Source organism: Benincasa hispida, chromosome 10 (genome assembly GCF_009727055.1).
Source record: "Benincasa hispida cultivar B227 chromosome 10, ASM972705v1, whole genome shotgun sequence".
In the NCBI taxonomy this organism is placed as follows: domain Eukaryota; kingdom Viridiplantae; phylum Streptophyta; class Magnoliopsida; order Cucurbitales; family Cucurbitaceae; genus Benincasa; species Benincasa hispida.
The window spans coordinates 53,359,670-53,431,758 of record NC_052358.1 but is presented as its reverse complement, the minus strand read 5'-3'; the positions used below and the strand labels follow the sequence as shown (position 1 = coordinate 53,431,758).

General features: G+C 33.0%; 5 protein-coding genes across 8 annotated transcripts; 4 read left to right on the top strand and 1 right to left on the bottom strand.

Moving 5' to 3' along the window:
• The first annotated feature begins 7,683 nt into the window (after positions 1 to 7,683).
• On the top strand, positions 7,684 to 9,188 carry LOC120088668 (mitogen-activated protein kinase kinase kinase 18-like). 2 transcript variants are annotated; one of them, XM_039046084.1, is made up of 2 exons: positions 7,684 to 8,285; positions 8,379 to 9,188. In XM_039046084.1, exons 1-2 carry the CDS (start codon positions 7,910 to 7,912, stop codon positions 8,936 to 8,938), a joined length of 936 nt encoding a protein of 311 aa, XP_038902012.1. In that variant the 5' UTR covers positions 7,684 to 7,909; the 3' UTR covers positions 8,939 to 9,188. The 2 variants fall into 2 exon arrangements, with proteins under 2 accessions (XP_038902012.1, XP_038902011.1); XM_039046083.1 differs by having other exon boundaries at positions 7,685 to 9,188.
• Positions 9,189 to 14,334: 5,146 nt separating this feature from the next.
• Positions 14,335 to 29,429, top strand: LOC120089354 (DNA polymerase alpha catalytic subunit). The gene is made up of 31 exons (XM_039046792.1): positions 14,335 to 15,646; positions 16,028 to 16,198; positions 16,308 to 16,391; positions 16,508 to 16,582; positions 16,811 to 16,875; positions 17,065 to 17,155; positions 17,238 to 17,426; positions 17,989 to 18,152; positions 18,290 to 18,404; positions 19,360 to 19,539; positions 19,620 to 19,733; positions 20,757 to 20,876; positions 20,978 to 21,295; positions 21,410 to 21,502; positions 21,886 to 22,004; positions 22,100 to 22,172; positions 22,338 to 22,394; positions 22,508 to 22,600; positions 26,108 to 26,230; positions 26,318 to 26,415; positions 26,541 to 26,586; positions 26,933 to 27,046; positions 27,126 to 27,222; positions 27,379 to 27,497; positions 27,606 to 27,695; positions 27,808 to 27,884; positions 27,998 to 28,214; positions 28,505 to 28,558; positions 28,644 to 28,763; positions 28,856 to 28,930; positions 29,047 to 29,429. The coding sequence occupies exons 1-31, from the start codon at positions 14,480 to 14,482 to the stop codon at positions 29,191 to 29,193; spliced, it is 4,665 nt and encodes a 1,554-aa protein (XP_038902720.1). The 5' UTR covers positions 14,335 to 14,479; the 3' UTR covers positions 29,194 to 29,429.
• A 6,047-nt stretch (positions 29,430 to 35,476) lies between these two features.
• Positions 35,477 to 38,325, top strand: LOC120088848 (BTB/POZ domain-containing protein SR1IP1). 3 transcript variants are annotated; one of them, XM_039046291.1, is made up of 5 exons: positions 35,477 to 35,960; positions 36,041 to 36,110; positions 36,201 to 36,809; positions 36,908 to 37,459; positions 37,575 to 38,325. In XM_039046291.1, exons 1-5 carry the CDS (start codon positions 35,860 to 35,862, stop codon positions 38,118 to 38,120), a joined length of 1,878 nt encoding a protein of 625 aa, XP_038902219.1. In that variant the 5' UTR covers positions 35,477 to 35,859; the 3' UTR covers positions 38,121 to 38,325. The 3 variants fall into 3 exon arrangements, with proteins under 3 accessions (XP_038902219.1, XP_038902220.1, XP_038902221.1); XM_039046292.1 differs by having other exon boundaries at positions 35,478 to 35,960; positions 36,917 to 37,459; XM_039046293.1 differs by having other exon boundaries at positions 35,481 to 35,960; positions 36,920 to 37,459.
• Positions 38,326 to 39,217: 892 nt separating this feature from the next.
• Positions 39,218 to 40,213, bottom strand: LOC120089237. The gene is made up of 2 exons (XM_039046654.1): positions 39,883 to 40,213; positions 39,218 to 39,799 (listed from the first exon to the last, which is right to left on the bottom strand). The coding sequence occupies exons 1-2, from the start codon at positions 39,964 to 39,966 to the stop codon at positions 39,362 to 39,364; spliced, it is 522 nt and encodes a 173-aa protein (XP_038902582.1). The 5' UTR covers positions 39,967 to 40,213; the 3' UTR covers positions 39,218 to 39,361.
• Positions 40,214 to 65,104: 24,891 nt separating this feature from the next.
• LOC120087565 (protein CONSERVED IN THE GREEN LINEAGE AND DIATOMS 27, chloroplastic) lies at positions 65,105 to 69,843 on the top strand. The gene is made up of 7 exons (XM_039044370.1): positions 65,105 to 65,564; positions 66,989 to 67,141; positions 67,545 to 67,622; positions 68,689 to 68,784; positions 68,988 to 69,023; positions 69,134 to 69,321; positions 69,399 to 69,843. Exons 1-7 carry the CDS (start codon positions 65,340 to 65,342, stop codon positions 69,559 to 69,561), a joined length of 939 nt encoding a protein of 312 aa, XP_038900298.1. The 5' UTR covers positions 65,105 to 65,339; the 3' UTR covers positions 69,562 to 69,843.
• The last annotated feature ends 2,246 nt before the right edge of the window (positions 69,844 to 72,089 follow it).

Here is a 72,089-nt window from a genome sequence, read left to right as displayed (position 1 = left end):
TTAGCCACGAGATTCACCATCTGTTAACGGTCAGGCATTTCACTAAAAACCAACAGCTGAACTCTCTTACCATAGATATATTTCTATGTCCATCGGATATAACCAATCATGAGTACGATGACCCTTCACAGATGCTTGTAAGTACAGCTGAGCCAAATTATCGTTTTATCCTTGTAGTTACATCTCACTCCTTAAGTACCATTGATTCCTCTAATGAACAATATAACATAGTCTAACTATGTGTGAACACCTCTCGGGCCAAGAGAAGTTGTGTGGCGCCACATCGTTCAAGCCCCGAAATTAGCCCTTAAGGGAGTTATCTATCTACTCACCTCTGCCTCGGGGAATGAGTGAATTCCATCTTGTGTAGTTGAGTTCCCAACTCCCAAATCAGAAGAATCCCTAAAATGGTAGGTTTGAATCGGCAACCTGACCACTTGCACCCATACAAATTAAAGGACCGCCCTCAATGGCAGGAGTTCCCTACTCACTCAGGATTGAGGTCATGTTACCTAAGTCATCCTAGTGAAGTGAAGTCTCTGTCATGAACGGTGTTATATAACGAGACGTTAATACTTTGTGGTCAGGTTTTATACAAACTCTTTGTATAGGACGCCCCCGCTCGCATGTCCCCAACACGAATGATCAGGATCAGACCACCTGTGACAAGTCACAACACATGTGACCATTGCATAAAGAGGGCCGCATCCGTAGCGTTACCAGGATATATCCATATACTACAGACCATTTTGGTTATCATTCAAGACATGATCCACTTGTATGTCACCACATACATGCTTGAGTCACATACAGATAACCAGGGATTTTATGTTTATTGGTTTGTGGTAAAGCAAATAAAACAAGTAACTGAGCAAAATACAAGATGTGAAGTAAATATCATATATTAACAACACAAGCGTCCGTACAAACTGTTTACAAACTACAAGACACGAGACTTTAAGGCATCAACCCCAACAAACCATTCACAAATTTCTTGCAACTATAGTTGGGTCAAAATTACCGTTTTACCCCTATAGTTACTTCTAACTCTTTGAGTACCACTAATCCATCTAATGAATAATTAATCATAGTCCAACTATAACTAGACCCCTCTAGCCAGTGAGAGAGTGAGGTGTCTCATTGTTTAAGACCTGAAACCAACCCTTAAGAGAGTAATTTATCTACTTACCCTAACAGTGGAAAAAGGTGAATTTCATCTTGTGTAGTTGTGTTCATAGCTTCTCAGTCGGACGAATCCCCAAAATGGTCGGCATATTGAGCCGGTGTGGCTATCCAATCTCATCCATATAGATCAGAGAACCACTTTCATGGACAGAAGTTCACAACTTACTCAGGATTAAGGTCAGATTACCTATGGTCATCATAGTGAAATGTAAGTCTCGTCAAGTAACGACATTATAAAGAGAGACTAATATTTCGTGGTTTGGTCATATACAAACTCTTTGTACATGATACCCCCACTCACATGTCTCCACAGAACGATCAGGATTAGATCATTTGTAAAGCTTTACAATATTTGTAACTTTTGGGTTTTATGTCCTAAAACTCGCAGTTTATAAAATGATAAACATTTTCTATAATCAATAAACTTATTATTGATTTTATAAATTGTATACATGAAAGTCTAAATCCAATAAACTATGACCCATGACTATTACATGAGTACATAAACTTTATGTGGAGACATAAGAGTGGATTAGGTTCGAGTAAATAGTCAAAATGATATATAGTGCATGAATAAGGTTGGGTACCTTATTCTGGTAACACTATCATATGCAGCTTACTCTGTAGTTGTTACAAAGAGTTGTAAAGTACTACATACAATGTGATCCTAATTTGTACACGTTATGACATGAGGAGTGGGGGCGTCTTATGCAATGAGTTTGCATAAGATCGGACCAAGAAATAATTCACTCTTACTTTATAATGTTGTTTACTATATAAGACTAACTATTTCACTTAGATGACCTAGGTAGCTCGATCTTAATCCTGAGTTAACTATGTACTCCTGTTTATTCAGGATTATCCTTATATTTTTATAGGTGAGGGTTGGCTCAACAGCGTCGGCTCAATAAGCCTTCCATTTCAGGGGTAAGACCTAATAGATAGCTGGAGACATAGGGTACAAAACGGAGTTCACGCTACCCAATTTAGGGATGGAAGAAAGGTTGATCTCTCAAGTACTCAATCCAAGTCTTGAACAAGGGGTTTTACCCTCTCACTGAGCTGAGAGAGTTTGATTTAGTGATTGGATCACAAACTAATTGTTCATTAGAGGATCAGTAAGAACTTAAAGAATAAGAAGTAATCTTGGGGGTAAAACAGATATTTGAACCCAGCGGTTATTACGAACAATATGTGAAGGGTCGATTTGTTATTGATTATGCTTAAATCACGTGGACATAATATATCTACAGTGAGAAGAGTGCAACTATGGGCTTTAATGGAGTGACACATTAGTTAACGAATAGGGGTTAATTTGGTTTAATGAGTTTAGCCAATTAATCTCGGATCATTGGAGCCCAAGATCTATAGGTCCGCGAGGTCCCCCTACTAGCTCGTAAATGGACTAGCTCTAGAATATCGTGATAATTTAATTTGAAACGTTCAAATTAGAATTAAGGGAATTAGTAATTATATCAAATATAATTACTTCTTTAATTTGAGAATTAAACGGAATAAGAAAATTTATATTTAAATATGATTTAAATATATAAAGATGAATATGTGTAAAAATTAAATTAATATTTGATATTAAATTAATTAGTTTTATTTAAAAATTAATTTATGAAATTAATAAGATTTTCAGTTTTAAAATCAAAATTGATTTTGATGGAAATTGAAAAATTGGCATAATGCATAAATGGAAAAACAAGTTTTTTCATTATCCATCTTCTACTTGCTCACACAAGATTTATCACCATTGCCTTTAATTACTCCAAGCATGAGCTGCAACTCATGCAGCTCTCTTTCTTGCATGATGGTCTAAGATATATTGAAGAGATTGGAGTGAATTTGAGGCATGCAATCAAGAGAATTTTAGCTGAAAATTTGTGGTGAAGAAAGTGTTCTTCAATAAGATTGTTGTTGTGAGCATTTCTCCATAATCTATTGACTCAAGCTTGTTTTAAGTCTCACAACTCAATCTAAAGCACCAAGAGAATAGTGGGGAAGATCTCGAGGTGGTCTGCAACAAGATTTAGAGAAGATTGCAGCTGGAGATTGAGCTTTGAAGAAGTTCTACAAAGGTATGTCATGGAACTCACTTGATTCTGCATGCTTTATATTTTGCCAAAATTAATGAATTAAAGTGGTTAAATGATCTTTGTTGCTTTCCTTGTTGCTGATACAATCCTACAGTAATAATTACAAAGTGGGTTATATCCGTAGTATCACCAAGATAAGGTACCCAGCCTTATCCATCTACCATAGACCTGATTATTACTTAAATATGATCTACTTATATGTCACCACATATATATTTAAGCTACATTAAATAACCTAGGATCTTAGTTTATTGGTTTTGGGTTAATGCGAACTAAATGTCAAATAAAATAATATTTTATTTTATTAAATAAATAATTTGTTTGTACAAATAAGTTACAAACTACGAAACTACGAGATTTAGGTATCAACCACAACAGTAGTTACATCTAACTCCTTAAGTACAATCGATCCCTCTAATGAACAAACAGTTTATAATCCAACTATAAACTAATCCCTTTCGGGCTAGTAAGTGGGTGATGTCTGATTATTCATGACCTGGAATAATCTATCAAGGGAGCAATTTATCTACTTAGCCTTAAGACGGAAAGAAGTGAATTCCATCTTATGTAGTTGTGTTTTCAGCTCCCTACTCAAACAAATCTTCAAAATGGTAGGCTAATTGAGTCGGCATATCTAGTCACTCTCATCCATACAGATCAAATGATCACCTTCATAGACAGGAGTTCACAACTCACTTAAGATTAAGATCAAGTCACCTATGGTCTTCCTATTGAAATGTTAATTTCTTCAAGTAACGACATCATAAAGATAGACTAATCATTTTGCGATCTGGTCTTATACAAACTCTTTGTATAGGATACCCACGCTCATATGTCTCCACATTAATGATTAGGATCACGTCATTTGTAACACTTTCCAACTACTATAACAATTTCAAAGTGGATCGTATTGTAGTGTCGCCAGGAAAAGGTACTCAATCTTATCCATATACTATAGACCATTTAAGTTATTACTTAAATATGATTCACTTGTATGTTAACCATATACATGTTTAAGTTACATAAAAATAAATTTGATCTTAGTTTATTGGATCGAGTTAATGAAAACTAAATGTCGAATAAAATAACATCTTATTTTATTAAATAAATCATTTGTGTACAAATAATTATAAACAACGAAACCCACAAGATTTAGGACACCAACCCCACATAGTGATCCCTAAATTATCCATGCAATGACTCCATCAAACCCTGTGAGGTTGATTTTAGGTTTTGTTTGGTTCAAGCTTCACAATTCTTAATCCCTAGATTATCCATGAAATGACCCTACCAAACCACATGATTTTGATTTTGGGCTTTCCTTGGTTAAAAGGTTATAGGATTCTTAATCTCTAGATCATCTATGGATGATCATATCAAACCCTATGTAACTTACTTTAAGTTTTCTTGGTTCAAAGGCTCCAAGGTTCTTAATACTTGGATTATCCTTGGAATGACCCTATCAAGTCCCCATGGACTGATTTTGGGCTTTTGTCAAAGGCATATTATCCTTGTATATGGTTTGAATAACTTTTAATCCTTATGCATGGATAATGATATTGCGTAAATGTCAAAGTGAGCTTAGGTCAACGATAGTTATCATGGGCTTTCTCTTTTGAGGTTGGAGGTTTGATCCTCATTCCCACAGTTGTTGTACTAAAAGAAGAAAAAATTGCGATATATTGACGATTTCTGTAAAATCACAAATCTGATAGAGATATTGGGGGGTAAGATATTTTTTTTCTCGAAAATTCAATATTGCCAACATCGGTAATATATCTTTTTAGGCTAACATCTTTTGCAACTCAACAAATCATGGATATTTCGTAAATATATCGCAAATATTGTGGATATATCGTGGAAATATAATGAATATTTTGCCTACGTGTCATTTGATTATCTCTATATATCGGGTTTTTTTCTTTTTTCAATATTAAGCTTTTTCAACGTGCTACCTTTTCCAATTTCAAATTTTTTTCTCAGTTTTTAATTTTTTTTTATTTATTTTTTTTTTTTTTTAAAAGAAACTTTCATTTTCAAACAAACTGAATTTAGAAAAACCACAAAAAAGACTTCAACCATGTCATAAAGCTGATGGACTAGAAATTAGTCATTTGCTAGAGAATCTCGATTCACATATGCCACACAATATTCCAACCATGACCATAGAGCTTGTGGACTAGGAATTAGAACAATAGGAAAACCTTTCATTTGTAGAAAATCCACACATGAAGATGCTCAGATTGATGTTAACTCAGTTGTTTTCAAGTATGGAAGGGATGAATTTCAATCGTCAATATGGACATGGTCAATATGTCTGTAACAATAGTAATTATGGCTATTCTCACAATAATTATAGTCATCCAAATGATTATGGTTTCTGAGGTTATAGTGATGGGTTCAACACGTCGAATTATACACGAGGATTACAACTTCTTCGTGAAAGTGATGAAGACTTAAATTCGTAGCCTCTATATTATCTACATTCTTCAGAACATCCTCATTTGAATGTAACATGGTTTGATTTAAGGTATCCTTCTATTGCCAACATTGGGGTTGGCGTTGAAACTCATTGATGCATACTTCTGATAAAACCCGAATATATTGAAAGATAAATGGTAACGAAAATACAAGATAAACCAAGTGTTCGAGGTACTTGGACGTTACCTAATCTTGAGATGCTCTCAAGCTCTACTTCGTATTCCAAAATATTGCTTATCGTCCCTCTTCCCTACTCACTGTTTCTATAACCAAACTTCCCTAATGAACTTCTCATCTAATTACTAGGGTTGGTGAAATTCCCAATGGGGTCGGGTCCCCATGAGGCAGGGAATCCCCGATTTGACTGGAGATGGGGGTCAAATCGAGGATCCTAACTTGGGCCTGTCTCTTATACACATCTAGATGTGTATAAGAGACAGCTATTTAACTAACTACTAAGATACCCTTAATATCCCTCTAATACCATTCCTATCAATATCCAATTATGTTAGAAATTTTGAACATACAAGGACTCGGGATCTATATTATGTCATTATCAAATTAATTATGCTAATGTTGGGCTAGTACCTCCTAAATCATATGTCTATTATTGAATCTTGTATTTGACCTCCATTTGTATCACCTAGGCTTTATGAATAAAATATTCCGTTCATAATCATTTTTGGATCTTCATTATTATCTATTATTCCACTGTCAATCATATTTGGTTTCTAATTATTAATCTATATGCTTAAAGTCATAGTTTATTACTAAATAATTTTGTTTTAAAAATTCACTAAAAATTTTACAAAGGGTTTATAAATTTCTGTGATATCCATAATTTTTTTTGGAATATCCATAAATCTATATTTTACACCGATAACGATATTGTGTGAATAATTTGATATGTTTGAACCATTCTTAAATTTATATGTAGTAAAGGACTTAAGATGAAATTTAATTTAATTTTAAGATTTTTTCATGAGAAATTAGCTATTTAAAGGAAGATTCAAAAGACCAATTAAATTATGATTCACGGTTTTTTTTTTTTATTAAAAAAACAACCATTTAATTGAAATTTCTTCTTAAAAGAATTGTTTCATTTATTTTTTTATATAAGAAATAAACGAGGAATAATTTTTGCGGAGAACCTGACCTCCCAGGAAGAAATCTCCCTCCCATAAATTAAACAAAAAATTTCTTATGAATAAGGAATAAAATAGTGGAAATTTAAAATAGTCCAAATGGTTTGTCCAAATCTGGAGATGAACTAGTTATCGAAAAATCAACAAGAAAATTTAAAATATATAATTACACTAAATAACAATATCTTTCGAAACCTTTAATTTAAACTTTTAATGTAACAAATTTAATCTCTTAAATTAGATATCGATGGACCATATCTACGTCGGTGTGTATTTAATCTTTAAGTTTTTAAAATTATTAATTTTTTATCTATATATTTTTTAAGAATATAAATCTATTAACCACAAAATTAAAAAATGAAGTGTTTTCCATAAAATTCAAATTAAATTTATTAGATAGATTATCTTTTAAAAGTTTCAAATTTGTAAATAAATATCAAATACAAAATTAAAAGATCATAAATCAATCAAACACAGTTTTACACCATTTAGAGATTGAACTTATAATTTAATCCTAAAAATTACAAATATTCGTAATGATAAAAGATTAAAATACCATTTTGAATTTGATTTATCTAAAAATATCCTAACTAAATTGAAAAAGGAAACTCACAAATCATATATTTTAAGGAATGAAAAAAATGAAAAGATAAAAGATTTAAAGTATGACAAGATTTAAATACAAGAAAGATATTAAATAAAATAGGAAAAATGAATCAGGAGAACTATCCTTAAAATCATGTATTCAATGTAAATAAGGAAAATAAAAATAAGGAAACCCCAAAAATCTCGGTTGGCGATCATGTGCCATAAATACTTGTAAAAATTCTTTCCATATCAAATCAACGGATCTTCGGCTTAACGCTCCCTTTCCTTTGTGGAATTATTATTTTTCAAAATCCGTTAAGCTCTAAATTTCACCTTCTTCCCCAAGAAAAACCCAAACCCTTGAAATTCAACAACATTCAGATTCAATTCGACCATCCAGTTTCATCAATGGAGTGGGTTCGAGGAGACGAACTAGGCCGTGGAAATTTTGCGACGATTAGTTTAGCCAAATTGACAAAAGGGTTTGATCAGTTCCCGCCGTTAATGGTGGTCAAATCCTCTGTTTCTTCTCTATCCTCTGTTTCGCTCAAGAACGAGAAGCAAATTCTCGATCGGATTGGGATTTGTCCACAGATTATTACTTGTTTTGGCGATGGATTCAGTGTTGAGAAAGATGAGGAGAAGCGTTATAATTTGTTCTTGGAGTATGCCAATGGCGGAAGTCTTGCGGATGTTGTGAGAATCCATGGCGGCGGTGGGTTGCCGGAATTCGATGTTCGAAGGTACACCAAAGCGATTCTTTGTGGACTCCGGCACGTTCATGGTAATGGGTTTGTTCATTGTGATTTGAAGCTTTCGAATGTGTTGGTTTTTGGGAATGGTGATGTTAAAATCGTTGATTTTGGGCTTGCTAAAGCGGCTGGAAAAATTACGGCGGCGGAAACAGAGGAGAGATTGGAATGGAGAGGAACTCCGATGTATATGTCGCCGGAGACTGTTAACGGCGGTGAGTATGAGTCGCCGTGTGATATTTGGGCGTTGGGTTGCGCCGTCGTGGAGATGGTGGCTGGAAAGCCGGCGTGGAGGGTTGGGCCGGAAACAAATATATTTGGGCTGATGATGAGGATTGGAGTCGGAGAGGAAGTACCGGAGATACCAGAGAATTTATCGGCGGAAGGGAAAGATTTTATTCGGCGGTGTTTTGTCAAGGATCCAAGGAAGAGATGGACGGCGGAAATGCTTTTGAATCACCCATTCGTCGCCGGTGCCGGTGATACTGTTACATTGAAGGAAGCGACAGAGTCGCCGACGGGGCCTTTCGACTTCCCGGAATTTGTTTGTTCCGACCAAGGTTCTGATGAGTGGAGTTTCTGTTGTTCAAATTCGTCACCGGAGATGTTGAGTAGGGTCCGGCGGCTGGTGACAGGGGAGCCTGTGGATTGGTCTGTGATGGATAGTTGGGTCACAGTGAGGTGATCAAATTTGTGGGAATAAAAACAATTTCTTTCTTTCTTTCTTTCTTTTTTTCTTTTTTGATAGATGAGAGGAAAATAGATTTTAGGAAAAGATTTCGGAAGTACATATATTTTTTTAAAAAAAATAGTATGAGAAGCTGATAATGTTTTGTTCCACGCTACTGATTGTGAGACTGTTTTGTCATTATGTATATAATTATTAGTATAGTGATAAACCACATAGCTATTGAAGTTGGAAATTGTATAAAATTTTGCCCTTTTTTTTTTTATTCTTTTTCCCTTACTTTAATTCCTAACAAAATCTAGTAGACGAAGACCTTATTGAAGGGAAATTTGACAAAAATGACTTTTTCAAGTTTTATTTTGTAAATTTAGACCCTTTTTACAAATATTGTTTTTTTACCCTACAATTTTTCAAACAATATAAAATTACTATAATGCCCTTGAACCTTTTAAAAGTCACAACCCTCCCCCACCCGTTTGGCCTTTTCATTTCTCATTTCCTCATTCGGATTTTTCATCTAATCAGGTTTGGATTCCCATTTTTTCACTTCTCAGATGCTGGAAAATGATTATTTTAAATAAATGTTAGATGTGCCATTTTCTACTTTGTGAAACATTGTAAGTATATTTTTTGGGTTTTGAATGTGAGTTGCATTGTTTGTAGGTTATAAATTGGATGATGTGGATATGTGCCATTTTCTACTTCGTGAAGCATGTAAGTGTATTTTTTAAGTTTTGAATGTAAGTTGCATTGCGTGTAGGTTTTAAGTTGGATGATGTGGATATAATGCATTCGTGTGACATTTCTTCCATTTTATAAATCTTTTTGACTTAGAACATCATGTTCGACGCTTTTTCTGAACGTTTTGGACCCTAAAAGTTAAATTTTTGTCCATAAAAATTGATTTTTTTTTCTGAGAAAATCGGTCTCTACCCGATCGGGCTTCATACAAGGCTAACTAGATATGTGATCGGACAAGGATAATGAAAAGACGAGGGGGGAAGACAGGTGTCCGGTGTTAGACTGGTTGGATAAATTGAGATCTTAATCGAGTATGGGCGGGGTTGGGCGAAAAATGAGGGGACTAGGCAGGAAAAGGCGTAGGGGAGGGGGAAATTGGTCTCTACCTTATTAGATATAAACACGTCACCAACTTTTACGTCTTCAGAAGAATGAGACTGACTTGGCATGATGATTGTGCTACTAGATGGATGTGATAAGTCACGACCTGTTGCATGTGGAATATGAGACGAGCCTCCATAGTCTTGGATTGTTCGTTCTTCTGCACAAGGTGTATGATGAGTGTTAATTTTGGGTTCCTCTCGATCATCCTTCTCCCTCCAAGACCAATTATTGAAATATTGACTTGGGTCATCATCCCCTGAGTTATGAGTCGCCAAATTGCCAGGCGACGAAGTAAGTGATGAGTTAAAACATGTGAGGGAAAATGGACTATCCAACTCCATATTGTAATGTACTAGCCTAGATGTGGAAGAGATTTCTTCAGTTCGACACTTTAGAAACGTCGATATGTAAAGAGATATTACTGAGACCTCTTCCCATGTGAGGAATGTGTATAAACCTTCATCATTCCAAATCACAAGCGTAGGGGCTTTGGATTTCAATTGAAGTATATATCTTATAACAACATTATACTCAATTGAATTTATACCATTTATCCTATAAACTTCGGTCATGAATTCATCATCTGTCATTCCAATATCAATGTCAAACCCCCACGACTCTCCTCTATCGTAATCCCTTTTCCTTTCATTCCAAATGCTACCAAAACAAATCTCAACGTGAGACATTTTTTAGTTTTATAACAAAAGTGTATTAGTATAGTTAAGAAAAAACAAAATAAAAAATAAAATTAAAAAGAAAAAAATACTTTACTCGGTTGTCCACTCGACCGGGTACAACACCGGGCCGAAAAACAACAAACATATACTCCATATACGCCCGACCAAGTCTAGAGTTACCTCTACCCGGCCCTGGACCAGTCCATATTCCCAACCCATTTCCTATCTCATACCCAGTTCCTATCTCACGTTCTCCTATCCCATACTCGGTGAATACCCAATGACGCCTAATCGGGTAATTTCAACCAATTTTTTTTCGCACCCAATGAAATCCGATTGGGTTTCAACCAATTTCTTTTGTACTCAGTGAAGCCCGATCGGGTATCTTAAAATTTTATTCATCACACTTTTTTTTTTAAACTTATTTCAACAATTATTTTGTACCTGGTGAAGCCTGGCCAATTTCCTTTGTACCCGATGAAGACCTGGTGAAGCCTAGCCAGTATCTTAAAAAAAAAGTATTTCTGCCTTTTTTTTTCCATGCATTTTTTTTTTGTTTTAAAAAAACTTTCAAATGCAGGGGTTTTATGGCATTAAGGATAAAAAAAATAATAATAATAAGAAAGGAACAACCCAGCAAGCAGGCATAAATACAAGCAAATGAATTCTCACATGAAAGAAATTATCGAACTATTGAATACGTACAAAATGAAATACATACCTTCTTCCGGGAATACAAAATTACAACTTCGTGAAATACAATTTTTGGACTTGACGAAAGATTTTTCGTCCTTGGTGAAAATAACTTTTTGTGGGTTGTAAAAAAATAATTTTGGTGGAGAATTTTTTGTAAACTAATTTCAGTTGTATAACAATTTTTTAGTTGTAGGTTGGTGGATAATTTTTTGTGAATTAATTTGGTAGGTTGGTTGTTGAAATTTAAAAGTGGGAATTTAACAAGGACCATAAAAGTAATTGTACGACAAAAAATTTTCATGCTTACATCACTTTCATCATCAAGGAATAAAAAAAACATATTTTTTAAAAGAGTCAGAAATACAAAATCAAACTCCAAAATTGTCATTTTTTGTCAATTTTCCATTATCGAAGGGTGGTTTCATTCAACCGTTATTATTATTATTATTATTATTATTATATTTTTTAAATGAAGATTTGTTGAATCACAACCATACAGATGTCAAAGTCTTCATTATGAATAGAGGACACCCAACTAGGAAAAGCAGGCTTACCATTAATCGCAGCACGTGCCAAAGAATGAACACACAAACGTTTACAAAAACCAAAACAAACATAACTCAAATGATGGGCATGAACAATAAAAAAAAAAGTCCAATATGGCTCATTGAGAGACACAAATGATATATGCTAGATCACACTCTACAAACAAAGGATTGTACTACTCTCCTCTAATGTGGAGAAACGAAGATAAACCCACTAAAGTAGCTTCCTCTTCGAGGGCCTTGATAGGTCATCTCGAATCAAAATTCCCGAACCTAACACAAACAAGAGAGACAAGGGAGTTATAAATAATTACCAATTGAATTTGGATAATCATAAAAGTTAGTGATTCTTAATCAAGCGAAATTCAAGTGAATTACGTTTATCATTTATGACTCGCCTCAACACATAAAAAACTAAAAGATATATTCAAAAAACAAATATAATAAGAAAGAAGAGGGTGTGAAATACTATCCCTTTACAACCTGAAGAGTTTGTTGAACATTACAAACTATGATCGAATAATTGAGTAAGTTGTAAAGAGATGGGTGGAACCAAGAATCACTCAAGTACTTTAGGGTTGTTTAAGTTGAAAAATGTTCATATTTTTGTATAAATTAGCTTAATTATTTATTTGTTATTATTATTATTTGCAAAAATGAAATTTTGGCTTTTTTTTAATAGAAAAAAAGTTGTTACGATAACAAGAAGATTAAGAGAGGAGGCTAAAAGATAGATTTACCACCGAGGGAAGGAACTTTATTTTAAAAACTAGGTAAAGTTTTATTGACAAATCTAAAAATTTTGTTGACAGAGAACTTTATATCATTTCGTAAAAATAAATGTAATGTGTGGGACTTGAACTTGGATCTTTTAGCGGGACTAAAAGGTAAATTTACCATTGGATTAGTTAATGGTTCGAGATATATATATATATATATATATATATATAATATATATATATATATATATATAAAGCGCATGAAGTTGAGACGACTCTAGCCTTTAAGCCTATTAAATCCGCAAAGAAAACTTTATTTTAAAAACTATATAAAGTAATATTTCGACCCAAAATTTTTTAACACTCGATCTATCAAAATAATCAAAATTTTATTATTATATTTAGTTATTGGATGAATATCTCAGGTTTCCAACCTAATATTTGCAACCCTCCTTTGCTCCCTATTTCATTTTCAAAGTAAGTTGGAATTTGATGATTGCATCAAGCTTAAAATTTTAATCATATCTTTTTTAAAAATTTCGTTATTAGCGGCATTAATTAAATCTTTAAACAACACACTACTTAGAAAAATCATACCATTTTGACTTGTTTTAGATCTTCCAAAAGTAAGATCATAATAAGGTAGTAAAAACTATATAATTATTAAGAGTGTTAAACAAAAATCTAGATCCAAAACCTCGTTCAATCTAATTCGTATCATTTGAATTGGAAGGTTGATTTTAAATAAATAAAAACTTCATAAATCAAGTGGGTTAACGAAATGAATTTAATCAAAATAGTACATAATAACTTTTTTTAAAAAAAAAAAGTATTGTGATTTAAGTAAGCTATCTCGTGTCTTAGATTGAGTTCGAAAGTTGCTTTTGTTTTTTGTTTAAATTAATTTATCGACCAATTTCAGCGAAATTATTTGAATTTTCAAAATGAATCTTAGTCAATTACAATAAAATTACATGAATTATAGAAAAAAAAATCATGAGTTTTGTTATGAACCTTAATTTTACCTATGAGTTTGAAAGGTTGGTTTTGACATTTTGGTTGATTTTTTTTTAAAAATCTTTCAAGCAATTTCAGCAATATTTGAACTTTCAAAACTAAAGATTTAAATTGAGAAACTCTTGCATCAATCACAGTAAAATTTAGTTGAATTATAAAAAAAAAAAAAAATCAGGAATTTCGATCAAATTAATGAATCTCGATTCTTTATTTATTTGTTAAAATGAGATTGACTCAATAATAACGGAAATGAATTTTTTTTTTTAAAGGTCGGGGTTTGATTCCCCATTTGTTATAGTGATCCCTCGTTTGTTATACTAAAAAAAATTATTCTTTCAATTTTTTTTAATTACAAACAAAAGCTGTCACAACACACTATCAAGTTTAAGTGTAGGTCATTATCTGATTATTTTCATCCTAATGCATTTTTTTAAAAAAATTACAAAAATCAATATTTAGCCCTATTTACAAATTTGTGGCTAAGTAAGCTTAACTAAACTGCAATAAGCATAATTTTTTTTTAAAGGTTGGATCTCCACATAACACCAATATGGAACTATATAATATTTGAAGCTATCGATTTCTTTATTTTTACACACAGTATTTAAAGTACATTATATCCATTTCCCGCCAAAACGAACAAGTTCTTCCCGCCATCACCGATCCCAAATCCAAAGGTTCTCAGATTCTGTAATCCCAAATTCACACCAACAAAATCCAAGTTAACATCAGCGCCGTCGAGGTCACATCTCTTCAGACATGGCGGACGAACAGCCCTCAGCCACTAATCGGCGGAGGAGCCGAGGATCTGAGGCAGCTGCCCGACTTTCGGCTCTCGAACGTCTGAAAGCCATCCGCAGCGGCGGCCGTCGATCGGACGCTGGTGGTTTCCAAGTGAAGTTAGAGAACCCAATCTACGATACGATTCCCGAGGATGAGTACGATGCTCTCGTTGCAAAGCGTCGCGAAGAAGCCCGTGGGTTTATTGTTGATGACGACGGCCTTGGATATGGAGATGAAGGTGAGGAAGAGGATTGGTCGAAAGCTGGGGTTTGTTCTTCCGATGAGTCTGATGGTGAGCTAGATAAACCTAAGAAGAGGAAAGTAGAGAAGAAAGAGGCGCAACCGAAGAAACCCTCTTCTTCTTCTCTATCGGCGGCGGCAGCAATGATGGGGAAACAAAAGCTTTCTTCGATGTTTACTTCATCGATCTTCAGGAAAACGGGTAGAGATGATAAGGCTAAAGGATTGGCTTGTGATAGTATTGTGGATGATGTGATTGCGGAATTTGCGCCAGATGAGACTGACAGAGAGAGGCGTAGAAAGGGGCAAATTGGAGCTATACCGATTTCGAGGACTGTGGTGTCTGTTCCTGCTGTGAAGTCCGAGGGATTAACTGCTCAGAGTCTTAATTTGACTGCCGGGTCTGAATTGATTAAGGATACTGAAAATGGGAACTCTGGAATTAACGGGGTTGTTACAAACAGTGATTTGGAGCCTGTGCGAGCTGGTGTAGAGGTCCAGGGAAATGGTGAGACTGAGGAGTTTTATCCGAAGGAGGACTTGAATTCTCAAATCAACTTGGATCCGGTTGAGCAATTACCTAATTCTTCGATCAAGGAAGATGTAATTGAGGACAGTAAGCCAATTATGGTTGAAACGAAGGCAGAACCGTTAGTGAAGAAGGAGCCGGTGAGTACTCTAAATGCTAAGATTAGCAATGAAAGAGACCCAGCTTTGAGTGCTACTGCGGGATGGCAAGCGGTAAGGAGTGAAGGGAGTGGAAGTGTTAATTCTTCAGCAGAAAGTGCCGAAGAGAAATCTGATTTTGATATTGACGCTGACGGCTCTCTCCCTTTCTATATCGTCGATGCGCATGAAGAGCTCTTCGGTGCAAATATGGGCACTGTATATCTATTTGGGAAGGTAATACTGAGACCTTTTGTTTATATGTTATCTGTTTCTAAAATGTATGGCTGGTTTCTTCCTATTTTCCTCACTATAGTCTCCACATTTCTCAAAGTAATATTTGAATTCTTAGTCAAATTCCAAAATAAAAGTAAGTCTTTGTTTAGTTTTCAAAACATGGGTTAGTTAAATATAGGTAGACAGTGAATTTCAAAACAAAGAAACTTACAAGTAGAACTTGTAAGTAATGTTTATAAGCTTAACTTTAAAAAATGGCTATCAAATGAGGCTAATTTATTGCCTTATCAATATTAAATATTCTAAGGCATTTTAGCAGCCAACCTTTGAAGTCAATAGTAGTAAATGAATCCGCATGTAAAGAGTGTTCATTGTAATTAGGTCAAAGCTGGGAATTCGTTCCACAGTTGTTGTGTGGTGGTGAAAAATATGCAAAGATGCATATATGCCATTCCAAGTGCTTCTTTTCTTCATTCGGATGAGATGTTGGAGCTTCGGAAGGATGCTGAACAGTCTCAGCTTTCTCCTGCAGACCTGCGTGCCAAATTGCAAGTGAGATTAACTCTTATAACTGATGTTATGTTTGTCATCCCTTGGTCTCTCTGAAGGCATCTTTTATCTTGGATGCTTCTGTTAATGTGTCTTTACTTGCTTCTCCTAGGAAGTGACTGCAGGATTAAAAAATGAAGTAGCCAAGCAGTTGCTAGATCTCAATGTTTCAACATTTAGCATGACACCGGTTAAGGTTTGCTAATTAAAATTTTGTTTATTTCATATAAATATTAATGTAATACCATGTCAAATTATATTCATGTTTAAATAACCAGTTTATTGTGTATTCTTTTTTAATTCTCATCACAGAGGAAATATGCATTTGAGCGTCAAGACATACCTGCGGGGGAAAATTATGTGCTTAAGATTAATTACCCTTTCAAGGTATGATACTTGAAACACGAATGATATTTGTAATTTAAGTTAAGATTTCAACTTTTCAGCTTTTTAGTACAGCGAGATCTTGGACACCAAAATTTTTAGATTTCGGAGGTTAAAGTTCTTAAAGGTGCCTTGGGTTGACACATCTCTTAGTTTTGATTTTATTGTTTGTTTATATATTTGTTATCACTGCCATTTGGAAATTACTGACGATGGTTAAACTTGTGGCAGCACCCCCCACTTCCTGCTGATCTAAAAGGAGAATCGTTCTGTGCTCTTTTAGGAACACATCGCAGGTATTAATATCTTGGAATGTTGGTGTTGTCTTTCCTGGCATATTTCACATCTTTATTTACATTCTCCTTTTAGTTTTCTGCCCTCCTTTCAAATGTCAGGGCATTTAAACTATTTTTGCAACGGTGAAGTTTTGCTAAATTTCATTTCAGTATACTTCTTTGATGACATTAAAATGTTAATACATACAGTGCCTTAGAGCTTCTCCTCGTTAAAAGGAAAATAACGGGCCCCTCCTGGTTGTCGATTTCAAACTTTTCTTCCTGTCCTGCTTCTCAACGAGTAAGATCACTTAATCCTATCATAACTCTCGAATATTTATACATATAAAAGAGGTTAATACTATGATAATATTCTTATGAAGGTGAGCTGGTGCAAGTTTGAGGTGATAGTTGGCTCTCCAAAAGATGTTCAAACTTCAACTTCATCAAGCAAAATTTTGGAGATTCCTTCTATGGTTGTCACTGCAATAAACATAAAGACCATCATTAATGAACGGCAGAATATCAACGAAATTGTGTCTGCATCTGTCATATGCTGTCAAAGAGCAAAGGTTAATTATGAATGTCTTTCAGCATTGTTGATTTTGTTTGCATGTTTCTTCTGATGTGACAATCATTTTCTGTTCTGGTTGAAAATGCGAATTGGATTCACCAATCTGCTTACACAAACATTCCCCTTTGATGGCTATTAGATGTTTGAATGTTTATGCTACTGAATTTGATAATTGATATGAGTAACAATTACTTGGGCCTCAGAGGACCATGATCTACTTTATCGGAAGTATCTAACTTTAGATAGAACTGCTTAATTTTCACAATTTTTTGATAAATTTATCTGTATGACAGAGTGAGAGTTATATATGTTATGAATTAGGTACATGGATGCATAGAATCAAATTTTATGATGAATGAAATTTTGGAGGAATTATAAGGACTGCTCTTAAGCTTTTGAAGATTCTATCTTCAATTGTTAAAACTGGAGCTAATCATGCTCAATTAAAATAATTATTAGCTTATTTTTACTCTCTAAGTGTACAGGGATTTTGAAGTGTAAAGAGAGATTATTTAACATTATTACATCTTACATACATTAACTACTGCTTGACATTGCAGATTGACGGTCCCATGTTGGCCACAGAATGGAAAAAGCCTGGTATGCTTAGGCATTTTACTATTATCCGTAAGCTTGATGGAGGCATATTTCCTATGGGATTTGCTAAAGAGTCCACAGATAGAAATTTGAAGGCTGGATCAAATATTCTAATCTGCGAGGGCAAGTAGGTGACTTATTAGTACTGCCTTAAATATTATTCTGTTTCTTGTAGAAAACTTCTCCTTTACTAGCAAAATTATAAAAGCAGTAGTGGTTGACTGACTGGTAGTAATAAGTTTTAACTAAACTTTTTTCTTGCAGTGAAAGGGCCTTGTTGAATCGATTAATGATTGAGTTATTCAAATTGGATAGTGATGTGCTGGTTGGACACAATATCTCTGGGTTTGACCTAGATGTTCTTCTCCATCGAGCCCAGGTAGAATCATCATGAATTAATATGAACAAAGTAACAAAAGTTTTGTTTATTATTATTTTTTTATGGAGGATACTAAACTTTTTATTGACATTGTTAAAGTTACAATCATTTTACATAGTAACAACCCTCTTGAGGAGTAAATAAACGTCCCAAGACCCCATAACACAGAATCCATCCCCCCACTCCACCCTGCGCTCACACACCCCAAAGAAAAAGGAGAAGAATATGGCAACCATGATCCATTAAGTAGATACAATGATCTTCCTTCTCAAAGAAATATTTTGCCTTCAAACTTCAAAGTGAACTTCCTGATCATAAACCCAAAAGAGAAGCTTTTACAACTTCAAAAAATGAAAGGCTCTTTGCCTTTGTTGGAAAAGGAAAAAAAGAACCAACTTGCTGTAGAAACCTTAAAAAATATAAACAACATAAAACTCTGGAAAGCACCTCAAACCTTGCATCACAAAACAAACAGTTTTAACGTATCTGAAATTCCCAAAAAGCTTCTAAAACCAAACGAAAACTAAGTAATAGCCACTTTTAGCTAAAAATTTATCTTTTTTCTTTTTATTGTAATTTACACAAACTAGATTATTTTTTTCTCTTTTTCCCTTGGAAGATTTTTTCAAATAGATTCTTTTTTCCTTTGTCTTTTCACTTGGAAAAAACGTAGGTTAACTCCTGATTTCTTGTAGTAGTATATGAAACTATCGCAAGTGTGTGTTTCATCTATATCATTAAAATCCCCAAACTTTGCACTTGCTGATACTAATGCATCCCACTACGCATCTTATGTTATTAGTACATGAATTATTCATACAAAATAGCGTTGTCATACTGTTTCTTAGATGATCTCATGGAAACTACTTCCTAGATATGGTTCCTAGTTGCCTTGCTGACCAAATGACTAAAAAAAGGTGCAATTTTACTCGGAAGTTTCTCTATTATATTACAGTTTTGCCGAGTACCAAGCAGTATGTGGTCCAAAATAGGTCGTCTTAAGCGGTCTGTTATGCCTAAACTTGGAAAAGGAGGGAGCATTTTTGGGTCTGGAGCAAGTCCAGGACTCATGTCTTGTATTGCTGGCCGACTCTTATGTGATACGTACTTGTCGTCCCGTGACCTACTGAAGGAGGTAAAATATTTTATAACTTATGTTGGAAATGTATCGGTGTTTATTCATTTGGGTTTTGAAGCTTGCTTTTATTCTTCCAGATAAGTTATTCTTTGACTGAGCTAGCAAAGACTCAACTCAATAAGGACCGCAAGGAAGTCACTCCACATGAAATTCCAAAAATGTTTCAAGCATCCGAGTCTCTCATGAACCTGGTGAGTAGAGGATTCCATATCCTGCAACTTGGCCTTGGAATCACCATGGTTATTCCCAATTATTACAATTTGGATATGATAGTTGTATATTTGTTCTGAAGAGATGATAGGTTATATCGTTTTGAAGTAATGACCGTGTTACTCTTATCCAAAAAAAAGAGAAGTAATGACTGTGTTAGTCCTCTCGCATTATGTTTAAAAATATTAGTCATGATTAATGATGCCATGAGAGCCTTCCACTGAATGTGCCCTAGTATTTCCTTGCCTCTGAGATCCCCGGTTCTTTTTTTAATTAATGACTTGAACATGCCAAATATTTCATGTCTATAAATATTATCAGCCAAAGGCTAAGACCTAAGGGACGCAAGTTCAAATTTCCCTTGTCGCAGAAACTCTATTTATGTTCAAAGTTTTGGCATTTTGTGAACTTCTTGCACCTGAAACAAAATGAAAGTAGAGAGATAAAACTTTACTCTTGTATCACGGTGTTATTTAACATCTGGGACAATTAATGAAATAAAATTATGATCTTGGCATGATTTTATTGGATTGGAGCTTCTTTTGTAGTTAGTTAGGTCCCCTCCCCCTTTTTCATAGGCCGTTTTTTTGTGTGCCCTCTTTCTTTCATTTTTTTCCTAAAGGGAAGCTTGGTTGCTTACAAGGAAAAAAAAAAAAAAAAAAGAAAAAGAAAAAGAAAAACACACTTCTCTTGGGTCCTCTATGTTTATTTTTTTAAAAATTATTTTTTAGGTTTTATTTTGTTTGACCGGAGTCCCTTGTTAGTTTAGTTGGGCTCCATTTGGGGGGGATTGGTTTTAGTATTCTCCTTGATTTCTCTCATTTGATCTCAATGAAAACTCTGTTTCTTACGGAAAAAGAAAAAATGAACCTTCAAATTTTATTTCACATGATGTTGTAATATTTCGGATCGGGTATGGTGAGACTGATGCATGGTTTTGGATCTTATGGTTTTTTTTTTCAGTCTTCAAACTGCATTATTCTCATGGTGTTTTAATATTTCAGATTGAATATGGTGAGACAGATGCATGGTTGTCATTGGAACTCATGTTTCATTTAAGTGTTCTTCCCCTTACTCGACAATTGACTAATATCAGTGGTAATCTCTGGAGAAGAAGCCTACAGGTAAGCCTATTGACATATTTCATCTTCATTTCATTCCAATTTGACTATGAAGCTATAATGAGAGTTTTACTTGTCTTAATTTGATATACATACTTTTTCAGGGTGCTAGAGCCCAGAGAGTGGAGTATCTCTTACTTCATGCATTCCATGCCAAAAAATATATTGTCCCCGACAAGACTTCATCTTATGTGAAGGAAAAAAAGATGGTAAAAAAGAGAACGAATCATGGTCCTGAGGAAAAAAGTGTTGATGAGTTTGATTTAGATGATCCAAATGTAGAAGCTCCCAATACTGAAAGTGGAAAAGGCAAAAAGGGATCCTCCTATTCAGGTGGGCTAGTCTTGGAGCCAAAGCGTGGTTTATATGATAAGTATGTATTGCTCTTGGATTTCAACAGTCTGTACCCTTCCATCATTCAGGTGAGTCTGTTGGTCCCATTAAATGTTCATCAACTTCTTCCAGTTGTATTTTAACCATGGAATGCAGTGATGAAACTGTAATCTGTGTGCCACATGTGTATCTCGATCATGCAGGAATATAATATTTGCTTCACCACTGTTGAAAGATCTCCAGATGGTGTTGTTCCTCTACTGCCATCTAGTAAAGTGACTGGAGTTCTTCCTGAGGTACAATCTTAATGCATGGAATAGAAACTAAATTTCCTCAAAAGTGCTTCATTGGGCTATCATCTCCTTTGATGAAGTCATTTTTCATGAAAACTTCTGGACTGTTCCATTCAAGGATATAATAAAATGTTAATATGTATAGGAGCTTCAATTGTATGCAAGACATGTCTCTGCCTTTATAAGGTTAACAGAGAAAGCTTGGATGCCTATATTATCTTTCCTTTTGTCATTGTTTTAAGTCACAAGAGTTGCACTCACGGGTTGTTGGTTCATGTTAGGCGACTTATGCCCATGTTTTACTAACTTGGGTTAGAGCAGCATTCTATATTTTTCCACTTCTTGGTAGAAAGAATAGGCAATGATGTTACTCCTTATTTCAACAGTTGCTAAAAAATCTGGTTCAAAGGAGAAGAATGGTGAAGTCATGGATGAAGAATGCAACTGGTCTCAAGCTTCAGCAACTTGACATTCAGCAGCAGGCATTAAAGCTCACTGCCAACAGGTATTTTCTCCTTATTTTTTTCTCAATCTTTTACACCAGACTTGTACTAATCATCTTTTTCGTTGTGCATTTACATGATCTGGTAATCGTTGCAGTATGTATGGATGTCTAGGGTTTTCTAATTCAAGGTTTTATGCAAAACCACTAGCAGAGCTTATTACTTCACAAGTAAGGGAATTAGGTTGCTTATGTTTCAGTTCATATTTATGTCAATTATGTCAAAGACCGCTCCCTCTCTTCATTTTTCAAGAAAACAAAATAAAAAAGTAAAAAGAAAGGGCAAAGAAACCTGCAAAAACTTTCATTTACACTACTTATTTACTTATTTTGCAGGGAAGAGAAATTCTGCAGAGTACGGTTGATCTTGTCAAGAATAATCTGAACCTAGAGGTCATAGATGAACACTGAAATTCACAAGTTATATAATTTTCCGGACACATGCATAATCTCAATGCATTACCGAGTACATTGGTCTCATGAATAGATTATCTTTCACATGACAGGTAATTTATGGCGATACAGATTCAATAATGATTCATAGTGGACTGGATGATATTGGCAAAGTGAAAGCAATTGCAGGAAAAGTTATACAAGAGGTAAGGTCGTGGGGTCTGATTGAATTTGTCTAAGTATTTTTGGTATTTATTATAGTAGAAATCTTTATTTTTGGTATTTATTGTATTGGTGAAGTATGAATTCGTTCAACTCTCTAATTGAAGAGTTGGATCTCATTGACACCCCTATGAGAAATGGTGCTTTCTCTTGCTCTAGGCCAGGTGATCATTTTGTTGCCTCCAAGATTGATAGATTCTTGCTGTCTAAGCTGTGGGTGGAGTTCTTCCTCAGTGTTACTGTTGATAGGCTTCCTCGGGTTACTTCAGACCACTTTCCCATTTTGTTATGCTCAGGTGCTCATTCTTGGGGTCCCACTCCTTTTAGATTTGAAAACATGTGGTTGGGTCATAAATCTTTTTATAAAAAATTGGAGACTTGGTGGGGGGCCTGAAAGTTGAAGGGTGGCCTGGTTATGCTTTTATGGAAAAGTTGAAAGGCCTGAAGGGCTTCCTAAAACCCTGGAACAAGGTCTTTGGCGGTGTGAACCACCAAAAGAAGATCCTTACTGATAAGTTAGAGAAGCTCGATACCTTAGAAGAGGGAGGTGTTTTCTCGGTTGATAATAGAAGGGAAAGGGAAGTGTGCCAGACGGAGTTAACTGAGATTGTGTTTAGAGAGCAGTGTGCTTGGGCTAAAAAAAGTAAGATTCAGTGACTTCGAGAAGGGGATGAGAACTCCATTTTTTTCCATTGATGGACTTCAGCTCGTAAAAGTAAAATGCTATTACTACGTTGGATAACAAAGAGGTGCAGATTCTCCTTAGAGAAGATGAGATTATTGGGGAGATTGTTGGGTATTACAGCAGTTTGTACAAGAAAGACTCTAGCCCGTGCTTTACTTTTGACGATTTGGAATGGTTTGAATGCTCAGGATAGTCAAGCTTTGGAAGTGCCTTTTGAGGAGGCTGAAATTAGAGATGCTTGTCTTTGATTTGGGGAACCTTAAGTCCCCTGGGCCGGACGATATGACTGGAGAGTTTTATAAAAAAATCTTGGAACATTTTGAAGGATGACTTACTTGGAGTGTTCCAAGAGTTTTTTAAAAACGGAATCATTAATAAAAGGTACAATGAAACTTACATTTGTTTGATTCCCAAGAAGAAAAAGGGGATCGAGGTCAATGAGTTTAGGTCTATTAGCTTGGTGACTTCGCTTTATAAAATTGTCTCCAAGGTTTTGACTAAAAGTCTGAAAAAAGTCCTCCCTTCTATTATTAATGACTCCCAAATGGCTTTTGTGGAAGGAAGACAAATTCTTGATGTGATTCTGATAGCTTCTGTATCTGTGGAAGAGTGGAGAGCTTTAGGTAAGAAAGGAGCTCTTTTAAAGCTTGACCTTGAAAAGGCTTACGATAAGGTTGATTGGGATTTTCTCGATGTGGTACTCAAGCTTAAAGGTTTCGGCAAAGGTGGAGGAAGTGGATCTGAGGTCGTATCTCCTTTACTAATTTCTCTATTATCCTCAATTGGAGACCGAGGGGGAAGATTGTGTCTCAAAGGGGCCTTAGACAAGGAGACCTCCTTTCTCCTTTTTTGTTCACAATTGTTGGGTATGCTCTAAGTAGTCTTATTCTTTATTGTAGTGAAAGAAGAATGGTTAGAGGTTTTCCTTTGATAGGCCTTTGGTTGAGGTTACTCTTCGATGATACATTAGTCTTTTGCTCTTGGAGTGTGGGGAATTTGAGGGCTTGGTGGTGGGTTATCAACCTGTTCCTACTGAGCTTGGATCTTTCCCTCCATGTTTCCAAAACTTCCCTTATTAGGATTAATTTGAGCCCCAATGAGCTTGCTATCAGTGTGGATTTTTTGGGTTGTAAAGTTGATTGCTTCCCTTTTATTTATTTGGGCTTCCCTCTCGGAGGTAGGAATGCTTCTAAGGTGGCGTGGAATGCTCTTGAAGAGAAGTTCAAAAAGAAAATTGATAAATGGCGAGGTTTGGTCATTTCTAAATGAGGGAGGTTAACTCTTGCACAATCGGTTCTTAACAGTTTACTGTGTTATTTTTTTTCTTTGTTGAAGGCCCCTAAGTGTTGATGACCATGGTTGGAGTTCTTTGAGGATGAGAGACAAAGGGAAGCTTAGACTTTGGAATAACACTATGAAACAAAAAGATAAGTTTTTTCAGTTTGTGGACTTTGTGGTGGGAAATGGTAGAAACATCAGGTTTTGGGAAGACTAAGTGTGTACACCCCAACCTCTTGCCTCCCTTTATAGCGATATCTATGCTATTTCTACTAAAAGAATGCTGTCATCGTGGATTGTTGGAATAGTTTGAACTAGGCATGGGATTTGGGGTTAAGAAGGGGTATTTTTGACAGAGAGATGGGTATCTCTATTGCGCTTCCCCAGCTGCTAACAGATTGGGTGGTGAGAGATACTAGGGATAGTTTGCGTTGGAATCTGGAAGCCTCGGGCAGTCTCTCTACCAAATCCACCTTCCTCAAAATGACTATGGGTGTCTCGAAAACCAAAATGCCTTTGATCAACCTTATTTGGAAATTAAAAATTCCTAAAAAAGTGAAGATCTTCCTTTGGTCCCTTGCATATAGAAGTCTAAATACTCATGATAAGCTTAAAAGGAAGTTCCTAATTGGTCCCTCTCCCCTTCCATCTGCCTTCTTTGTCTTAAAGAGATGGAGTCTGTGGACCATCTGTTTTTACACTATGATTTTACGTTTAGAGGTTGGAATTGTATTTTTACCACTTTCGGGGTGCTTAGTTGCCTCCCTAAGCAGATTGATGATTGGTTTATGGATGGCCTGAATGGTGGAAACTTTTGTACTAAAGGTAGAATTCTTTGGCAATGTGCGACCCATGCACTGTTGTGGCACTTGTGAAACGAGCGGAATATTAGGTTGTTTGATGACAAGTTTACCTCTTTTGATTCTTTTTAGGCCCAGGTTCAGAATACGACCTCTGGTGGTGTACAAATTACACTAAATTCTTTTGTACTTATAGCCTACTTATGATTTTAAACAATTGGGGGGCTCTTCTTGTTTTATTTCGTTTTTGTAGGGGGGGGGGGGGTTCTCAAACCCCGCCCTTGGGCTGTTCCTTTCTTTCTTGGTTTAATGCATTTCTCTGTTTCTTATTAAAAAAAAAATTGTATTGCAGATCTCATGATTTAATAACTAAACCTACCAATCTGCCCTCTTCTTTAAGAATCACATTATTATAGTATTGAAAGTTGTGGAAGTTTCCAGTCTGTTCCTTCATATACTCTTGTTATGTACACAAATTTATGGTAACAAGAAAGGGGGAAAGGAAAAGAAATTTAACTCTATCCATGTTTCAAAAATTTCCATTGAAAAATTCTCGAAAATAGTTTTAAGGTCCATCTAAAAGCATTCATAATCTACTGAAATGCTTATATGTAGCCACACAAAAATATTCTAGCTTAAGACAACAGAAAATTTTTCCTTTGTATATCTTTCCATTCATTTTCTCAAATCTCAATGTGAGGTATTCTTCCATGTTTTTTCTTTTCCAGGTTAACAAAAAGTACAAGTGCTTAGAAATTGATCTCGATGGTTTGTATAAGAGAATGTTGCTTCTGAAGAAAAAGAAATATGCTGCTGTAAAGTTGCAGTTTAAGGACGGAATGCCATATGAGGTAACTACGATGCACTTCCATTTGCTCTTTGGATCTTATAGAAATAAATGGGAGATAGAGCAGTGTAAAAGTTGACTTCATATTCAGGTTATTGAGCGCAAGGGTCTTGATATGGTTCGTCGTGACTGGAGCTTATTGTCAAAGGAATTAGGTGATTTCTGCTTAAATCAAATATTGTCTGGAGGGTATGTTACATTGCGGGCTTCTTTTAGCTATAGTTTTATTTATTATTATCTTTCTAAATAAAACTTTTTTTTGGTTAAAAACTGCATTTTTTTTCCTGATCACCAATCTTTTTTCATGCTTATAGGTCATGTGAGGATGTCATTGAATCAATACATGACTCACTTACGAAGGTAAAAAAAATGTACCTTTTCATGTTGACTTGTGATTACTTCGATCTTCTTTCACAATCACGGAAGAGGGAGGTTGGGTTGATGCTCAGAATGTTCCTAAAATTTAAACTGGGGCGTGTGCTGAAAATGAGAATGATTGTCAAACAACAAATTGGGGACATGTCAAATGAATGACAACTTGTCTCCATTTTCTTTACACTTGTACTTCCTCTCCCAAGCAAACTAAGAATAAATTAAAACAGTCCCTCAGAAAAAGGAAAATAATAGAAAAATGAGCCTTTCGAGGTCTGTAATTATTATTGTGTATCGAAAATTACTTGGGACTTAAATGTGCAAATTTTCACAGATACAAGAGGATATGAGAAAAGGGCAAGTTGCACTTGAGAAATATATCATCACGAAGACACTGACTAAGCCACCTGAAGCTTATCCTGATGCCAGAAACCAACCACATGTTCAAGTAAGTAAATCCTTAAACCACTGCTAAAGTGTTTGATCAACCATTTCATTTGTCTTGAAAATATGTGATCAATTTACAGGTTGCACAAAGGTTAAAACAAATGGGCTATTCAACTGGCTGTTCTGTTGGTGACACGATCCCATATATAATTTGCTGTGAGCAGGTTTGTGGAAGAGGTTTGATATTTATTCCGAGATATGTTGCTAGAAACGTGGTTGTGATTATAACTCTACTTGGTGAATACCGAGAGCTGGTAGAATATTATCAATGAGACCCTCCTTTTTTTTTTTTTTTTTTTTTTTTTTTTTTAGAAACACGGACCCTTTTTACAGGTTCAAGATCTAACCAATTTCTTTTTCTCACAACCCAAGGGCGGGCTAGACATCCTGATGAATTGAAAAAAGAGGATGGAAAATGGATGATTGACATCGAATACTACCTTTCACAACAGGTTTCTTTTTTCTTCCTAATTTGTGGCTTTTAATTGCTTTTGTTACAAATGATCACGATCTGTTGTTACTGTCATACTAATGGTTTGATGTTCTCAACATATGAACAGATACACCCTGTGGTCTCTCGTCTATGTGCCTCAATTCAGGGCACCAGCCCAGAACGCTTGGCTGACTGTCTGGGGCTTGATTCATCAAAGGTATATAGATCCTGATAAGTGAAAAGAAAAAAAAAAAAAACTAATTATGAAGGTTTCCTCAGTTTCTAATATTGTATTTGCACTGACGTATTAGTTACTTAATTATGTCCAGTTTCAGAACAGATCAATTGAAGTTTCCCGAAATGATGTCTCCACTTCCCTCCTGTGTTCTGTAAATGATGAAGAAAGGTAATGATTTAAACTGCTAAATTTCCAACCAATCCTTGCATTCAAAATTCTTGGAAATTTGAAAGTTTTATGTGGATTTTAAAATTATAATGTTGTTGTTTAACCACTTGCAGGTATCAGGGATGCACACCACTGACATTAACTTGCCCCAGCTGTTCTGGTACTTTTAATTGTCCTGGTATATTTAGTTCAATATACAAATCTGTGGAGGGAAAGCAAGAAAAGCCAGTTGATGAACCTACAAGCAAATTTTGGAATAATTTGAATTGTCCAAAATGTCCCGATGAAGCTAATGTGGGTAGAATGACCCCTGGAATGATTGCCAACCAGGTACATATCAGTTGCAATTTGTTTCCACTTTTTCCAAACAACAATCAATCATTGGGCTCTTTCTGGAGAACCTTATAGCATGCATGTGTGGCTTTTTAATCAGAAAATAGGTTATAACTTATAAATAGAACAAGAATAAGACACCCGAATTAATTCTCGATCAAATTTGGCATTACAATCCCTATAAATGGGGTCCCAAATTTGGACTTTGTTATGTCCCTCGAGAAGACACGTTTCAATTTAGAAACTCAATAATCTATTTAACAATATCATAATTTTTAATGTCACAGGTAAAAAGGCAAGCCGATAGGTTCATTTCACTGTATTATAATGGCTTAATGATGGTAAACTCTACCTCCTATTTTTTTGGGGCACGCACATTAAATTGCTAGTGAAGTAGTATAAATTTCTCAAATCTTTTGAATATAGTGTGATGATGAAACTTGCAAATACGCCACACGTGCCGTAAATCTTCGAGTTATGGGTGACTCTGAGAAAGGAACCATCTGCCCAAACTATCCCCACTGCAATGGGCATCTAGTAAGAAAGGTAATACATCATCCAACTTTGAAGTATTTGTCTTACATATTTTGATCTCTCCTTAAGAGATAGTTCTAATTATGTTTGTCCCTGTAAAACAGTACACAGAAGCCGATTTGTACAAGCAGCTTTCGTATTTTAGTCACATTTTGGATACCGAACGCTGTATGGAAAAGGTTGTTTGACTCTTCTTCATTCGCTTTTATATTCTTTAATTAGTCGAGACAATGTAGCTATTATCCACTTGCTAAACTATGCATGAAGGCATTAATATGTTGGTTTTTTGCTACAGTTGGAGGTTCATGCAAGGTTAACATTAGAGAAAGAAATGGCGAGAATTCGGCCGATAGTCGAGTTAGCTGCAACGACAATTCAAAGCATTCGGGATCGCAGTGCATATGGTTGGATGCAGTTGCAAAATTTTGTGGTAACATTTTGAGTTTGCATATATAACCGAGGTAGGCATGCTAGATATCCATTCATTTTACTCTTCTTTACATTGTATGTATATATGTCATATGGATAAATGCTCCTTAGAGGAAGCCAGGTGGAACTTTCGTTCCGTGTTCCACCGTTTGAATTGTTAATCAAATTTATAGCTACTTTTATGGATGATAGGTTTAGGCCAATATGAGTATAGTTCAAATTGTTACTATCAACTTTGAGGTTAAAAAATCGATTCTCCCACGCTAAAAAAAGTCTAGAAAAAGATGCAAAGATTGAGGTGTGCTCAAGCGCGTTAATATTCCTAATCAATCTGCTTGCAACCGTTGTTTTTGCATAATGAATTAGAGATAGAAAAAAAAATCCATGTTGGAACTCCGACTCCTAGGTTCTCAATCTAGTTTCTAGTCGGTCTCTAGATTTTAATGTTACATATTTGTTGCATTCAAGTTATGTGTTTATTTTTCATTTGGTTCTTAGATTTTTGAATGTTATATTTTTATATTTGAGTTTTTAATATTCTTTGGTTCTTAAATTTCAAAATTTATGCTTTTACCTTTGATTTTTCACTAAATACTTACTTTTAGTCTTTTGTATTAATTTGGTCCTTAATTTTTTGTTACTATTAAAATTAATTAAAAATCTCACATTATAATTATTCAAAATTAGTTAATTGAAAGTTAATGCTAAAGATATGAAGTGAACATTAGTGAAAACTTGAAGGTAAAAGTGTAACTAAAACTTTTGGGTCAAATGGAAATTAAACTAACAACTCAAAGATAAAAATATAACATGTCAAAACTTGGGAACTAAATAAAAGTTCAAAATTAGAGATTAAAAGTATAATATTTTGAAATTTAGGAACCAAATGAAAAGTAAACTAAAAAAAGGGACAAAAAGAGTATTTATCCCATGTAATTTTATATCTATAAAATTTAAAGTAAAAAAATTAAATATAAAAAAATTTAATCATACTTTCCTTTTCCAATAGATGAAAGTAAAAAAAAAAAAAAAAAGTTAGAATCAACAAACACAAATTTATTTCTTAAAACGAGGGAAGCAAAAACCAGAAGACAAGAAATAAAAACATTACCAAATTAGGTTTGAAACTTTTTTGGTGACTCTTCAAAAATCAAGCACACTATTCCACTATAGTTGGCTGCAGATATCCACTATGTTTTCCTCAAAAGTATACTCACATTCTCAACAAAATCTTTTTTTTCTCAATACAATAATGAGAATTTGTTAATGATTGTAATGTTAAAACATCAAATTAAAGTATATATTGTTGGAATACTTGAGCTCCAAATGACCAAACACTACGAATTATATGTTATTTACAATTTTTGAGGCCTAAAGTTTAGGGGAGGTATTATATATAAGGTCTCTTATTTGATTGGTGCCTCTACATATGTATTATTTGATATTTCTCTAATAACGAAATTACTCTTTGTGCTCACAAACGTAGTTAATATAAAATATGTTTCCTTGATCAAAAGATCAAAAGTTCATTCCATCACCTTGCATATTATTGAACTAAACAAAATCAAGCTAGACTATAACATAGGCTTACTAAAGCTAAAAAGAAGTTATCACTAACAGAGCCAAAGGAAAGACATGCTAACAAAATGTTATTTTATCTTCATTATATTGCTTTGTTCGACACATTTTGTTAGTAAATTTTCAGATTTCTTTTCGACAAATGATGATATATGAAAAATCCATAATAAAAAGCAAGAAAAACAAAATTTAAAAAGGAGAAAGATGTTGAACAGTATTGTCATTGTTAGTAATAAATGAAAAAAGATACCATTTGTGCTATCAGTTCAAAGAACAAAAATAATACAGTTGGGCCAATTGAGATTTCATATTAAACTACTAAACTAAAAGCAGAGCCATGTGGGATGGGGACAATTTGTTCTTTAGGTTTGGTTGCTTTTGGGATATGTTCAATTTCCGTTTGTGGCTGAAATTTTGGCTAACAAATTTTCATGGAGCCAACTAAATATAGAGACTTGACATATATATATATATATATATTCACATATTTGAATTGACAGGTCCCATGTCATCTTATTTGATAGGACAATTATTTTTTAGCACAAAGAGCTCCCTAACTCTGCCCATAGACTTGGAATAGAGGAGGATATGTGTGTGTGAGAGCTCAGTCTCTAAATTTTACCTGTTTGAAATTTAGTTTAGGCTAATTTCAATAGCTAATACTTTTAGATATAATAATTAAATGTCCCTTTAGTTTATTAAGTTTTAAAAAAGTTATATTTTAATTTTTAGGGTTTTTTTTAAAAAAAATTTATATTCAATTCTTGGTGTTAAAATCATTAATGAAAAGAGTGGCTGACTCATTTTCTTGTTGATTGATATCTACAATCTTGAATGCTTAATATTTTCTAGCAATTTTTTTTAATCCTTATCCATTTTTTCTTTGGCGTGCTTTCATATCTTTTTAACTGGTTTGATTTTTTTTTTTTTTCAAATTTTAAAGAAGAATGTTTTAAAACTTTAGCAACCAAATTAGAAATAAGGGCAATTCTTAGGATATAGTTTTACCTCGTATGATATTTTTTAGGCTGTGGTCGAGCATCTTTTCCTAGGCCTATTTTCGCCTAAAGTGATGCTTTGGATCGAGACATGAAAATGAGATGTTAGGTGGTTGAAATCAAATTTGAGAACATGGATCATTTGAAGACCACATCCTTGAGAAGAAATGAATTTTGATGGATCATGAGTTTGTTAGATCTTATTAAAGACATGTTAGATCATACGATTAGTTTATGATTAATTTTTCAAAATAAATTTAGAAAGATTTCACAATCAAGAAAGAAAATTATTATTATTATTATTTACGGTTTTTGATAAAAAAAAAAAACTTCCAACTAACATTTGAAAGTACCATAATAATTAAATGGAATGAAGTGTAGAGATCAAAAGAAAAAAAAAGCACATGACTCCCCAAAATCACATGGTAACATTAACCTTTCCCATCTTTGAATCACAATTTTTAAAAATAGAAACAATAAATATTCTCTCATGCATGTTAAGAAGGAGAAGACAAAATTAGAAGAAAAAGAAAAAATAAATTAGTGAGTAGGTTGAAGTTGAAGAACATGTATACCAAAAATTAGGTGATTAGTGGTTGGACAAATAATAAGATGGGCCATGAATCAAAGGGATTTATGTGTTGTATGGATTTGGAAGCCAATGGGAACTAATGAAATGGGTGATTAAGAGAATGAATATCATCTTTTATTATTATTATTATGATGATGATTACGATTATGATTATCAGAGAAACTGTCAATTTATATCTCTAATTGTTACAAAATTGTCGATTTTGTAACAATGTTGTAAGGTATCAACATTGTTACAAAATCGACAATTAAAGATTACAGAAAACGTAAAAGAATAGAGAATCGATACATAAATTTATATGGTTCATTAATAATGTGCTAACTACGTCTACAGGACAAAGAAAAAAACAATATTATTAGAAAGAATGTTACAAAATTACAGAACAAATGACATTTCTAGAATTAGAGAGTTTATATAATATACTTCTTTAAGTTCTAGGGTCATAATCATAAATAACCACAAATAACTTATTCAAGGCATTTCAACAAATTTATACTCTTCATTATGTTGAAAAACTAAGTGTGAAACTTATAAGTGTATTAATTAAACCAGTAAGCTTTCGTAAATGAATCAATCTAGACTTTCAGTTAAAATTTTCTTTGAGAATTATCTATGCATTTACTCTAATAGTTCATTTTGTAAAAACGACATTTGAAGAAGTCTACACACGTTTGAGAATTAATGCATGAATGATTTTCAAATGTTATCGTAATAAAAAGTCTAGATTGATTGACATACGAAAATTTAGGAGTTTAATTGACTCAAGTTCTAAATTTCACATGTTATTGGTTGAACGAAATTGGAAAGAGGGTGTAATTTGATATATTTACGAAAATCCAGGATTTAAATTGATATAAATAGAAAGTTGCCCTTATTATTATAATAATTTGATGGGATTCTTAGGCAACTGTTGCCTAAATAACAAGACAACAATTCAAAAATTGAGCCCCCCATACTTTTATTTTATTTTATTTTCAACTCCATGAATTGAAACTCATCATCATAGATGCAACCTTTCTTATCAATTCTACCAATCTGGTCCCTCATTTATTGAAGAGCTAACTCCCATCACCCTCAAAGTCCCACCCACTATCCCAACTTTTTGCTTATATTTTTCTCTCTAACTCTTATTATATTTCACATCCAATTATTCACATCCATGAAAATGTTTGTACAATTCATTCATTTTAAATGATATGATATAACATGAGACCATGAAAATGATTACAGGTGTTCATTTATTGGGTTGGATCGAGATTGGTTAAAAATAGAGAAAAATATTTTTGAGTTAATCTAATTGTTCAAGTTTTCAATTTATTTAATCTAAACCACCTTAGATAATTGAGGCAATCTAATTCAATCTTGAAATACTTGAATTTCGATTGATTTGAATAATTTGGATTATTTGCTTCCAAAGTTAAAATATATATATATATAATTTTTTAAGGGAGATTTTCAAAAATAGAAAGACAAGGGAAACTTTTACACAAAATAGTAGTGTTTTTTTGCTATTTTTATAAATAGTTTGATATTTTTTTTATAGATGAAAATTTTACCTTTTTAATAATAATGTTATTATTTTTTAGTTAAGGAATCTATAGAGGTGAGAGATTCTGATTTCTTGATTGAGGACAGATAATACTTAAAATCATCGAATTATACTTTTGGCAAAATGAAACTTTTAGTTATCTAAACATATATTTTATTTGTTTCCATATATCAAAGATTAGCAATTCACTTTATTATAACTTGTTTAGTAGATAATGAATTCTAATTTTTGGGTTTGAACTTCTAAAGAAAAAAAGAAAAAGTAATTGGAGACTTATGATTAAAAAAAAAATGTGGCTGGTGACTGAAAGATCTAAAAAAGGAATTTAGTAAATTGAATATACTTTATCATTATCATTATTATATTAGTGAGGATAGTTTAAATTTTTTAAAGACTTATTAATCCTTTATATAATTTTAAATTTCTAAACTTGTTTCTAATCCAATAGTAATAATTTATATGTTTTTATGCCAATTGTTATGCTCATGTTAACATGATAATTAAATTTGATTAATTATGTTACTACAATTAATATTAAAAAAATATTCATGTTAAATAATAAAATAAGTAGGTTAAACTATCATATCCATCCCTCTACTTTGGGTCTCATTCTATTATAGTCTGTATACTTTTAAATGTTCAAATTTAGTCCATTTATTTTTAATAAATCTATAAATTAGTCTCTAATATAGATTGAAGTTAAGTTTTCTCAATCTTGATTAAATAATAATAATAATAATAATTTATATGAAAAAAAATATAACGAGAATATGTTTTCAAAATTTATAGATGGAGATTAATAAAAGCAATTTTACTTTTCAAAAATAACAAATAGTGGTCAGAGTCAGAGACCAAAATATTAATTAAAAAAATCTTTGAAATTTGAATTAAAAATATTAAGATGAAAAAAAAGGTTTCAAATTTTTCGTGTATATTTTTCAATTTGATTAAAATTTTAAGATTAATTTTTAAAATAAAAGATAAAATTGTGAATCTGTGACAGATGTGAAGTTTTAGAACCGAAAAACATACGAAATTTTTAAATACTATTTTTTTTTAATAAAAAAACTATCTATATTTTTATATATCCATACGATTTTTTAAAGTAAAACAACTACGAAAATGAGAGATTGAACCTTTGATCTCATGTCAATTATCATTGAACTAAGTTCAATTTATCTTATATATCCACAAGTTTGGTATCAATGTAAACGATGAATTGTTATTTTCATAATATGGTAAAAAAAATTCATCAAACATACAAAATGAGCAACAAATTAACTATTTATTAAAAAATAGTAAAAGACCATGAATGAAATTAATATGTTGGAGTTAGTAAATTCATGTTTGAGGTGTAGAGTTGTAAGACGAAGTTCTCAATAATTGAGAAAAAGTAGATTAAAAGAGGAGAATGAGTTGTGAGATCCCAAAACTTCACATGCGTCACAGTTGTATGAAATGAAGGTTGAATGATATATTTGTTTTGGTTGTGTAGTGTTTTTGTTTAAAACATTAAAATGTAAGATTATAAATTTGGTAACATAGTGTTTTAAGATAAGACACAACCCTTTCTTTTTCCTTTGTAGAAAAATTAAGATGTTAACATTTGTGGATGGGAATTTTTGACACTTCCCATGTTGTATTTTGCTCTGTTTGCCTCCACCCAACATCCTCCAATCTCATCTCTTAAACCAAATTCTGCCCCAAGCCCACACCACATGCTCTTAACCCCATCTCTTTTTACGCAATTCCCAAATTTACCCTCCATTTCCCTCCCTTCTCCATGCCCATTTCTGCCATTTCACATGGCCTCTTGCTGCTGCTACTACTCTTGATCATTTGGGAGGCTGCACATTTTGATATGTTGAATTGTTGATGTTATTACATACAAGTAAATGAAGATTTATAATTTGTTTTGCACTGTTTGATGATTATGAATTTTAAGATTCTTCAACCTCTTCAATGGCTGATCCTGAACCAGAGAAAGCTAAAGTCTCTTCTTCTCTTAACATGTCTTCTAAGAAAGAGCTTCTTTCCACAGCCATGAAGAGAACCAGTGAATGGTATGTTTTTACTTTTCTTCTTCTTCTCTTAGCTTCTATGCAAGTTCTACACTTCCTTATGACATTGCTTTTTTCTTTAGGATCTTTTCCCAAGAAATTCCAAGCGATGTCACAGTTCATGTTGGAGAAGCATCCTTCTCCTTGCATAAGGTACAATTCAGATGTCTTAGGTTGTAGCAAGTGAATTAGATGAAATGAAATTGAATTTAGTCTTTTTTGTTTGTTGGGATGATTTTTCAGTTCCCACTTGTTTCAAAATGTGGCTATATAAGAAAACTAGTATCAGAATCAACTGATGCTGATCTTGCAACTGTTGAGCTCCCTGATTGTCCCGGCGGGTCCGAAGCGTTCGAGCTAGCTGCCATGTTTTGCTATGGGATAAACTTCGAGATCGGCACCGAGAACATCGCGATGCTCCGGTGTGCAGCAGAGTATCTTGAGATGACGGAGGAATACGCAGTCGGAAACCTAGTTGGGAGAACTGAGGCATATATAAATGAAGTTGCACTCAAAAGCCTTGCAGGGGCAGTTTCTGTTTTGCATATGTCTCAAAGCCTTCTTCCAACAGCTGAGAAGGTTAAATTGGTGAGCCGTTGCATTGATGCTATTGCCTTTGTAGCTTGCAAAGACAGCCAGTTTAGTATGTTAGGAAGAGCTTCTGATATTGGCCATCATAATAAAGGATTAACTCAGCCTAAGCCTATTGTTGATTGGTGGGCTGAGGACTTAACTGTTCTAAGAATTGATATCTTCCAAAGAGTTCTTGTTGCAATGATGTCAAGAGGCTACAAACATTACTCTCTCGGTCCGGTTCTAATGCTCTATGCGCAAAAATCGCTCCGTGGCTTGGTGAGATTTCGATATGAAAACGAGTAGATTAATACGAATGTTTTTCTTTTCTTTTCTTTTTTTTTTATGTTCTTTCTTGTGTTCTTGTCTAAACAAAGTTTGTGCAGCAGGAGGTATTTGGGAAGGGGAGGAAGAAAATTGAGCCACAACAAGAGCATGAGAAGAGAGTAGTATTGGAAACAATTGTGAGTCTTCTGCCAAGAGAGAAGAACGCATTGTCGGTTAGCTTTCTTTCGATGCTTCTCCGTGCAGCGATTTATCTCGAGACAACGGTTGCTTGTCGGTTAGATTTAGAGAAGAGATTGGCTGCACAATTAGGACAAGCTGTTTTGGATGATCTTTTGATTCCCTCATATGCCTTCACTGGAGATACATTGTTCGACGTTGACACCGTGCAGCGGATCATGGTGAATTATCTTGAATTAGAAGTCGATGCGAATCAATCCGGGTACACTGGGAATGAGGAACACGTTTCGTCGTCATCAGGCGACTTCGAAAGAGTGGGAAAATTAATGGAGAATTATCTAGCTGAAATTGCATCGGACCGCAACGTATCTGTCTCGAAATTCATTAATCTTGCTGAACTAATTCCTGAACAATCAAGAGCTACAGAAGATGGAATGTACAGAGCCTTAGACATCTACTTGAAGGTGAAAAAACTCTCTTAATCTCAACTTCCCATTTAAAACTCAATAGCAACTTCATAAAATAAAACACAAAAATGAAGATATCCTTTTCTGAATCATGTTGTATGGTTATTAATAGGCTCATCCTGCATTGAGTGATATGGAAAGGAAGAAAGTGTGCAGTTTAATGGACTGCCAGAAGCTATCAAGAGAAGCCTGTGCTCATGCCGCACAAAACGATCGACTTCCTGTTCAAACGGTGGTGCAGGTGCTATATTACGAACAGCAACGACTCCGCGACGTCATGAATGGCAGTGCCACCGGAGTTGAGTTGCCTACAGTTCCTGCTAAATTAAGCATATACTCAGCTGAAACAGCAGCAGCTGCACACCCAGTTTCAGATGAACTCTCCATTTTGAGAAGAGAGAATCAGGATCTAAAGCTGGAGCTTGTGAAAATGAAAATGAAAATGAGAGAGTTTGAGAAACCATCCATAAGCAGTCCACAAACAAACACTCAGATGCCGCCTACTGCTGAGAAGCCTCCACTGCCCAAGAAATCATTCATGAACTCAGTGTCGAAGAGGCTCGGTCGCCTCTACCCCTTCGTCCGTGCCGATGGAGTCACGTCCAACTCGAAAGGCCGAGTAAGGCCAGCTAAGGACCGGCGGCATTCGATTTCTTGAGGCAGCCTTGGATCTATACAGCATTGTGAAGAGTCTTGTTTTCCATTTCTTTTTGTTGTTTTCTTTGTTTTGCTTCCAAGGATTTGCAAACTTTCAAAAACCCCTGCCGCCATTTGGTACTTTTGTAATCTATCTTATGTTGTAAATAATATTGACATTTATCAGTGTTTGTAATAAGATAAGAGAGTTGAGAAACAGAACAAAAGAACATTTCGTTTTCTTTATTGGGAGAGAGATACAAATAAAAAACAATCCAGTAGGAAGAAAAGTGAGTATTAGTAGGGTATGAATCTGAATAATTGAATATCTCTTTCTACAAAAAGTCTTTTGGATTTAAAAGGCAAAGAAAACAGCCAACTCATCACCCAACAAGGACACAGCAGCAGAAACAGCAAAAGAATATGTTTCAAATTCAACTCTTTTTTTGAGTTTTGTACCATTTTTTATACCGTAATCAAAGCTCTTTTATACATTTTCCATTTCCCTTTTTTTGAAATGGGAATCTTTGTTCTTGCAGTAGTAAACACCTACTGAAATAATTCCTCCTTTCTTCTACTAGCTCAGTTGAGGAATGAATAGTTTAATTTGGCCAATTTTATATCAAATATATAGTTTCCTTTGCTGATAATAAACTCACCACTTACATTTGGGCCTTAAATGACAAGCTGCAGTGCTTGTAAACAAATAATTATACGCATTTGTTTTCAAGAACTTTGATCCAACGACCCGTGAAGGTTTTCTTTTTAAGCTTGACGATTGCGGAGGGGAGGATCAAACGATCAATATTTGAGATGATATCAAATAACCCGTAAAAGTTTTTATTTTTCAGTTCAACGATTGCCGAGCAGAGGATCGAACGATCAACTTTTGAGATGATATCGAATGACCCATAAAAGTTTTTCTTTTAAAGTTTGACGGTTGCAGAAGGGAGATCAAACTATTAACTTTTGAGATGATATCAAATGGCTCATAAAAGTTTTTCTTTTTAAGTTCAACAATTGTAGAGGAGAGGATGGAACGATTAACATTTGAGATGGTAGCTAAACAGAAAAAAAAGTGTAAAAAAAGGAAACTTTTGTAACAATGTGAGATGTGGAAAGGCCTAATGATAATTATATTAACTTGGTTATAAACTTGTACACAGAGAACACTCTGAATCAGCCATTGATAAGGGAATGAAAACTAAGGTAAAAAAGAAAAGAAAAAACCCAATGAAGAACATAAAAAAGAAAATTTGAGAATCAAGTGAGATTAAGGCTTACAACTTGACAGAGCCACGGATTTGGATGGTGATGTGAAAGCTTGATTTCATCTTGAACATCAAGAAATCCCAAAAAACCCATTTGAGAGCCATCAACGAACTCTCCATCTCTGTAAAATTGTTTAATTTTCTGAGCAGATCCATTGGTTGAAGAAGAAGAAGCAGAGAAACTCATCCCAGAATCTGAACCTTCACCCAATTTCTTCATTCTTCTTCTTCTTCTTCCTGTTTTTCCACCAATTTGATTACTGTAATTTGAAGGCCCCAATGTTAATTCAATCTCACTTTCTTCAATAAAATCAATTTCTTCTTCACCTTCTTCTTCTTCTTCTTCTTCCTCTGTTTTTCCCCTGTTCTTTTCTCTTATGTTCTTCATCAACATCTTCTGAATTCTGTATAATCTGTGCAGTTCATAAACCTACAAACAAAATTCATTTTTCATCTCTTAAAAAAAATTTAAAAAAATTAAAAAATTTAAGAAAAAAAAATAGAAAAACTTACTTGGTGACGAAAAGTTTGTTCGTGATTTAACATGGCCATCTTCATATTGTGTTTAGAGTAAGATTGTTCCAGCAGATTAGCCATTTTGAGATTGGAATGGTCAGAAATTTGTTGCTGTTTTTTTGGTTCCGATAATGTTGGAGCTCTTACAACTGGATCATCCAACCAAACCAACAGCTAGATCTTCAGATTTTTGCCTAACAAACATAAACTTACTCAAAATCACTGTGGATTTTATGTTTATTATAAACTAAAAATACTTGGTTGTATCTCGGGCTATGTAATCCACTTAAAATGTTCGATCACAAGTTGCCACATGAACTATTTTTTGTTTTTGTTTGTTTCCTTATGGTTTGTGTTTTTTTTTGCCCACAACAATGTGGCAATTTCTCGTACCAAAATATCTTCATCATAAATAATAGAATTGGCAAAACCACAAAAAAAAAAAAAAAAAAAAAAATAATAATAATTTCTAGCATTTTCAATGATTTGCAAAAATAGAAATTTACTTCATATTTTTAGTTATATTATCTATTAAATATAGCTAGTTGGTATTAGTATGTGAATGTATTACTAAGTGGAATTATTCTACCTACCTAAAAATGAAAAGGAAGAAGAAAACAATAAATTTCTCATTCAAAATTGGTTGAAAAATTAGTGTAAAAAATATGGACTTTTTATTTTATCTTATTTAGTTCTTGATTTAAATTTCCATGTCATGTAAATATACAAAGAAAAATATTTTGATAAGTGCATTTACTACAGAACCCATTTTTTACCCACCATCCACTTGTCAACCTTTAAAGTTCAAAGCAAACTCTAATTTTTCCCCTAGTTTAAACCTTTTTTTTTTTTTTTTTTTTTTTTTTTTATGTTGCGGGATTGAAGTGAGTTGAAAAAAATAAATAAATGTCATCTACGACGTAACAAGTATTGTCCATACACTAAAGAGTAATACTTAAGTGTAACTCCGACTTTTTATTCATAATTTTTCTAAGAAAAAGTTCGATAAATGACAAACATTGATTGAATAATGATGTGAACTATGTAAAAGTTGGTGAATCCAAATATTTTTCATATAGAAATAAGAGAAAAATGAAGTAAAGTAAAAAAATTTTAAACTTCCAAGTAACGATCAAATATAATAGAGAACTTATGTTGCGTTTGAAACACAAACTTCGTCGTAATATAAAGTATATATGTATATATAAGAAACAACACATTTGATAGAAAATCAGCAAGAAAATTATGGAGAGAGGAAAAAAGAAAGAAAGAAAAAAACCTGAAAGACAGCAAAGTTGTTGAAAGAAACAGAAATTGAGGTTGAAGAGAAGGAGAAATTAGACATAGGCTTCCACAAATCTTAGCAGCTGCTTAATTCAGACACAAGACACACACATATATAAATAAAGAAGGTAGCTGATCAGAGATTGGATAATATAATTATATAATAAAAAAACATTAAAAAAAGGAAATAAAAAAATATGTCTTTTTTTTTTAAAAAAAATTATTATTATTGAGTAAATTAAGAATTGGGAAATGTGGGAAGGATGTTCGGTCTGGGGAATATATGAAGCATGCCAAGAGATAGTCAGAGAGAAGACATTACAAACCCACGGCTACCCCCACTCCCATACAACTCAAACCACCACCTTTTTTCTTTTTCTTTTTTTAATACAAATATATATATATATATGAATCCCGAGCTATATCTATTTTTATGCATACCACCTAATATCTAATTACAAGTTATCACGTAGCGATTTTTCATTTTTCACGTAAGAAATTTATATTTCTTTTTCCTTTATGATTAAATGAGATGCATGGAGATGACTTAAGATTATTCTTAAAATATCATTTTGTTCCATGTACTTTGAAAACTTTGTTCGGTTTTAGTTTTTGTACTTTCGAAAATCTTAAATTTGGTCCATATTATTACTTATTTATTTATTGCTGATTTCTTTCCCAAAAACTTTTTTTGTTGTTTATTAGCATTTCACACCAAATTCTGAAAATATATTCGCATATTATATTTTCTTGAATGAAAATTATTATTATTATTAGTTAGCCAAATATCAATAAATATTTATTAAAAATATTGGGGTTAACATTTAAGATTTATTAAAAATATAGGGACTAATATTAGACATTTGAAAATACAAATATTAAAATTGGACAACTTTTAAAATATAGGGATCAAAATCTATTTCAACTCATGTAATTCTTTTAATTCGCCAAATTGATAGGTTAGGATTTTTAGTAGATATAAATTTTAAAATTTTATCTTATAAGAATTGGTTAATTTAAAAAATTTTGAATTTCTTATTAAATACAAAATTAACTAAAAGTTTGAAAATTTATTAAACATAAAATTAAAAGTTTAGGTACTTGAATTTCATGGCCTGAAATATACCAAAAAAAAAAAAAAAGAAAAAAAGAAAAAAAATTACAAAATTTAAAGATTAAATTTATAATTTAACAATTATATAATTATTTAGGTATTTTTGTTTTTGAAATTCACCCAAATATATGTTTTACTATCCATTTTTATACTATTGTTTTAACAAAATAAGGGTTTTAAAAATAAAAAAAATGTAATTTTCAAACATATTTTCCCATAAAAATTTGACTAGAAACAAATAAAAACTATACAAAAAAAAAAAAATAAATAAAAAATTTGGAAGAAATAAGCATAAATTTTAAAAGTAAAAAATTTAAAACAAAATTGTTATCAATCAAGTCTTAATTATTATTGGATTCTATTATGGTTGTTTTTTCAAAATTAATCTGCACTGAATTTTGTATTAATATATATATATTTAAAGGATTTTGTATTGATATATATGTGTGTATGAGACTAAAACTAAAGACAGATTAATTACCCTTTACCTTAATTTAAGCTGGATCACATGGGGTCTTCTTATTGTCATTGTTTTTTGTTTGTTAATAGCTGTCATGTCCCTCCATATACACTAATTTTCTGAATTTTTCTACCATCCACTTCAAGATGTTGTGGTCAATTTAAGCATGATTTAGTAAATAAAGTGATTATTGTCTTTTCTTAATATTGTCTCACATCTAGTAGTAAATTAAATCTCAAATGTAATCTTTTCTTTTTCCTTTTTCTGTTTTTAATTCAAATCTCCATGCATACCCAATTTTCATTGTATTCTATCCCTTTATATGACAATGATAAATTTGTAATTTGAAGAAAAATGACGTGACCTGTAAGATGAAAAGATCTGACATCGATATGGTACCTGCCATATAGACTCTGATGCTTATTTAAGTCAAAAAGTGTAAACGTGTAGTAAGTAGAGAGTTTAGATGAACTTACTTCTCCTCGTAGATCTTTCCCATAGGGTTTTGGAGTTGCATTGGGATTATCCTTTGTCTCATTAGGTTAGGGTGGGCAAGGACGTGCACCGTTTGGTATTTTGCTAAGGATGACCTCGTCCTTCGCCAAGCCGAGCACCTTCTTTTAACTATATTTTGGGCCTAAGATGGTCCCTTAGGCAAAGGCATTGCATAAAGCATACCTCATTAGGTATTTTATGAGGTTAAACCTTGACCTTGGCTGAGACCGAACATACTAACTTGGGTTAGGCCTAAGCCAACTCCCTTTTTATAGCTCTAATTTGGTCCTAAGTTGTCACTTTTGGCTTGAATCATGATATTTTCTTAACTTTGTCGTTGTTTTTAATTAAATATCGATTATGCCTTTGATCTAAAATGAGCCATGAAGGTTATAGGTGAATTTTTTGGCCATTCATTTGAAAATTCTATTAAAAATTTGTTTAGCCATATTTACAAAATTTAATAGCCATTTCTCGGGTTGTACTATTTAAATTTAGTCATGACCTTATTTATTTATAAACTCGATCATTTTATTTTTAATTTGTTAAATTAAAATAAGTATAATATAATATATTATATATTTATGATATTGTAAAATAATAACTCTATATATTTTTGAAACCTAAAAAAATTCATAAATTAATTATAATAGTTGAGATTCAACTATTTTTTTTTTGTTGGTAGCTACAACTATTCTTAGGTTAATTAGTAAATTATCAAATATGACATTCAATTTAAATTAGGGTTCAGTTTCTAAATTATTAACAAACACATAAAAAAAATGTCAAATATAATTTTATTTTATATTGAATATATTATTTTCAAATTTATGTTTTCAAATTATCAACTAAAATACTTGCAGTTTAAATATAATATGGACTCTTTTTACAGTGAAAAAAATAAAATTTGAAAATTTTCATTTGTATTTAAAATTTTGTTTTATACTTTTAGATTCATTGAATTCGTTAAACATGAATTCGGTAGATAATTCAATTTTTATTTTTGGAAATTGTTTACAAATTGTGATCCAAATAATAAATGATGAAAATAATATTTCTAAGTTTTCAGGCATCAGGTTATGAATTTGAAATTTTAGAAGGAAGGACCATATAAAAAAAATATAAAAATGCTTATAAATATAGTATTTCTTGGTTATAAACTCAATTATTATTTTTATTTAACTAAAATATGCACCTTATAATGTATTATAAATTACATGATTTACAAAATAATAATTATACAAAACTTTTAATATAATATACGTTCACAAATTAATCAATAATATCTTATATTTGATCTAATATGGAATGGCTAATTGTAATTAGTTTTATAGTTTATAAATATATTATTAAATACATTTTGGACAATTATTTAAATTATAATTCAGTTCTATAATAACTATTAAACACAAATCTAAGAATATGAAATACAACTTTATTTCATTCAATTAACTATTTTTAAATTTATGTTTTGATATTGTCTATCCAACAGATATATACTTTTTTAAATTAGGGAAACAAAAAACATGTGATTAAGCCTCATTTAGTAACTATTTAGTTTGTGATTTTTTGTTTTTGAAAATTAAGTTTATAGATATTACTTCTACTTCCAAGTTTCTTTCTTTATTATCTACTTCTTACCAATTGTTTAAAAAATAAAGTTAAATTTTAAAAACAAAAAGTAGCTTTTAAAAATTTATTTTATTTTTAGAATTTGACTAATTATTCAACAATGTTTACTTCCTTATAAAAAAAAGATGTTTCATTAAAAATGTAGAAAAGAAAAGAAACGAAAAAAAAAAAAGTGGAATACAGATGCTGCGCCGACAAATGGATGATGACGTACGAGATTTATGTACCTCTTGGATTACCTCAAGAGTTCAAAAAAACTAATTAAAAAATTTGTTACTTCAAAATTGATTATTAAGGTCCAACAATTTTATTGTTAAATTTTTGTTTTTATAAATGTTATTTTCACCTCTAAATTTACTATTTTTTATTTACTTTTTATCAATAATTTAAAAACACGAGTCAAATATTAAAAACTAAAAAATAAACTTTTGAAAACTTATTTTTGTTTTGAAATTTTGGCTAAAAATTTAATAATTATACTTAAGAAAAATGTAAAATAAAAAGAAAATAGACTTAATATTTAAAAAAAAGTGAAATGATCACTTACCAACTCAAATATACGCGCCAAACGTCATTTAATGACATTGAATTTGCGGAAGAAAAGATGTATGAAATTTATAAAATTGAGAAATGATATTAAATAGCATTAAAGTAGGAGATGTAACTAAAAAAAAAAAAAAATAAAGTTGAAGAATATATGTATATATGGTAGTTTAAAGGGGGTAGAGACAAAGTTTAGGGTTGATAATAGAAGCAAGGTTTTGTTAAATGATTGATTAAAAAAAGAGGGACAAATGAGTCAATGACAGTGAGGGGAGGGGGATTTGTGATGAATTATTAGAAGAAGGGTTCAAAATGCAAAGATTGAAAAATATTATTCCATGAGAATGAAAATGGTGTCAGAATAAGTGTGCACTTACATATCAGATCCTTGTTTGTTGGGGCAAGAAATAAACAAATATGGAACTCCATTTTCCAAAACCAAATCACCAAAAAAAGTTGAGAAAGAAAAAAAAAAAAAAGTGAATTTGGGTTTTCTTCCTTTTTTTTTTTTTTTTTTTATTGATTGAAATGGACATTTTAAATAACAAACATATGTGTTCCATGATAATCCATCTTTTTCTAAAAGATAACTAATGTCAACGTCTATTTTTAAGTGTATATATATCTATACATTCATGCTTCGGTTCGGTTTTGATTGGTTTTTCCAATAAAAATCCGATGATTTTCTCCAAATACAAATTAAGATATATATTTTATACTAAACAACCAAACCAAACCACAATTTGGTTCGGTTTGATTTTTTGTTGCACTACTAGTGCTAGATATTCATTTTAATAGCAAAAATGACCTTATTTTATATACTAATATAAAAATGGATTGAAATTGAGAGAGAGCTACTGTTCGAGCTCCTAAGCCTATGGTTAATTTGCTCCTAACGACTAGGTTTGTTCGTTGAAAAAGCTTTCTATTCTTTTTTTTTTTTCTTTTTGCTATATTTAAAAATATTTCAAGGGATAGTAATTTAAAGTAATTTTTCTTCTACCAAACTCAAAGATGGAATGGTATAAAAAAAATTAGAAAAAAAGTTAGTTATACATATATATAATTAAAAAGGAGAATGAATAATAATAATAAAAAAAAGAAATGAATGAAAGATATAAAATATAAAGTAATGCATGATTGTAATTATAAACATCACATGCTTGAGTGTGTGTGTGAATATAATAATGAAAAAAAAAAAGGAAAAGAAAGGAGAAGAGAAATGCATGGTTGATAGGTGAGGGGGGGGAGGGGGAATCTCTCTCGTTTAAACAGCACGCGTTGCCGGCGAACGGAGGAGCAGCCGTATGGGGCGGTGGGCCCATCGGGTTTGCTGTTAAAATTTTTAAACTATTTTGCAAGCGTTCAATTTTATGAACTAAAAATTATTCCATTTTAAACATAAAAATCTTTAATATCATCAATCTTTGAGTACAATATTTAAGAAATATAATAAATTTAGTATTGTGTCAAAATTATGATAAAAAAAAAAGAGGCCACTTTTAGTAAAAGTACAAAGAGGTAATGGACTAAAATTGGATAAAAGAGAATAAAATTATAAGCATAGAATGATAGAAATGCACATTTAAAAATCCATTTTCTCCTTCTATTCTGTGTCTTTGGTCTTAAGAATGAGTGAACATCTAATGTTGTTCCAATTATTGAATAGGGTTTAGGATTAAAAAAATTTGAAGAAAAACAACAAGTTTAGGCCCTTCTTTGTTATGTAATCTACTGTTTGTATGAGTGTTTTAATAAACCAAGACAAGTTTTAAAAGTATAAAAAAAAATAGTTAATTTTTATAGGTGGAAAAAATGTCAAACTATTTACAAAAATAACAAAAGAAAAAAGAATAATAGATTTCTATCCGCGTCTATCACTTTCTCTTATTTTTTCTATTTTTGAAAATCTCCTTTTCAAAAACTTATTTTTGTTTTTGAAATTTAACTTACAATTCACATGCTCTTTAGGAATGATAAAAATCATTTTAAAAATTTTAGTGTGAAAACAAGCACAAGTTTCAAAAGTAAAAAACACAAAACTAAGACCATTTTAAAAATTTAAGCTTATAAACACCATTTTCTACCTCTAAATTCTTGTTTTGTTATCTACTTATTTCCAATGTTTTCAAAAACCAACCTAAGTTTTGAAAACTTACAAAAAAAAGAAGTAATTGTTAAAAACTTGTTTTTGTTTTTGGAATTTGGCAAAAAAATTCAACTATATTAGTTAGGAATGATGCAAAACTTTATGAAAAAAAAAAAACTAAGAGAAATAAATGGAACCTATACTTTCAATTTGATGTTTGACAGATCATTGAACTCACAATATAACTTTGTGTCCAATAGATCATTCGTTATATTTTCAAAACTTTTTAAAATTCAAAGACCTATAATTGGATATGAAGCTAGGGATGTTTGAGACCCAACTTCAAGTGGATGGAGTAGGCTATTATATCTCATTCCATGTTTGAGGCTTCAATTATGATAATAGGTATTTCCAACTATTAACTTACAATTAACTAAAGTATTACTGTTTCAAATTCCTCATTGTTGCAGTATTTACTATTTACTATTCATCATCTATTTTCCTTTTTGCTACAACTTTTACTATTTGCTATCTAGACTAAAATAGTATGTACCCCATAATCCACAGTCTATAATAAGCATCGATTATAATAACCAACTCAATGTACCAAATCCTTTGAAAAGTTTTGGATCTAATTAAACATAAAATTGAAAGATATACCGAAAGACAACTTGAATTAAGTATAATCTAATTGGACAAAAAAGGGAAATGAAGGTCCCTTATTGGGGTTGGTTTATACACAAAGAGACAGAACAACACGCCATCACATTAAAATTTGTATTTCCAAGCAACCACAAGTTTCTGAATTTTGTCTGTCAAATTACCTCAAATTTCACCCACGCCCACAAACACACACTTTTCTATATTTTATTCAATTAATTCTTTTAAAACTTACATTCTCGAGTTCCTAATTTAACTAACTTTGATTCTTGTGTTGCAAATTTACCTAACCTTCAAACACCCTACTAATAATCTCCACTAAATGATAGATCCAACCTCGATTCCCCTTTCCCTTTTGTAATTACGGTTGAATGGAGATCATCATTAACTTTTAACTTTTAACTCTCATACACTATTTTTTTTCTTTCAATTTTACTATTTTCATTTACATTAAGGTTATTCTGTATCATAAACACGAGATATATGATGATCTAATCCTTTATTTACGCCTTTTTTTTATAATTATTTCGTTTATGTTTGAGAAATAATGGTGTAAAATTGTCGATATTTTTTAATTATGAGTTTCGAAGTTATAATTTTGAGTGTTTCTTTATTAAAGAAGAAAACATAACAAAGGTTAAAAGCTTTTCATTAATCACTAGTTTTGAAATGAATATTATAGATTCAAAGTAGCCTATAAATACCTCATGTACTTTTTCTTAAAACACGCCAACGAATACTCAAAAAACATCTTTCTCTCTTATTTTTCTCTCATTAGCTCTTTTAAGAGCAATTGACCAAAAGATTGATGTTTTAATTGTGGAGCTTCAACTCAATCTTTTAGTGCAAAGTGGGTTTGAGCTACATAACGTTTCAGTTGGGTTGTTGTATCTTGGAGGGAACATACTTGAGAATATCTGTTGCACTGGCGGTTGATATAAAGAAATTCAATACACATAGCAGAGGGTTGAATCTCTTTAAAGAGAGCGAAATATCCGCACCTCAACCGAAGTGTTTAGGTGTTGGCTTTTTAATATTTACTCTATTTTTCTCGTCATTTGTAATTCCCCCAACAAGGAATGTAATCTTTATGTTGTCAAGAAAGTTGTTTCCCTGCTTTTTCATTTAAACAGAAGAAGACCAATATATATATATATATACAATCTAAGTTTGGGCTAAAAAAAAATATGTTCCAAAATGTACACGAAAAATTACAAATCATGTATGGAAATATATTTACTAATCATGATGGAAGTCTAAGTTATTTACATATTTTTCATCTTTATATTATTTATGTTTATGACCTTAGAGTTTAGAGAGTTGCGCTATATAAACTCTCTAAACCCTAGAGGCATCTTCATTTTGTAATCTTGTATTATTCTGTTTAATAAGATTGTTCTCCATTTACCCTATAGATATAGTTAACATACTATCAGTGAACTACATAAATCAGTGTGTCGATTCCTTATTTTTATGTTTTTTTTCATGTTATGTATTCGTCGATTTTATAGCAGAAATTTTGTTAAGTGTGTACTTTCATTGATGAGAAAAATGCCCTATGGGTCCTGAACATCCTTGATGCCAAGAAGTATTTTAAAATACCTAATTCTTTCATGTGAAAATATTCACCCAAATATTTCTTAAATGAAGCAACAACGGAAGAGTTATTACCAGAAATAATTAGATTATCAACACATACTAGGATATTAAGTTGAACTTGTCCTGATGCAACATAATGAGAGAGTAGTTTGAATAAAATTGAGTGAATCCATATTTCTTCAATAAAGAAGCCAACTTAGCAACCAACATCAAATCGCTTCACGTAAGCCATATAAATACTTCTTAAGATGACACACCATACTTGATGAACTGCATGTAAAATTGAATGGTAATTTCATGTACATTTTTTCATCGAGATCACCATGAAGAGAAGCATTATTGTGAACATCCATATGATGTAGTTCCTGATTCTTGGCTGCTGCAACTACTAGAAAAACTCGTACAATGACCACTTTTGTCAAGAAGCAAAACTTTTGATATAGCCAATACCTTCAACCTGGTGATTGCCAAAAATTACAAGATGAGCCTTGAATCGTTGAATTTCTCCATTTGCATGATATTTGATTTTAATTTATATACCTATTTGCATCCAAGGGCTTTCTTGCCAGGGGCCAAGACTTCTATGACACAAGTTTGGTTAGCTTATAGAGCGTCTATTTTCTTCTGCATGGCATCTCTCCAAACAACATCTTTCATAACCTCATTAAAACTAGAAGGCTCATGCCCTACAGTTACTGCGGTAAGAAATATGCGATGTTGCACAGAAAATTTATCATAGTTTACAAAATGTACTATATACAATGTCAGAAAACACTGTATCCTTACCTTTTCATTTGAATAAGATCAATATATATACAATAGTTTTGGGCTAAAATTAAAATACATCACCGCAAGAAATTTGACTTTTTCCAACAAACAAAACTATAAGGAAAAGTAAAAAAACCGTCGGGAAAACCTTTTCCAATGGAATTTCGACTGTCGACATTATCGTTGAGAAAGTCTCGTCGGAAAAACCTTCTCCGACTCAAAAAAGCCTTGTCGTTGGGAAGATTTTGTGATGGTACAAGGATGGAGGAATTCTGCCGATGCTAAAAGGAACCGTCGATGTAGGCTATTTCTTCCAACGGTAAAAAATGTTTTCACCTTCAAGATAAGTAAGCTTATGCCGATTATTCTTTTTAGCATCGGGATATGTTTACTTATCCCGACACTTAATCGTCGAGAAAGATTATTTTAGCGTCGGAAAATGTTCATTTTAGCATTGAGAGAAGTTATCTTTATCGGAAAAAGTTAAAAATTCATGAAATTACACTTTTTCTTGACGTCTGTTCTGTCGGGATTATATATTTAGGCATCGGGAATATCTTTTTTTCGTTATTTACTAACTACTAAATCTTTTTTTTTTTACAAATATCATACCTGTTTGAATCGTACAAATATCAAATAAACTAAAATAAAACTGTTAAAATTAATTAGATATCTACAATATTAAATAATATCCACAAAACATGTTTAAATCTTATAAATTCATCAAATAAGCAACTACTAATAAGATTCGTCTTAAACATTACATAATATCCACAAATTTTAACCCCAAAAATAACATTACATAATATCCACAAATTACCTATAAAATACAATTCTACAACCTAACTTAACTCGTCGGGAGATTCATCTTCAACACAAATCTCGAGATACCTACAAATACAAATTTAAATAGTTTTAATGCTAAAATATACTATATACGAACATTAAAAAATTGAAATAAACCGACCCATATTTACATATTTCAATATCAAACTCAACATAGAACTTAAAGCTCAACTCAAACTTAAATATAGTTATACATTTACCCTTATACCATCTTTAATAACATTAACAAAATGAAATAAACCAACCCATATTTATACATTTTAATCTCAAGTTGAATATACCATATAACAATCTCAACATTACCTACTTTAACCCAACATAAGAACACAAACATATTCAACAGATGAAAGGCAAATAAGACTTCCAAATGACTCAGAGCTTGTCACAAGGGAAGAAGAAGCGCGACTTTACATCTAAAATAAACAATCTAAATAAGTAAAATATACACAAAATCACATCCAGGGTTGAAACTAAGTCGATGAATACAAAATCAGAAACAAATAAAATAAAATAGAAGTCGATATACCTCAAAAGATTGGGCAAAACAATGCTACTAAACCTGTGCAAGAAACATAGCGGTTGATGTTTTACAAATCAAAGATACACAATAGTTGTCAACTTTTCATTACAGATTTTACTAATACTATAAAATAAGAATAATTATCATTCATGAGAATTTGAGTGATCCATTTAATCATGAAATTTAAATTATTAGTGCTCATTGTGACCTTGCAGATTCTTTGGATACTGAAATTCTATGTTTTGTTGGAATCTCTTTATTGAAGAAGTTGGCTAAGAAAAAAAACAATGTTCTTGGCCCCCCCCATTGGACTTGCATTGTTTTTTGAATGGATGCTTTCATTCTGATTTCTAGCCTACTCTATTCCTTCTTCACCAAATCTGCATCCTGCCTTTGGTTAGGAACAATTTTCCAAAACAAAGAAGAATTTATGCTAGTGCCATTTGAGGTGCGTTTGAGTACCTATTCCTTCTTCACCCAATCATGTCATTATTGTTGTATCAAGTTTTTATATGTAGTGATACTTCTTTTGTTGTATCATCTCAATCATGTTATCTTCCTTCTTAGAGTTGAAATATTCACCAACGAAATGTTCAATTTGACACAAAATATGGTCGACACATCACATTTTTTAACATTAAATTTTGAATACATAACTTTTAGAATACTAAAGAATGGCTTTTAGACTAAATCCACTATCCAACAAATGTTCTTACGAAAATTGAACCAACATTTCATTAATTAACCTGAAATGAAATAATTGGTCCAAAATAAAATGAAAGAAAATTCTTAAGAGCGCTAACGAATGTGTTATATTGAAAAATCATATTTCAAAAACACTCAAACTCATTTGAGATGACAAATCTCCTCTTTTCATCCATTTTGGATTTTCCCACAAGTAGCTCGGTAGGTCGGTAAAAATCTATTGTGAACATAGAAAAATACCTTTCAACAGTGGCGACGTGAAGCAATAACGACAGCGACAATGGCATGAAACGGTGGCGACACTGACAGAGGTGTGAAGCGACAGCGGCAGTAGCAACGACAACAACGTGGGGGCATGAGTTCTACAAGTCTATAGAAGAAAGAAAGAAAGAAAATATTTTCTTTGGGAGGTGAATTAGGGTTTTAAATGATCATATCCCAACAGTAGTTTGAAAACCTGTCGGGAGAGACTTAAAAAAAATTATCAATGTATTTTAATAGCCCGACACTCTTCTCAATCGTCGGGATAATGACTTTTCTCTTGACGCCGATAACATAGCGTCGGAAGAGGCTTAACATTTTTTCTTCCCACCTCTTTTATGTCAATGGTCTAAGACACAGTGTCGAAAATATCTCTTTTTCCTGATGTCATTGGAACTACTATCGGGATATCTTATTTTTCCTGACGCCAAAAAATGTCAAAAAATATGGATTTTTCTGATACTTTTTTTAGCGTTGAAAAAATATTGGTTAGAAAAACCAAATGCCTTGTAGTGCATCCCAAAAGAATGAAATGGAAAAATATCTACAAATCATATTTAGAAAAATATTTACCAATCATATATGGAAATATATTCTCTAATATATGTGTTTAAAAAAAACGTAAGAAAAAGAATGAATAAAAAAATTAAGATCGTATTTAATAACTATTTGGTTATCAATATGGTAAATAAGAGAGAGGAAAAAATTGTAAAATAATTAATTGAAAGATAATGGGTCTATATAGATGAGAGAGAAATAATAAAAATACAAGGAGTAATTAATGAAAATATTCTGAAGCTCATAGAACAAGAAATGATAATGGAACTAACTAGAGTTTTAGAGATGAATGAGAAATAAAATGGATTTTAATATACCAATGAATGAAAACTTCCATTCTTATTATTTGATTCAAAAGCTTTTGAAGTAAATTTTACCTAGCTAAAAATAGTCCATGTTGAAAGGGTATGTGACTACGTGTAATGGAAAAAAATGGAGTCCCAATTTAATTTTACAGAATATTTAACTACAGAGGACATAAACTAGGGATTGTACATTCAAGTTAAGCATGCTGTAATATAGAAATTGAAAAGGATGAAATGGTTAAAGAATCACTTACCATTGAAGAACAAATCTCTTCACGTCCCTCTCCAATTCACGTACCGATCCTTCTCCCATGAACTCACAAACGCCCAAATGCACAACAATTTAAAAGGAGACATCACCACTTGGAAACCTTGGTATTCTTGAAGGGTAGAGAATCACTTAGAGTTTTGTGGACTTTAATATTTTAATTTTGGTAGGGAGAATTTTTTAGAGTGAATGCATTGAGGAAGTTCTCCAAGAGAGAGCGATTAATGGATACTAAAGATTTTGTGAGGAAGAAAAGATAACCACTTCCTCTCTCTCCATAATTTCCACGTTCAACAGGGGGTGGAGTTATTTATTATATATAATTACCAACTTAATGTATATATATATTAGTTTAATATTCTCACATTTAACCTATAGTATTTAATATGAATCACATTCATATTAATTTTAATCCACTGTATTTATATAAATCACATTCATATATTTAATATATGCATCATATTCAAATATTTATTCTCTCAAATAAAACTTTATATTATAGTGTATCATATATATCATATTAATTATATCTCATATAATTAATTTTATATTAGTTATATCTTATATAATTAATTCTCTCTATTAATTTGAACAATTTAAATTAATCCAAAATTAATCGATTCTCATTAATCCCAAATGAGCTAACGAGGGCCTTTATGGACCTATAAATTGAAGCTTCAATGATACTTGATTAATTAATTAAATTAACCAACTTCCATTAGTTGTCGGTCACTCCACTAAGAATGACAGTTGCACTCTTCACATTATAGATATATTTCTGTGTCCATTGAATATAACCAATCAACGGTGCGTTGACCCTTCATAAAATGCTCAAAGTACAACTGAAATTACCATTTTGCTTCTTAGTTACATCTAACTCCTTAAGTACCATTGATCCCTCTAATGAATAATAAATTATAGTCCAACGATAATTGAACACCTCTTGGACTAGGAGAGAGTGTGGCGCCACATTGTTTATGTCACATTCCCTCCCAGATTATACTTTTTAATCCAGAAGTGAATGTGACGGCAGTAGTTATCAACACTTTTGTGGCACTTACTGCCTAACTAACATCCTTAATCTGCTTAGATCCCTGGAATACATATATAACATTTTAAAAATAACCTTAGAACACTAGGGATCAACAATAACATAATTACATCATATTAACACATGCAGAGTTCAGTGGTCCCAATATATTTTACTAGTCCCTAATATGTGTAACACATATGTACAGACATTTACAGAGTAAACACCTAAAACTTCTCTCTAGACTTTGGATTTTTAACTGGAGTCCTTGAGTGGCAGAGCAGGATGACAGCTAACCTCTGGGGAGATAACCACTACCTAGGAAAAAAAAAACATTTGAAAGAATGAGCTACTCACCCAGTGAGTGACTTAATAAAAATATAAATCTCATGCTTAAACTGAAAGCTAGAAAACAGAATATTGGAACTAAAACATGCCAAGCAAACGCGTACATAAAACTTTTAAAACCATTGTATCTGAAAACATAGCTAAACTGATTCCGGTTGAGAGAGAACCCTCGTGGTTCAATCTCAACGTTAGATATCATGTTTAAGAGAGAACCCTTTTGTTCAATCTCTCAAACATAAGCCTGGGCTGGGGTGAAAACCCTTTTGTTCAACACCTTTTAGCCAATGCTAGGAAAGAACCCTTTTGTCAATCTTACTGAACCGATTAACTGTCATACGTGCACGTAGAACAAACTGGATCCTGACGTCAAGGATCATAACTGAGGTAGGGTACCACTGCTTATCACTGAACTAAATGAATTATTCTGATACCTTCTTTATGTACTTCAGTATCAGAATCATAACATAACTGAAACTAGGTAGTACAGCTCGGATACCTTCTCCTTGTACTTCAGTATTGAGTTGAAACTACCTGATAGGAAAACATTTTCATAAAACATGCTTACTGAAAGCTTGATCTCATAAATTATAGTTTTCACAAGAACATCATTTGCTAATGCATGCTTAACAACATTAAGAGCACATATGCTTTAAAACATAATACAAATACTTGTAACATAAACATGTCATAGAATCTCCTTTTTAAAACTACCAGGGTTTCAACCATTGTACCAAAGCATATTTCATAAACTTTGTAACTAGCATGCGTTTATAAACTTTAGAGAAATGCATTGCTTGGAACTTCTTGTAAAATAACCAACATAAAAGTAACTGTCAACAAAGCATGGATTATTAAAATATTTATAAACCATTTATAAATCATTTATAGTCACTCACAGCTCGTCGGGGCTCTTAAACGGTTTATATGCCTCTCTTAGCTCTTCTTGGCCTGAAAGGACATAATCCTCGATTAGATTCCTTAGAATTCTCAGCAAAAAGCTTCAAGTAGTTTACTTACTAATGAAACTTTCACCAACAAAACAACATTACTAGTAAGATGATCATTATGAGCGAGATCACCCTCATAAGCGAGATTTACCACTTCTAGCGAGATTTGTGACTTCTAGCGAGATTTGTGACTTTTCCAGCAAGATCTTCATCCTTAGTGAGATCCTTCTCTTCCTTAACTCACTCTTGCTCTCGCTCATTTTCTTATCTCTCGCTCGCTCTCACTCACTATGGTGAGCTGCTTGCTTAATCTTCCCAAGCAGCTGCCTGCTTACGCACCAATTCCCTATTCCAACTTTAAAAATTCATAACTCAAAATCCAGGACTCTTTTTAAGAAAATTCCTTCTATATACTTGTTTAGAATCGAGTTAATTTTTTCTTGCTTTCAAAATATCAACCAAAATTTCCTTGTAGTTTGTACTTGAGCTTCCAATCTTCACTCCGAGCTCTGATTAATCCAAGAATCTGCCTCTTCTACAAATTCTTTGCTTTTTGCTATTCTCCTCCGGCAAAACAACCTAAAAAACTAGATTCTCCCAGATTTTGAACGACATCGATCTCACTTAATTTTCTCAAGTCATTTTCCCTAACCGAGCTTCTGAAGTTCCTCTTCCTTTTATACTTCCATCCGCTTCCCCTATTCAAGGGTCAAACTGCCACCTCATCCAACACTTAGTGCTTCCGGCCAATTCCCATTATTGAGTTTCTTCAATTAATTTGTTTTTCCTTCCCTTCTTGCATAACCCATGTTAGGCCTTTGCCTCATAATATAAATTTAGCGTGCATCACATACTCCATCGTCTAACGCCTAGCGTCTATCATCTAGCACCCAACACCTATCATCTAGTGCCCAACGTCTATCGTCTAGCGTTTTTCGTGTAGCTCATAGTCTAGCGCTGATGCCGATCGTATAGTGTCGCTTACGCTATCGTCCAACGCGTAGCGCCATCGTTTAGTGCGATCCTTCGCATCGTCTAGCACATTGTTCAGCTCCGCGCAATTACTACATGATCGCTTACCACATTGCTTAGCTCTCCACACATTTACTATACGATCGCCCAGTGCCCGCCTACACGATTGCCTACTCATCGTGTAGTGCCATTCATTTACTAGATGATCGCTTACCCAATTGTATAGCACAGCTCATCTGCTACACGATCGTCTCACGCCTTTGCTCGCACACACTTGAGGCTTTCGTAAGCGTTATCAACGCATCATACCTTTCAACCCATCTGTTCATCCTTAGTACCAATGCATAATTTACCCTTGCCTTCAACACTTAACCTCTACAAGCCTTGATTGCTATACACGCAACCCTATGCGTCCACACTTCTCCATCAACACATGTCTACACTTTGCTTCCATACTTAGCAAATTTTCACTTATTGTATTATCTAAAACTCACCCTTGACTAAGTATTTCTAACACTTAGAATTTTCTTCCTCCATCGGCCTACCTTCTTTACCTCATTTCATAATTTTACTTAACACGCTTGTTACTTACTTATGTAGGAAAAATGGAGTATGGGGTTTACAGTTTAAGCCCTGGAATTAACCTTTAAGGGAGCAATTTCTCTACTTATTCTAACACTAAAGAATAAGTGAATTCTTTCTTGTATAGCTGCGTTCCCAGCTCCCCATCAGACAAATTCTCAAAATGGTAGATATATTGAGTGGGCAAAAATGACCATTCTTATCCATACAAATCAAAGGACCGTATTCATAGGAATGAGTTCACAACTCACTCAGGATTTAGGTCAAGTCACCTATGGTCATCCTGGTGAAATGTAAGTCTCTTCTAGCAACGGTGTTATATAGAGAGACTATTCATTTCGTGGTCTGGTCTTATACAAACTCTTTGTATAGAATACCTCCGCTCACATGTCTCCACATGAATGATCAAGATTAGATCATTTGTAGTACTTTATAAAAATTGTAACAACTATAAAACGGGATGTATTCGTAGAGTTACCATGATAAGGTACCCAACCTTATCCATATACTACAGACCATTTAGGTTATCACTTAAACATGATCCATTTGCATGTGTCCACATAAATGTTTAAGTTACAGAAGATAACCTTGGATATTAGTTTATAGGTTTTTGTGGGTTAATGCAACTAAATATTGAATAAAATACTCTTATTTTATTAGATAAATAAAATGTTTGTACAATACAATTACAAACTACAAAACTACGAGATTTAGGGCATCAACCCCAACACATGTAAACTATTTAAGTATTCTAATTATGATTTTTCATATGATATTGAGTTGCCATAAAATAAAGAGGATCTCACAGTCTAAAGTCAAGACACAACCAAAGAAATTAAGAGATCAAGAATTAAAAAAAAAAAAAAACCAACTACAAAGAAAAGACATAATAGAATTAAGGAAAAAGATCCCAAAGAATCTGCTTGAGTGCCCTCAATATAAGCCTGAAACTACTGAGAACAATACAAAGAACCTTAGATTGCACAACCTTGTTGGAGTTAGCATGCAATTAGCGGAAGAAAACGGGATCTCAAGCACTTTAATTCCATCATTTTTAGCATAGAAACATGTATGTTCATAACAAGAAAATAGGATTTTTGAGATATACCTTTGTTGAACTCTTCAATCCTTGAAATCTAGCACGAAATTCCTCTCCAAAGAGTTGTAAACCACCACTTGATCTCCCCCTATTACTCTCTAGAACCTTAGATTGGATTGTAGGATCCAAAATGAGATAGAAATTAGGGAATTTTGAGAAGAAATTTTCTGGTTTTTAGCTAAAGAGTGAAAAACATCTTCTTCAGCCTTATTTCTGCAAAATTAGCCATGCAACACTTTAAAACTAACTTAAATCTATTGATTTTTTTATTTAATTCAAGCATGCATTCAGAATGCATACAAGATTGACACCATCAACTTGTGGATTAAGTGGGAATTTAGTGTCTAATGTGGGATAAACCCACTAAGTTGAAAATTTGATTTTAAGATCAATTTTTCAAATTTTAATTTAAAATTCCAAAAATTAAATTAACACAAATGAATTTTCATAAAATTCAAAATTCAAAATAAAATTAATTCAAACAACTAATTTTTAAATAAAATTTATTTATTTAATTAAAATAATTCAATATCCAATATTAAATTATTAATACACCAATTCCACAAACATGAATATTCATGTAGTTAATATTTAAATCAAATTTAAATATTATCCAATTCTCTAATTTCATTTAATTCTATAATTAAATGTGTGATTATATTGTATATAATTACTGATTTCCTTAATTCTATTTTGAACGCTTCAAATTCTCTCACCCCTCTATTCTAAGGTTTAGTCCGTTTGTGAGCTAGTAGAGGACCTAATGGACCTACAGATCATGGGCTCCAATGATCTGAGATTAATTAGCTAAACTCTTTATCCTAATTAACCAACATTCGTTAACTATCGGGTCACTCTACTAAAGCCTAATAGTTGCACTCCCCTCACTGTAAATATATTTCTGTCCACTTGATATAACCATAATCAGTAAGTCAACCCTTCACAGGTTGTTTGTAATAACGGTTGGGTCAAAAGCTGTTCTACCCCCGAGATTACATCTTGTTCTTTAAGTCCCACTGATCCTCTAATGAACAATTGGTTTTTGATCCAATCACCAAACCAAGTCCCTCTTGGGCCAATGAGAGGGTGGGGCCCTTTCTTCAAGACTTAGAGCCAACACTTAAGGGAACAACCTCTCTATAATCCCTAAAAGTGGGTAGGAGTGAATTCCGTCTTGCACCCTATGTCCCTAGATATCTACCTGATCTTACCCCTGAAATGAGAGGCTTATTGTGTTGAAATTAATGTCCTAAATCTCGTAGTGTCCTATAATTTGTAATTATATTGTACAAACATTTTATTTATGTAATAAAATATGTGATGTTTTATTTCCAAATTAGTTGCATTAACCACAAACCAATAAAGTAACATCCAAGGTTATCTTATAGCTTAAACATGTATGTAGAGACATATAGGTGGATCATGTTTAAGTGATAACCTAAATGGTCTGTAGTAGATGGATAAGGCTGGATACCTTATCCTGGTGACACTACGAGTATGACCCGCATTGTAGGTGTTACAATTGTTGTAAAGTGCTACAAATGATCTGATCCTGATCATTCATGTGGAGACTGAAGAATCTCTTACCGAAGAGTTCTATGAGCGCGTTCGGATCGCTCCAATTTCACCGTGACCGAAATACACAGTATATATTCAAACGCATAGTTATGCAAGCAACTAGTCAATTAACGGCATGCTTTGAACAAAAAATACAAAGGAGAGAGTTCACATACCAGTTGAAGACGGTTTTCAAACTTCGGAACTCAATGCAGCGGATGACCTCTACCCAATCAACCAACGGCCAACAGAAGTGCTGACTACAACAGCACGAACAACCGCACAAACACGAACGCCGCGGGGACGATACCACCAGAAAAGAGCCCCAGGTATTCTCGGAGTGAGAACCCAAAGCGTGGTCTTTGGTGAATTTGGTAGAGGAAGGAGGAAGAACAGATCGTGTAGGTGATAAACAAGTGAGATGGAAAAAGACGCTATCGTATAGCAAGATGCTTATCGTTTAGAAAACAGTACACGATCGTGTAGATTTTACTGAACCATCATTTAGAAAATAGAAGGCGATCGTTTAGCAAACACAACACACTATACGATCGTTTAGGAAAGCTACCGATCGTTAGGACTTAGTGTGCAATCGTTTAGGCGCTAGGTAGACGATTGTTTAAGCGCAGAGTGACTATCGTATAGGCCCTCAAGATTAAGCGATCGATTACGATTTTAGACCAACGCGCTCTTTGATCTTTTTTCAGACGATCGATTCAAAATTAAACAAATTTTATTTTAATTCATCAGTTACAATAACCGACGCTTTTCCCATTAACGCACGTCCGCACGTGATTTTAGGTTAATTATCATATAATTAACCAATTAAAATATTAATAAATATAATCATATTATATTTTTTAACCTATAGTTTGATATCACATATCTACTATAGTAATTTATCCTCTACTTGATATAAATCATATTTATATCTAATTTCCTCCATAATAATGTATCTCATACATTTAGCCAATTGTATCATATATCATTAACTTATTCAATTATATCATATACAATCGAACTTCCTCTTGTCAATTTGAACATTTCAAATTAACCCAAACACTGATTCTCGACTTTATCCAAGCTACCCAATGACCTAATGGACCTGTGGCTCGAAGCTCCAATGGTCCGTGAATAGTTGACTAAACTCTTTAGCCACGAGATCTACCATCCGTTAACTGTCAGACATTCCACTAAAGACCAACCGCTGAACTCTTCTTACCACAGATATATTTCTGTGTCCATCGGATATAACCAATCATGAGTACAATGACCCTTCACAGATGCTCATAAGTACAGTTGGGCTAAATTATCGTTTTGCCCCTATAGTTACATCTCACTCCTTAAGTACCACTGATTCCTCTAATGAACAATACAACATAGTCCAATTATGTGTGAACACCTCTTGAGCTAAGAGAAAGTGTGTGGTGCCACATCGTTCAAGCCCTGGAATCAGCCTTAAGGGAGCTATCTATCTACTTACCTCTGCCTCGGGGAAGGAATGAATTCCATCTTGTGTAGCTGAGTTCCCAGCTCTCAAATCAGACGAATCCCCAAAATGGTTGACTTGAATCGGCGACCTGGCCAGTGGCACCCATATAAATCGAAGGACCACCCTCAATGGCAGGAGTTCCTAACTAACTCAGGATTGAGGTAATGTCACCTATGGTCACCTAGTGAAGTGAAGTCTCTGTCATGAACGGTGTTATATAATGAGACATTAACACTTCGTAGTCAAGTCTTATACAAACTCTTTGTATAGGACGCCCCCACTTGCATGTCTCCAACACGAATGATCAGGATCAGATCATCTGTGACAAGTCACAACACTTGTGACTATTCCACAAAGTGGGCCGCATCCATAGCGTTACCAGGATAAGGTTTCCCTCCTATATCCATATACTACAGACCATTTTGGTTATCATTCAAGACATGATCCACTTGTATGTCACCGCATACATGGTTGAGTCACATACAGATAATCAGGAATTTTATATCTATTGGTTTGTGGTAAAGCAAATAAAACAAGCAACTGAGCAAAATACAAGATGTGAAGTAAATATCATATATTATACAACACAAGTATTCGTACAAACTGTTTACAAACTACAGGACACGAGACTTTAGGGCATCAACCCTAACAGAGACATGTGAGTTGAGATATTCTATATAAAAGAGTATGTATAAGACTAGACCACGAAATATTTAGTCTCATTATATAGTGCCGTTCATAATAGATACTTTCATTTCACCAGAATGACCATAGGTAACATGACCTGAATCCTAATTGAGTTGTGAACTCCAGCCTATGAAGGCGGTCATTTGATTTATATATAGAGACTAGTCATCTCGTGATCCGGTCTTATACAAAATCTTTGTATAGGACACCCCCGCTCGCCTGTCTCCATATGAATGGTTAGGATCTACCATCTGTAGTAGTTCACAATACTTGCAAACCTCTATAAAGTGGGTCGTATCTGTAGTGTCACCAGGATTAGGTATCCCTCCTTAATCCTTATACTACATACCTATTTAGGTTATCACTTTAGGCATGATCCACTTGTATATCTCATATACATGCTTAAGTTGACATACAATAACCATGAAGCTTTGTTTATTGGATATGAGTAAATACCAAATAAAATAACTCTTACTTTATTCATAACAATATGTACAGATTACAAACTACGAGACTCTGGGAGAATTAGGACATCAATCCCAACACTTATGGCTTAAATGATTACCCGTACTAATATGAAAAATTCAATTAAGCTCTGTATCCCAATGAGTGATCCTGTGAGAACACACTCCCCAAAAGAGCATGTCACTCTAGAAAGCTTAGCTAAAAAGGCGGTCAAAGAATAAATGGTCTTTAGTCTCAAGCTGAATAGAATAGATGGTGCACAGAATACAAACATTAGAAACATTAAAACAACCATCTGCAGATAGGATCATAGGTCTGTCATCGTTTTCAGATAACAAGCCTAACAATGAAAGAATGTTTAGGAATACTACCTCTAAACCAAAACAAGGTTAGACCAAGTCACCACACTATGCCTAGGCCACAAGGACTCCTAGACACTAGCGACTAGAAATGCTACTGACTGAAAAGGGAGCTACAACACAAAATTCTCCTTTTCAACTTCGGCAATTATCAATTGAACTTGCTTGAAGAGACTAGCCAGCTCTCTAGAGTTAGAAGGCTAGTTCCAAGTCTTACTAGTGCAGATAAAATCACCAACCTTAGGATGGAGGAAACTCTTCACATCCAATATAATTGTACTTTTAAACCACTGTAGAATAGGATCCCTTTTTAATCAAAAGTCAAACCAAATCAAACATTGACGATCGACTCCAATAGATATTAAACCAAGGGTTGAAAATGGTCTCAAATATGAAAAGTAGCCCGGCAACACCAAAACGAGATTCTAGAGGACCTAACTGCCCAAATACTACGATTATACAAGTTGTAGGCCTCCACCTAGGCAAGCTGAAAAGAACTTAAATGAATCAGAATAAGTCATAACAACTTCATGATAGCAACAATGCATTATAAGAAGAAAATGGCGGATACTAAGACCAACCTCACAACATAGAAAGCAAACATCCGACCAAGCAACCTTTGGTTCCTAGAACACTAGTGAGTAGAAATGCTACTTAGTGACAAGGGAACTAGAACACACAATTTTCCTTTTCAACTTCGACAATTATCGATTGAACTTGCTCGAAGGGTCTAGCCAGCTCTCTAAAGTTAGAAGGTTAGTTCCAAATTTTACTAGTGCAAATGAAATCACCAACCTTAACACAGAGGAAACTATTCACGTCCAATATCATTGCAATTTTAAACTACTATAGAATAGGATCCCTTTCCAACCAAAAGTCAAACCAAATTGAACATTGACGACCAACTCCAATAGATATTGAACCAAGGGTTGCAAATGGTCTCAAATATGAAGAGTAGCCCGCCAACACCAAAACAATATTCTAAAGGAGCTAATTGCCCAAAAATTACGATAGTACTGTGGGCCTCCACCTAGGCGAGCCGCAAAGAACTTAAATGAATCAGAATAAGCCATAACAACTTCATGATAGAAACAACGCATACTAAGAAGAAATATGACATACTAAGAGCACACTCACAATATTGAAAGCAAATATCCGACCAAGCAACTTTTACCTCACCAACATTATCCAACTTTCCTTTCAAGAGATAAGAGCAAAGTACACAATCTAGGTCTTGAACAACTTTCACAAGTAAAACAAACACACTATTCTATTTATAGAATAGGTTTAGAACGACTTTATTATATATATATTTTAAAAAAACTAAGATTTACCAATACCATTTTAGAAGTTGAACTTAAAATTTTGGAAAAGATATCTTTTTAGTTTTTAAATTTTAGGTCTAAATTCTATATGATCCATATTATATAAAACTGAAAATCGAATCGAGCTAAACCGACCAAACCAAAACACACAATGAATCCAAAGCAAGGGTCCAACAAAGACGCATGAAAGGGTCCAAACAAACCAAGTCCTTGCGGCGGGGCAGAAGAAAGACACAGGCAGCCGCGTGCAAAGGGGCAGCATCCACACGCTGAACAAACAAACGCAAAACCCCAATTCGCAGCCACACAAATCAAAGAACAAAATCAAACTCCAAAATCCAAAATAATTGGGATTATCCCACGAAAGGCTCAAAACAATCCACGCATCGACAAATCTTTTTCCAAAACTCCAAAATCTCCAATGGGTCGCACCCATTTTTCTTCTCCGAGAAGCACACTGCAACCGGAGAACACTCACAAGTAGATGTTCAGACTGAATGTGTACTGCAGCAGTTGCTGCTCTCTGATTCGCAATAGCAAAGATGTAAGGACCTCTTTTCGATTTCAATTGAGGCCAAATCGGAGGCTGAATCCACGGGTTTTGGCCAAGGCCTTGAAGGATGATCAAACTGATGGCGGCGGCGGCAGATTTTCCGGCCAGAAATGGGACCCTGGCTTGGAAATTGAAGTCCCCTTTGAACAACGCCCGGTAAGATACCTTTCTATAATTTATTCATCATTCAATTTCTTGTTCTCTCTCTTTTTATATTTCCATTAGCATATTCATTATTCTTTCGAATTTTGGAGACATGAAACATCGTTCTAAACTCCTAAGCATTTCTTTTAAGAAACATTTGAGTAGGGTAAGAGTGAGATAAGAAATATGGATATGGGATACGGACACGACTACCCGACATGTTTATTTATAATGGAAGAAAATTTAAAGTAAATAGACTTAAAAATTAATTTTATGTATTTTACACTCAAAATTAAATATTATTGTCATATACGTGTCTTTTTAATATACTCAACGAGTATAAGTATTTGATACATGTTGATCAAGTGGCAGACTGTTGTCCAACATGTATTGGGACTAGGCAAACTGAAATGTCCGGACTTGTTAGACAGTGAAGAACCAAAAGTAGCTTAAAACCACTAGTTTAAAAGCAGACTGGGTTCTCTGTGGTAATTAATAATATTCAAAGCTTGAAAAAAGAAGTAGTTTTCGTTTCTTATTTTTATATTATGGTAGTTGCAAGTCTAGCCTAATAGGAATTAAATACTACAAAAGCAATAGCTAAAATAATCAATATAACTTGTTTATTTTGATCTAGCATAAGCATGACTATCCATTTTTGTTATCAATTAAAATAATAGACATTATTAAAGCAAATAAGTGATGAATGGCTTTTAAAAAGAGTACTATATTTTAACATTTATAATTTTTTAATAGCAAACTGCATAAATGCAATTATAGTTTAGCGACATCCTTTCATTCTTTTTTATTCTCAAAATCGGGCTAAGATCTAGGAAATTGTTTGTAAAAGTTGAAATCCTTAAAATGAAAAAAAAAAGAAGAAAAAGATGGATCCAAAACTAAAAGACGAGGTGTCTCAAAATCATGATGATGAAAAATAGTTTAATGTGTAATTGGCAGAATGCGGTTGTGTTACATATGCGCATGTGAGTGACAATCCCATTAAATAAATAAATAAATAAAAATTAATCGTTTTACTTTTGGTTTAGTTTCCATTTGATCCTTTCGTACCAATGATAGTTTGGTTAAACCTCCTAAGTCATCATAAATTGTGTTTTGCCTAGTTGAAAAATCCATCTATTTCCTTCTCCTTTTTACTCTTTCCTAATTCTTAATATAAGCCAAATTTAGAACACTACTTTGTTGTGTTAAAAAAATGAATCAATGTATTGTGGTAATGACAGGGATGATTTTATGAAGTGCTACTAAATGAGAAGGGCTAAACTGAAAATTTTAAATTATAGAGACCAAATAGAAACTACAACCAAATTATAGAGATCAAATTGAAACTAAGCATAAGTCTCAAAACCTTTAAAATCAAAGGAACCAAATTCAATCCCATTGACTTATGATGCATAATATTTGTGAGAATGCAGGTGAATGAATACTCATCTCTAAAAGACTCGGTATTGTATTCATGGGGTGAGCTGGGAGCAGGGCCTTTCTTTCTTCGCCTTGGAGGGCTTTGGCTAGGAAGCTTCATAGTCTTGGGAATCCCCGTTGCTGCTGCAAGCTTCAATCCTTCACGGGTACCTTACAAACTAATAGTACTGAATTTGAAAAAAGCTCTTAATTTAGGTTCTATTTGGTAACCATTTTATTTTTGGCTTTTGGTTTTTGAAATTAGCCTATTTTCTCTCAATTTCTTACTATGATTTGCATTTTTCTTAAGCACAAGAGTTGAGTTATTAGCCAAATTCTAAAAACAAAAACAAGTTTTTAAACTTTTACTTTTTTAACTTTTCAAAAATTTGCTTAGTTTTTTTTTAAAATATTGGTAAAAAGTAGATAACAAAACAAGAAATTTAAAGGTGAAAGGAGTGTTTATAGGCTTAATTTTTCAAAAACAAAAAACAAAAAACTAAATGGTTACCAAACGGGGTCTTAACGACCCAACTTTAATATCTATGCTTACCCTTTTCTTTGTTTCAGGAACCTCTGCGATTTGTGCTTGCTGCTGGAATTGGAACTCTTCTCCTCGTTTCCTTGATTGTCTTGAGAATATATCTGGCAAGTTTCTTTACTATCCATTATTATAGTTCTGGCTTAGGTGAAGGCATCTAAATTGAACTAGCCATGGAAGTGGAGGTTAAGAATATGTATAAAAGGGTGTCTGAATTGTCTTTTCGAATATTTAATTTTAAAAACGAGTCATTTTAGCAAGCTTTGTAGTATTTGACAACCACTCAAAATAACTTTTTAAAAAATGATTTTTAGATAAGTTCACCGTCATTGCTTAGGTGAAGTGAAGACATTTGAATTAAACTAGCAATGGAAATTGAGGTTAAAAATATGTCTAAAAGATAAAATAGTGTGTTTGGATTGACTTTTCAAGTGTTTAATTTTGAAAATGAGTCATTTTAGCAAAACTTGTAGTATTTGACAACCACTCAAAATGTCTTAATAAAACACGAATTTAGGATAAGTTTATAGTTATGGTGAAGCCATCTGAATTGAACTAGCAATGGAGATGAAGGTTAAGAATATGTAGTATGTATAAAAGATGAAAATGGTGCGTTTGGATTGACTTCTCACGTGATAAATTTTGAAAATAAGTCATCTTAGCTAAATTTATAGCATTTGGCGGACTCAAAGTGTCTTTTGAAAAAATGAGTTTGGGATAAGTTTGTAGGGGTAGAAAGTGTTATAGCCCCATTAAGGAGCACTCTTCAAAATTTTGATAGTCATTGGTAAGATGTTTCAAAGTAATTTTGAAATTTCTAGACCATTGAAGACACTCTTAATCACTGCTGCTTTTAGAGAAATCACTTCGTGTTCCATGGGAAGTATTTCACTTAAAAGTACCTTTCCAAAATTAACTCTCTACTCACTGCAACTATGCCTGGCCTATCTGCATTAGCTTTGAGATTTAACAAAATGTTAGAACTTTTTGCAACGTCATTTCCTTATCGCCTTATATAATGATCCATTTGTTGTGGCTTGTCTTAATTTTCGACTCTACAAATAAAGAAAATGTGTTAAAAGAGTATGCATAAAGAATTAAACGTGTTATAACTTATTAGCTTAAACTTTGAAGATTAGTTAATTTTAAGCATAGATGGGTTTGTGGTTTCAGGGTTGGAGTTATGTGGGAGATAGGCTGTTATCAGCAGTTATACCTTACGAAGAGAGCGGATGGTATGATGGCCAAATGTGGGTCAAACCACCCGAGGTAAATTATTAACATACTTTGATTTTCTTCTCGTAACTTATCATCATGTTAAAACCGGTTTAAATCGCTGTAATGTTATTTTCTCTCCATTTCCATTAGAAAGTGCATTTTCAGGGAATTGTTAAGAATATGCTAAATCTATATTTATAATTTACCATACTTTTGTTGGTAACGATAATTTAACCTTCTTTTGTTGGTTGTAGGTTCTGGCTCGTGATAGATTGTTAGGATCTTACAAGGTATTTTCCAATACCAATCTAATCAATCTTAGAGAAAATTCATTCTAATATGAAACACCATTTAAATTTTCATTTAACTAAAGATTGAAAAAAAAAAAAAAAAAAAACAGGTTAAACCGGTGATCAACATGCTCAAACAAACACTAGTTGGAACAGGGATTGTTCTTGTCTCAGCTGTATTATTGTTCATATTTGCTACACCAGTAGAGGATTTTGTTCAGACCAGATTTTCCTCAAACCAAAACTTATCATCCAACGTTAATCCAGATTCAGACATCAACAAAAAATACAACTTAAGGTAATGCTATGAGATTATGGATTGAGGGAAGTTCTTTCCATGTGTTCTCCTTTGTAACTTAGAGTTTATGTCTTTAGAAAGGAGCAGTTGCTTCAGTTACCGGTTGAGGTCATGGCCGATGATGAGCTTGCAGCGGCAGCGGCCGAAGCAGCCGACGGTAGACCGGTCTACTGTAGAGATCGGTATTACCGAGCGTTAGCTGGGGGACAATACTGCAAATGGGAGGACTTGATCAAGTAAATACAAAGCTGGGGAAGTAATGTTGATAAAACAACTTAGTTTCTGTTCCAAGTAAAATCACAATCCTGCGAAAGAATTTTATCATTCTACATAATTCGCCAATTATGTAAGTCTTATTTTTTGTTATTTGTTATAATGTTCATAAGTTTTGGTTATTTAAGTTGAAGGAAAGAGAAGTACTATTCAAGAAGCGAGCTTCGGTTTACCTTAAGCTGAATAGAATGGATGGTTGATATACAATATAAAAAATACCTTTTGACTTTGCCATCTATTTAGAAAAAATCACTTTCTTTTTAAAGCTGTAATATTACCCTTCCTTAACCTTTCCTAAACATTCGTCGTTTCAGGTAGTTTTCGTCCAATATTCTCAGTCACATCATATTAAGTCTCAATTTTTGTAGAACATTCCATTTTTAGAAGAGTATAAAGGGTTGTTTGAGGGCATTGAGTTGGAGTTGAGTTTATGTGTTCGTAGAGTTCATCAACTTGGGTATAATATTCATTTGAGATAAAATATTGGACCTCCAAATATTGAGTTGGGTTTTGACCCCATCTCATAGCAACCCATATCCTTGTGTCAAACAACTCCTAAGTATTTTCTAAGGCTTTCTACACTAATAGCCTAACTAAATATGTTAAATTACAAGAATGTCTTAAATCCACAATTTTTTTTCATGAATAGCCTTGGAGTTACGATATTACATAAGATTAAGTTCATTCCATGCTTGTAACAAATCTATCTACTTCACCTTCTAGATCAGTTCCAAATAGGGTGTTCCACCCTCAGCTTAAATACCACACAAAACTGTCCTTAGACAAAGATCCCTTATAGATACATTTGTTACAAATTTTTATCTTTTGATCGAAATCAATTTAATCTTATTAAATTGAATTAAAAGATTAAACTTATTTCTAATCATATTAGAAATTTTTATTAAACAGAGGTCTAATGTGAATTTAATTTTAAACTCTTTTTTTTTTTTTAAAAAAAAACACTATGTTAGCATGCAACTCTTTGCTATATATTTTAATTTTAATTTTATTTAACTTGTAACTATTATAAAGATTAAATGAAATAATTAAAACTTAATCATGCATCTCCTTTTTCATTAGATTACATATATAACAATTATATACTATGGTAATGAAAAAAAAATTAACATACATCCATATATCTAAACTATATATTATAGCATTAATAATATAAATGATGCTTGAAAATGTTATTTATGCATGCGTTCATATATAATGACGATTATGTTATATGATACATGAGCATACTTAATATATCATGCAACTTTCTAATATAACATTTATATTAAAATTGATGCATGATCAAATATATATCCGATGGTGGAATTTTTTATATGACATATATTAAATTAAAATAACCATATATCACATGCATAATTAAAAGCATCAATTTAGATCGGGATTGGCTTCCTAAACCATTAATTAAATTAATATAACAATTATATTAATTTAAATAATCAAAAAGTAAATAAAATACTAAATTATTACAATTAATATTTAAAACCAAGGGAAAAACTGTGGTTGGATTGCCTAGAACTCAAACCGTCGATTGAATTGTTGGAACATGTGCGCACTCCTCACGTTCGGAGCGTAATGATGTTGGTAGCAACTTCGTTACACTGGCCTTTGGGTAGCTGTAGCGTAATGCTACGTTGCCTGCAGCGTCGCGACGCTCCGCACAACGTTGCAACGCTGGGACTGTGGCGTAATGATGTTACACTCTCTGGCTTGCAACGTAAGGCGAGCGTAATTACGCTACAGCCTTACACTCTAAGCTAGTGTAGTGCCATTTTTCGCCTGATCAGCCAAAAATCTCCAATTTTGCTTAGTTTTCCACCAAATTGAATCTGGAAAAATATCATGAACGACCCAGACTTTTAATTACAGACTCTATATCAAATAAACATACCCAAAACAATGGGCCCTTTACATATCAAATAAAAGATGAACGATATAATTCTAAAAAACCAATCCTGAAAACATGCAAACGTGCAAACCACATCCAACATACATCTACGTAGAAACGTAATCCCACCAATACTCTGAAGAATGTTCGAAAATCAAAATTAGGACTCAATCGCAGGCTCTGATACCAATTGAAATGATACACAAATACCCATTGTGGAAGCGATTATGTCCCGATTCTAAATTTACAGAACATAAGGAAAACACAAATGATGGAAACAAAATTTACATAACATAATAAGCATGTTTTTTTTTATATATAGAAATTAAAGAGGAATAAGAGATACGAAGACCCTTGGAGACTAATCTCTTCATGGTTCCTCTGAATCTCGAACACAATGGACTCTTCGATCAAGAACATCCAAAAAACACAACAACAAAAACTCAAACAATTGGACACCACCATGCAGAGACCTTGGCATTCTCGGAAGGTAGAGAATCATGAGAGTTTGTGAGTTTCAAGATTAATTTGGAATGGGATGAATGTTCTTGATTTGAGAGAGAGCAAAGGATCTCATCACAACACAAAA

Bases quoted from the DNA above. Each gene is read 5' to 3' on its own strand.
- LOC120088848 (XM_039046291.1), top strand. From the start codon at position 35,860: ATGGCTGATCCTGAACCAGAGAAAGCTAAAGTCTCTTCTTCTCTTAAC. The intron at 35,961-36,040 runs GTATGTTTTTAC...TTTTTTCTTTAG, and splicing joins ATGAAGAGAACCAGTGAATG to GATCTTTTCCCAAGAAATTC. The intron at 37,460-37,574 runs GTGAAAAAACTC...GGTTATTAATAG, and splicing joins CCTTAGACATCTACTTGAAG to GCTCATCCTGCATTGAGTGA.
- LOC120088668 (XM_039046083.1), top strand. From the start codon at position 7,910: ATGGAGTGGGTTCGAGGAGACGAACTAGGCCGTGGAAATTTTGCGACG.
- LOC120087565 (XM_039044370.1), top strand. From the start codon at position 65,340: ATGTTCAGACTGAATGTGTACTGCAGCAGTTGCTGCTCTCTGATTCGC. The intron at 67,142-67,544 runs GTACCTTACAAA...TCTTTGTTTCAG, and splicing joins CAAGCTTCAATCCTTCACGG to GAACCTCTGCGATTTGTGCT. The intron at 68,785-68,987 runs GTAAATTATTAA...TGTTGGTTGTAG, and splicing joins TGTGGGTCAAACCACCCGAG to GTTCTGGCTCGTGATAGATT.
- LOC120089237 (XM_039046654.1), bottom strand. From the start codon at position 39,966: ATGGCTAATCTGCTGGAACAATCTTACTCTAAACACAATATGAAGATG. The intron at 39,800-39,882 runs GTAAGTTTTTCT...TTTTGTTTGTAG, and splicing joins AACAAACTTTTCGTCACCAA to GTTTATGAACTGCACAGATT.
- LOC120089354 (XM_039046792.1), top strand. From the start codon at position 14,480: ATGGCGGACGAACAGCCCTCAGCCACTAATCGGCGGAGGAGCCGAGGA. The intron at 17,427-17,988 runs GTTAATTATGAA...TTGACATTGCAG, and splicing joins TATGCTGTCAAAGAGCAAAG to ATTGACGGTCCCATGTTGGC. The intron at 22,395-22,507 runs GTCATAGATGAA...TTCACATGACAG, and splicing joins AGAATAATCTGAACCTAGAG to GTAATTTATGGCGATACAGA.